At 42.3% G+C, this 72,089-nt stretch overlaps 1 pseudogene; it reads right to left on the reverse strand.

Annotated features, from left to right (window-relative positions):
- Nucleotides 1-17,776: 17,776 nt before the first annotated feature.
- On the reverse strand, nt 17,777-30,948 carry LOC101029435 (cryptochrome-1-like; annotated as a pseudogene).
- Nucleotides 30,949-72,089: the final 41,141 nt, after the last annotated feature.

Consider the following 72,089-nt stretch of genomic DNA (forward strand, 5'->3'; position numbering starts at 1 on the left):
TTGGCAGTTGATTGAGAGTTAAGTAATTACCCAAAGACCTGAAATCAATAGATGGGAATGTTTGGGTTATGATATAAGGGGTTGTGGATACCAAAGTTTTATTATGTAAATGAGGCCTCCAAGTAGCAGACTTCAGAGAGAGTATATGTAAATGTCTTGTATCAGACTTACAGTCTGTGTTAATATTAATGCTGGTCTGCTTTTCCTAAATTCCAAAAGGGAAGGCGGTAAAATGAGTCAGATCTGCTTTCCTGCTCAGTCATGGCCTGAGCTAATTTTTCAGGTTAATTTTGGAATGCCCTTGGCCAAGAGGAGGGATCCATTTAAATGGTTTGTGGAGGGCGGGGGAGTGTGGGAGGTAGGGCTTGGATTTTTATTTTTGGTTTACAAGAAAAACAGAGAAAACTGTGAGATATTATCAAGCACACCAACATAGACATAATGAGGGTCCTCAATGGAAAGAAGAAATGGAGATGGGCAAAATATTATATAAAGTAACAATGACCAAAAACTTCCCAGATTTAATGAAAAAAAAAAAAGAATCCACACATCCAAGAAGCTCAATGAACTCCAAGTAGAATAAACTAAAAAAGATCTATAACCAGAGTCATCATAGTCAAATTGACAGAAGTCAAAGACAATAAGAAAATCTTGATAGCAGCAAAAGTAAAATGACTTATCACATAGGGCTCAACAGATAACTTCTCATAAGAGTCAGAAGACAGAATGATGACATCTCAAGTGTTGAAGTGCCTGCAACTAAGAATTATATATTCAGCAAAACTTTCCTATGAGAAGAAATAAAGGTATTTTTCAGATAAAACAAGATCTGACAGAACTCACTGCTAGCAGACCAGCCCTGCAACAAATGCTAAAAAGGATTCTTCAGGCTGAAATAAAAGGGCGTTAAATGGAACTTGAATCCAAATGAAGAAATAAAGGGTACTACTAAAGGAAACTACATAGGTAAATAGAAAAAGTAATATAAACTTTTCTTTGTAACTCTTGTATTCCTTCATATGATTTAAAATACAATTTATAAAGCAATAATTATAAAACTGTGTTTATACATTTATAATGTATAAACATAATAGCACAAAGGATGGAGGAGGAAATCAAGATATATTGGAGAAAGGTTTTTATATAGTATCAACATTAAGTTATTGATTCAAATACTTTATTTTCTATTAAGATGATAATTGTGATCCTCAGGCATCCACTAAAAAAGCTAAGATAGGCAGTGACGTATTTGAAGTCAGCCATGTTTTGATTGCTAAGAGACACTATGCTTTATCTAGATCAGCAGGTTCCAACATTTTTGGCACTAGGGACCAGTTTCAAGGAAGAAAATTTTTCCACAGATTTGGGTGGAGGGGCATGGTTTCAGGGTGAAACTGTTCCACCTCAGATCCTCTTAAGAAGTACACAACCTCACATGCACAGTTCACAATAGGGTTTGAACTCCGATGAGAATCTAATGCTTCAGCTGACCTGACGGAAGTGTAGCTAGGGCAGTAATACTCTCTTGGCTGCAGCGCACTTCCTGCTGTGCAGCCACTTCTTTTTTTTTTTTTTTTTTTTGAGACGGAGTTTCGCTCTCATTGCCCAGGCTGGAGTGCAATGGCGCGATCTCGGCTCACTGCAACCTCCGCCTCCTGGGTTCAGGCAATTCTCCTGCCTCAGCCTCCTGAGTAGCTGGGATTACAGGCACGCACCACCATGCCCAGCTAATTTTTGTATTTTTAGTAGAGACGGGGTTTCACCATGTTGACCAGGATGGTCTCGATCTCTCGACCTCGTGATCCACCCGCCTCCGCCTCCCAAAGTGCTGGGATCACAGGCTTGAGCCACCGCGCCCGGCACAACTTCTTAACAATCTATGGACCAGTACTGGTCCACGGCCAAGCAGTTGGAGATCCCTGCTGTAGATCACAGAAAAAAAGACTAGACACATGAAGTAAGAGATATGGCGGCCATAGGCTCTTGACCTTCTAAAGGTTGATTAAAAGTCACTGAAATGAGGCATATTGATTAATAAGAGAAAAGGCATACTAATTTATTTAACATGTATGCATGTGAGCTTTCAGAATGATGAACCTACTTCCTGATACGTATAGAAACTTACATACCATCTTGAGGCCACAGTGAAGAATGCAGACTCAGAGCATGACCAAAACAAGTTAAGTCAGATTAAAGGCAAGGAAGGAAGAAGCTTGATCAGCAATGATGGCCTTATGATGTAGACAACGTCTCCCTCAGAGAGAATAGATAGAAAATGTTACTTTTCAGACTTCAAAAGGTGTCAGACTCAATCTCTTCTGGATCCAGGTGAAAGGTATAGAAAGGGGAGGAAGGCATGGTAACATTAATGTGGATTCTCTACAGATGGCAGCTTTTCCCCAGTTAAGACAGCTTTGCAAGACCACTTCCGTCAGTGTGGCCAAGTGACAGCCATTTCAAAATATGTCAAATAAACACATTTTGGGATAAAATATTTTAATTTTCTTCACAGGAAAGCAGTTTTAACTCCATTACAAAAAGAGATTTTTAATTATTAGAATTGTTTGCCAATGAAATGTGCTGATGAGAAAAAGATTGATAGGGTGAATAATTTAGTACTGTTTAGATTTGAAAATGGAACTTCTAATGCCATTTTTGGTTCTTAAGTTTCAAGAAAAATTAAAAAATAATAAATGTCAGTAGAACCTCATTAAGACAGTTCTGACATTTTAAATAAAATAGAAGAAAAATCCATGAATACTAAATCCCTGTTTGCTTAACTTTCTGCAATATTTGCGATATAAATTTCTTCCAGGCATCTTGTCTTTTACATATCATTTAACAGTTGAATTACCTTACTTCCTCTAACCATGTTAACCTCAACAGTTGATCTAAGTCACATGTACTATTTTAGGATTCCCTCTAGTACTGTGCTAGGGTATGTCTAGCTTTATCTTATCCTGATTGCTTTGTTTCCTGGATTTAAGGCATTTTTCTTTCTTGTTTTACTCCATTTTAATGGAACGTTTTCTCCTAGAGCTTCCTGAAAAAGGCTGCATGCAAGGCATTTTTTTGCTGAGATTTTTCATGTCTGACATGCTTTTATTCTAGTTTTACCTTAAATTGATAATGTGAATTAGTGCAGAATTCTAATCTGAAAAAAAATTTCTTAGGGTTTGAGTGCACTACACTATTATCTCCTCGCTTTTATTGCTGTTCTTAACAAATTTAAACCTATTATTAATTTTAGTCTTGTTTTGAAAATGAAATTTTCCTGTGGAGATTTTCAAGATCTTCTTTCACCCTAATAGTCTAAACATTTGCAAAAAGCACTTATTAGTTTGGTTTTATATTTGTCTGTTTGCAGGGTCATAAGTGGGCCCTGAAAATGTTTCTTGCATTATTTTATCATGAATTTTCTTCCTTTGTTGCTGTTATCTTATTTTAGAAGTTCTGTGTTGGTTCTCTCTGGAATGTTCTTCAATTTTTACAAGAAATTGCCTTAATATTTTTTTGTCTCTGTCTATTTTATTATAGTTCTGGGAGATGTCCTCAGCTTCATTTTTCTGAACATTTAAAAAAAAATTATTTTCCTTTTTGGCTATTACATTTTTGATACCTCACACTATTCTCTTGTACTTTCAATGCTCATTTTTTTTTGTTTTGAATTATATCATTTTCCTATTTAGTAGCCACAATAACTTTTTTTAATTTCCTGAAAGATATTAACTACATATGGTTTTCTAAATTTTTTCTCTTCCTTTTTAGTTTATGCTTCTCCAATTATTTCTTTCATTTTTAATGTACTTTCTATATTTTATGTGTTTTTTTTATTTTTTAAAAATATCTGGTAATTTTTTATTTTTTGCTTATATTTAAGAGCAGAACATTAAAATACTTGTTTGGAAGAACTGCCTGCATGTTGACTGGGTTTCCTTGAAACGTAATCACGCTGGATGGTTCTTTGCTATCCGTCATCATTTCCCTATCTTTAGATTTCTCTATCTTTGTTGTAGGAAAATCCCAGTTCCTGTCACATGGCCGGGAAAGATTAGGCATGCGGACACTTTGAAAGGTAAAAAGATATGGAATTTAGTGGATGAAAAGGAAAAAGGAAAAAGGAAAACGCAGCAAAGTGACAGGGGTTCCTGTTAGCAGGCCCCCATCCACAGATTGAATCCTAGGTTACCACCCCAGAACAGGAAAGGCCACACCCTCCCCCGCTGCAAATGGGGCAAACTTCCTGTGGCTCCACCCTGTACTCCCAGGGCAGGCCACTTGGGGATTCTCCAGGGAGCCCTTTTTTCACTGGCTGTCTCACCTTGATGTGGTCAAATGTTCATTTCTAACTCACTGTGGAGGGTGGTACGAGCTTGGTGGTCAGAGTTCTTCGTGTCTAGTGTGATAATATGGGGATCAGCTCAGAATCCCAGACTTGGCTGGAAAATTACTTTTTTCTTGAAGGTATTTGAGATTTGATAGATGCATAATAAAGTCTGCTTGGAACTTCCCTTATATGGCGAAAAACAGCAACTTCTGAGAAATGAAGCTGTTATAAATGCCCTCTCCAGGAGAATGTTATGACCATCATGAAGATAGAGAAACCACTGCAGCCATGTGAACAAATAGAATAAAAAACTTCTTGTCTTCCTTTGCTCTCCTAGAAACCTATTTATCTTTTCTAAAGAAATCTATTTGTTCTTTTTGGAAAAGCCTCTAAGTTTCTAACTTTAACCATTTCCTGAGCTTTTTTGTAGGCATCCTTATGCATATGAATGGACCTTTCCCCCTCTTATTAATTTGTCTTTTGTGAGTTTAATTCACTTGCCACCACATGCAGAATTTAACAAAAAAGATAAATTTTTTTTTCCCTCCTCAACAATAATAAAGTTGGAGCTGTCTACATTTCCTTGGAAATCTTTCATTTAATCCTTTTCTCTTCAGTACTGTTTTCCTGCTCAGCTATGTCTAATAATTGCCAGTGTTGACATCTTCTGTTAAAATCGTTTTAGAAAATAACTTTTCATGCTTCTTCCTCCATATGGAATGGAGGAATTTCTTCAGATACATAAAGTCAGAAGACTACCTAGGGGTCTAAAAGCTTCTGAAGTCTCTATCAGTTCTCTTATTTTTAGTTATTCTATTTCAGACGTGCTAATCTTCTTAGAGTTCCATGGTACCAATGGGTTGCTTTTCAGTTTTCCACACTGCTGTCTTACAAGTTAGTCACTGTCCCTATCTGTTTTCCAACCATCAAAGTTGCATAAAAATCTGTCTTATTTTCTATTCAATCTGTTATTATACATTTTAATTTCTTTTAAAAATCCACTGTTAGTAGTTTTTGTAGATGTTGAGAGGGAGTGAAATGTACTAAGCATTCAGTCCACCACTTTTTATATATTAAAAAACCCCAGGGATTGTTTGGTTTTGTTTTTGTTTAGAAACATTATTCACGTGAACAAGCTAAACCTCATGTAATTACATTAAAGAAAGAGACCATAAAATGAATAAGTGGCTTGATTAAATTGATGCTTTTTAAAAAGCTAGTTATCATTATAAGTAATCTTTTAATCATGTGACTAAACTTATTTTTTGCTTTCTATAGGGCAGGTATTTTTCCATGAGATTTATAATATTGACTTATAAATATTTTTTATAAGTCAATTTTTTATAAGTCATTTTAAAAATAGTTTTTAAAAAATGTATTTTAGTTTAAGGAGTATATGTGTTTTTTATGTAGGTATTAGATGTGTAATGGCGGGGCTTGTAGTGTACCTGTCACTGAACTATTGAACATAATACGCAACTAATAATTTTCCAACCCTTACCTCCCTCCACCTTCCCCCAGAAATGGGAGTGGAGTCCCCAGAGTCTATTATCTCCATCTTTATGTCCATATTTACCCATTATTTAGCTTCTACTTATAAGCAAGAACATGTGGTATTGGATTTTCTGCTTCAAGTTAGTTCACTTAGGATAATGTCCTCAGCTACATCCATATTGCTGCAAAGAACAAGACTTCATTCTTTTTTTTTATGGTGGCATAGTATTCCATGGTTTACATATATGTTACATTTTCTTTATCCAGTCAACCATTGGTAGACTAGTCTGGCAATAAACACATAAGTGCAGGTATTTTTTTAATGTAATGAATCATTTTTTCATGGGGTAGAGATCCAGTAGTGGGTTTACTGGGTGGAATGACAGGTTTTTTTGTTGTTGTTCTTTGAGATATATTCACACTTCTTTTCCAAAGAGGCTAAACTAAGTAACATTCCCACCAACAGTATGTAACTGTTCCCTTTTCTCCACATCCATGCCAACATCTGTTTTTTTTTTTTTTTTTTGACTTTTTAATAGTAGCCATAAGCTTATATCCAGTGTAGTTTTAATTTTTATCTCTCTGATATTAAGTCATATTGAGCATATTTTTATGTGTTTGTTGGCCATTTTTATTTCTTCTTTTGAGAAATGTCTGTTCATCCCCAATGCCCAGTTTTTAATAGTTGCTTGTGTTTTTTTGTTCAGTTGTTTGAGTTCCTTATAGATTCTTGATATTAGTCCTTGGTTGGAGGCCTGATTTCCAAATACCTTCTCTCATTCTGTAGGTTATCCGTTTATTCCCTTGATCATTTCTTTTGCTTTCCAGAAGCTTTTGAGTTTAATTAAGTGCCATTTGTCTATTTTTGTTTGGTTGCATCTTTTGGGGTCTTTGTAGTGTACCTATCACTAAACTATTGAACATAATAAATTATTTGCCTAAGAAAATCAGAATATTTCCAGGTTTTCTTCTAGTATTTTTATAGTTTCAGGTCTTAAGTGTAGGTATTTAATTATCTTGAGTTCATTTTTGTATATGGTGAGCGACAGAGGTCTAGTTTCATTCCTCTGCATATAGCTAGACAGTTTTCCCTGCACTATTTATTGAATTGGATATTCTTACCCCATTGTTTATTTTTGTTGACTTTATTGAAGATCAGTTGTTTGTGGGGATTTGGCTTCATTTCTAGGTTTTTAGTTTTGTTCCATTGATACATGTGTCTATTTTTGTATCAGTAACGTACTGTTTCAGTTAGTATAGCCTTATACTTTACTTGAAGTCAGGTAATGAGATGCCTCTGGATTTATTCTTTTTGCTAAGCAGCGTTTTGGCTATTTGGGCTTTTTATTTTTGGTTCCATATGAACTTAAGAATTGTCTTTCTAATTCTGTGAAAAATGACATTGGTAATTTGATAGGAAATGCATTGAATCTATAGATCGCTTTTGATAATATAGCCATTTTAACTATATTGATTCTTCCAATTCATAAGCATGGAATGTTTTTTATTTTTTTGGGGTTGTCTACTATTTCTTCCGTCAATGCTTCATCGTTTTTCTTGAAGATATCTTTCACTTCCTTGGTTAAATATATTCCTAAGTATTTGTGTGTGTGTGTGTGTATTGTAAATGAGATGGAGTTATTAATTTGGTTCTCAGCTTGAATGTTATTGGTGTATAGAAATGCTACTGATTTCTGTAGGCTAATTTTGTATCCTGAGATTGTAGTGAAGTCACTTACCAAGTCTAGGTTTCTTCTGGAGAAATCTTGAAGGTTTTCTAGGTATACAATCATGTCATCAGCAAACACATAATTTAACACCCTTTTTTCCAATTTGGATGTCTTTTGTTCCTTTCTCCCGCCTGATTGCTTTGGCTAAAATTTCCAGCAATGTGTTTAATTGAAGTGATGAGAATAGACTTTCTTTTTTTTTTCCTTGTTTCAGTTCTTGGGGTAAATGCTTTCAACTTTCTCCCATTCAATCTGAGGTTGACCGTGGGTTAATCATATACAGATATTGATCGACTTATGACCTATGCAACTTATGACCATTCGAGTTTACGACCACAATCACTAGCCATGACTGCTTGGTGTCTGGCAGTGCAAACGTTGCCCAGCTGGGCGTACAACAGTGCGGACCAGCTTCTGGCAGCACTACCATCTCCTCATTCACCATTTCAACTGTATATATAGCCTACTCAACTTACGACCAAATCGTGTTATGACTGTTCCACAGTCCCGACCATGGTAGTAAGTCAAGCACTAGCTGTATGGTTCTTTCTATTTTGAGACATGTTCCATCTGTATTAGATTATTGAGGTGTTTTATTTTTAATTAATTTTTTTTTTATCAAAATGCTGGGTTTCATTGAATGCTTTTTCTGCATCAGGTTTGATGTTGATATGTGAGGTTTTGTACCTGTTGTGGTATTGCTAGCCAGTCATTTTGGAGTTTTGATTTTGCTATTGCTTTATAGGATCTGTGAGTTTTATACTCATCCTTCATTTATACTGATGAGTTTCACTCTTTCATTTCCATGTTTAGAATTCCTTTGAGCATTTCTTACAGGTTCAGTCTAGTGATGACAAATTTTCTTAGCATTTGGTTGTCTTGGACAGGCTTTATTTCTCCCGATTTATGAAGCTTAGTTTGGCAGGACATAAAATTTTTGACTAGAATTCTTTTTTTTCTTTAAACATGGTAAATATATGCTCCCAATTGATTCTGGCTTATAGTGTTTCTGTTGAGAAGTGTGCTGATCGTCTGAACAATTTTTAAATGGATAATATAACACTTTTCTCTAGCTGCCTTTAATATATTTTTTTTAGTGTTGACTTGGATGATCTAATGACTATATGCATTGGTGATGCTTATTTAATAAATTAAATACTATTTTCTTAAACTTTCTAAACTTTACCCTTGTATGTAGTCACATTTTTTAAAATATATGTTGGTTTATGTATAAGGATTCAGTGCCACTGAGAGGCAAAACTGAGTGCTCTGGAGTTATACCCTGTGGGTTTGAATCTTGGCTTCATTACTTACAATCTGTGTGGGAAGGGCAAAGGTCTAGCCTCTAGTGCATCTGCGAAATAGGAATCACAGTGCCTACCTCCCAGTGTTGTGAGTAAAAATGAGAACATAGTCAAATGTACACTGCCTGGGATAGAAAAAGCTCTCAATAAATGTTATGGCTACTACCCGCTTTTAATAATTATTAATAGTTCACTTGGTATTTTAATATCAAGGTGTTTTTTTCTTTGCCATAAGCAAAAGAATATAGACTTGCTTGTAATTCATTTTTCCTATCCAAACTGGTATTTTAATATCAAGAGTTTTGCCCTAAACAAAAGAACAATTTATACACTTGCTTGTAATTCATTCTTTGTATCTGAAGGCAGGATTGCATGGTTCATCAGGATCACACTCGTCACCTTCCAGTGATTGTTGTCCTTATTTTGAAAGAAAAGGAAAAATAAGGAAATAATTTTTTTTTTTTGAGTTGGGGTCTTTCTCTGTTCCCCCAGGCTGGAGTGAATGGTGAAATTTCTGCTTGCTGCAACCTCTGTCTCCTGGGTTCAAGTGATTCTCCTGCCTCAGCCTCCTGGGTAGCTGGGACCACAGGTACACCCACCATGCCCGACTAATTTTTGTATTTTTAGTAGAGATAAGGTTTTACCATGTTGGCTAGACTGGTCTCATAGTCCTGACCTCAATTGATCTACCTGCCTTGATCTCCTAAATTGCTGGGATTACAGGAGTGAGCCACTGTACTCGGCTGAAGGAAATGAAATATTAAATAGCAAAGTTCTTGGGTACTAGAACTTTGAAAATTCTATATCTTTTGTAAAATCAGCATGTATTAACATTTTTTACATTCATATTGACAAAACACAAAATTTATTTAAAATTATTATATTTTGTCTATTCAAAGTCCCCAATGGCTATTGAAATGTGACAGTTTTTATTTTGGATTCTACAGATTTTAGATATATTTATGAGCTTTTAGGAAAAGACTATGATGCCAATAATGTGGGCGTGAATGAACGTCTCTTTTTCTCTGTGCACGTGTGTGTGTGTGTGTGTGTGTGTGTGTGTGTGTAGTGTCTATGTGTAAAAATAGGGATGGGGATTGTTAGAGTTCTGTCATGATGTTTTCTTTCTTCTATTATTTTATTTTCTTATGTAAAATACAGTGTTATCTAGCTTAGGAGAAATAAAGAATTGTATAAGAGGGCTTAATGATGCAATATTTGTTACAGATTTCTTATATACAATTATGTACTTCTATTTGCTTTTAATCTCTTATGTTCCAGGAGAAAAACAATTGCTTGCAACTTTCTACTTAACCTTTTATTCCATGAACTCTTTTTTTTTTAATTATTGCATTTTAGGTTTTGGGGTACATATGAAGAACATGCAAGATTGTTGCATAGGTACACACATGGCAATATGATTTGCTGTCTTCCTCCCCTTTCCATGAACTCTTTTGACTGGGATTGGATAGGCTATGAAACTTTAGATAATAAGCTCTGTACCAGGAGAGATTCCTTTTTTTTTTGAGAGATTCTTAGTGAAGGTCCCAAGGTTACATTCTTCCTATGTACAGTTGATCCTTGAACAATGTGGTGGGTTTCAGGCACTGACCTTCTGAGCAGACAAAAATTTGCATGTAAGTTTGATTCCTTTGAAACTTAACTACTACTAGTAGGCTACTGTTGACCAGAAGCCTTACTCATAACATAAGCAACATAAATTTTACATGTTACATGCATTATATACTGTATTTCTACAATAAAGTAAGCTAAAGAAAAGAAAGTTATTAAAAAATCATAAGAAGAGAACATATGTTTGCTATTCATTAAGTGGAAGTGGATATCATAAAGGTTTTTCATCCTCATCTTTATGGGTTGAGTAGGCTGAGGAGGAGGAAAAGAAAGACGCGTAGGGTTTGCTGTTGCTGTCTTAGTGGTGGCAATGGCTCAAGAGGTTGAGGAGTTAGAATGAGAAACACACTTAGGGTAACTTTATGAAATACACTGCAATTTTTTTCTGGCTCTTCTGCTTCTTCATTTCTTCAAAAATGTCTCCATATGGTAGCAATCCTTCCACCATTTGCTTTAGCTTCAGTACCTGTATAATAGAAGGGTCCAAGTCATAAAAGAAGTCAAAAACAATTTTGAATAATAAAACACTTTAGCCAGATTGTCTAATGTCAGTTTTTTTTTCTGGCACTGCTTCTTTTACGTTTTCTTCCTCATTGTCTGGTGCTAGTTCAAACACATCATTTCCCTCAAGTGCTTTTATGTTAATTTCCCTGGTGTAGTGTTCGTTAGCAATTGAATTACTCTAAGATCCATATGTTTAAAACTTCACCTCCAACCTATTGCCGTATTCACTATCTCTTTCATGATTTCCTTGATTGACTCTGTCATAACTCCTGTGAAGTCATGCATAACATCTGGACGCACTTTTATCCAGCAGAAATTTACTCTTTGGGGCTTGATGGCTTTGAGAACCTTTTCCACAAGAAGGATGGTATTGTCAGTGGTGTAATCCTTCTTGACTCATAATGTTTCTTCTGCCGGAGGTCTCTTTCACAGTGTTCGCAATCCTTTCCATAGAGTACCAGTCATAACAAGCCTTAAAAGTCCTTATGACCCACTGATCTACAGGATGGATTAGAGATGTTCTGTTTGGAGTTAAGGAGACCACCAAATTTGGGGGATTGCAATTCGAGATAAGATTTCAGTGTTAAACACATAAAGTTCTGTGGCCAGGAGCGTTGTACAATATCAGAAAAACTTTAAAAGGTAGTCTCTTACTGGAAAGATACTTCCTGATTCCAGGGACAAAACACTGATGGAACCCACCTATAAGAAAGGCGTTCTCACTATCCAGGCCTTCTAATTGTACAGTCAGAAGGCTGGCAAAAGGCGGGTGTTTATCTTTTTCCTTCAAGGCTAGAGGATTAGCATCTTTATGGATTTAAGGTCTTTATCATAAGCTCAACTGCATTTTCATAAAACAGTTCAATTAACCTAGACTTTTCCTGCTCTCAATCCTGGTGTTCTTTTCTCTTCCTTACTAATAAATATCTTATGTGGATTTTTTTTTTTTTTTTTTTTTTTTTTAGAATAGGAAGTAAATTAAGTTACTGGCATTACATTCTTCATTTTTAGAGTCTTCCTTTTCTTTTTTGTTTATTTTGTCTATTTTGTCATATAATGATTGTGTTTTCTTGAATCATATTAGAGACTATAAGTATGCCACTCTTATGGCAATCCTTCACTCACATAAAAGCTACATTGTTAATACAAGATAAAAAGTTATTTCATAAAAACTGCAAGGGTTTTGCACTTGTTGTCATAACTGCAGCAACAGCTTCATGAATTTTCTTTTTTTAAAAAAATGCTTATAAAGGCCCTTATGCTGGATTTATTTACTTTAAATGGAAGGCAACCACAGAGGCAGACCTCAATTTACAGTACATATCAAACAACTTGACTTAGTCTTGTAAAGTCATGACTTTCTTTCCTGCTTTTAGAGAGCACTTCTAACATCTCTAGGGGCACTTTGTATGGGTCCCACGGTGATATTTTTTAATTTAAATTTTATTTTTATTTTTTGAGATGGAGTTTCGCTCTTATTACCCAGGCTGAAGTGCAATGGCGCAATCTCGGTTCACTGCAACCTCCGCCTCCTGGGTTCAAGAAATTCTCCTGCCTCAGCCTCCTGGTAGCTGGGACTACAGGCATGCACCACCATGTCCAGCTAATTTTTTTGTATTTTTAATAGAGACGGGGTTTCACCATGTTGACCAGGATGGTTTTGATCTCTTGACCTCATGATCCACCTGCCTCGGCCTCCCAAAATGCTGGGATTATAGGCTTGAGCCACTGTGCCTGGTCCCCATGGTGTTATTATAGATATTTGGTATTTCACTAAACACAGTGAAAAATACACAAGAACTGCAACAGACCACTTTTTATTTATTTTCTATGTATTTTAATTTTATTGTATTTCAAGACAAATTTGTAGAGATAGGGTCTTGCTGTGTTATCCAGGCAGGTCTTGAACTCCTGGCCTCAAATAATTCTCGCACCTTGGCCTCCCAAAATGTTGGGATTACAGGAGTGAGCCACTATCCTTGGCCAGAGACAATTTTTTTTTTTTTTTTTTTTCTGAGATACTCAATGTACTGGTGAGAATTTCTCAAACATAAATGATTAGCATTACATGGCATTTTAAGTGGACATTTGCAATACTTGAGCTCACCACAATAGCAACAGAAGTGGCTACAAAATTATTACAGTAGTATAATATGTACTACAGCTAATTTTATGCAGTTATAATTTAATACTTTCATTTTATATTTGTTTACATTTCTCTTGACTACAAATGGCACCATATACAGTCCGTGTTTGTGTAAGTTTTGATAAGTTTTTACTTTTTATAATAGATTTTTGTATATTTTATGATAGGGAATGATAATCTAGTATTCACATTTATTTTATACATTCATGACATATCTAGCTTAAGAAACATGGGTTTTTTTTTTTTTTATATTTCTAGGCTATATCATGTTTTTTTTTTTTTTTTCTGCAAGTTTTTCTAAATTGTCAGAATTCTCCAAAAATTTTTTCCAATATATTTATTTAAAAAATATTTGTGTGGGCTGACCCATGCAGTTCGAACCTGTGTAGTTTGAGCATCGGTAGTAGTTTCATTCCCTAAAGTTTAGAGGAGTTGAGAACTTCTGCCTTTATCATAGATTTACTATTCAGGGAACTAATGAAAATATTTAATAAAAGACAACCCATTGTGAGCTGATCTTATAGTTTATATGGATGTCAATAAGAAGAGTATGCTGATTAAGCTGAGCACAGATTCTCTGGAAAAATTTTTACTTGTTCATAGAAAATCAGAGTAAAAATCAGAGTTGTATACTACTTAATGATAACTTCTCATTGTTTATTTAAATCATTAATTCTGTACTTGAAAGGTTTTGAGTTAAGTAGCAAGCTGCCTTCTAATTTTTGATGTACCTTTCCCTTACTCATCCACTCACCACTAATAATTATTTTCTAGATAATTCCTTCAGAAATGTTTTGCATATCTTTCCCCTCCTTTTCATTCTCATTGTCACTACTTTTGGTAGTATGATAAAGTATTAAAGAAACCAAGTCTTCAGTTAGATATGCATTCAAATCCTGGCTCAGACAAATATCAACTGTTTATCTCAAGGGAATTATTCAATATTTCTGAATTTCAGTTCCCTTTTCTATATAGAATTGTTAGGATAACATAGTCTAAAGTGTGCAAAATAATAACCAGTGTCAAACTTTGAGCTTTTCTGTTCCTCTACTAAATTTAAAGCAGAAAGCAAAAGCTGCTCTTCTTACTTGCTCATTTTGTAAATCATTTCTATGTCTAATCAAGGCACTCTCATGAATGAGAGCTTCACAGCTTATGGAATAAGATGAAAACTTATTATCTCTGAATAAAAATTATATTTTATCTTAGTTTCCAAGCTGTACCTTATGTTAGGTAAAATTAAATATTTCTCTTTTGCCTTTGCTTTTGCAGTGCTCTCCTATTGAATACTTGACTCCCACTCCACTTGAAGACGTGCTATACACCATCAGTACCAGCTTGGGCTCCATGTTATTCAAAAATGTGTTTTCTCCTAATTGAACCTATGATCTTCTTTGTATCTTATGAACTTGACTATGGCTTGTGTTTAGCTATTTAAGTGCTTTCCTTTCTTTTCTATGTAATTAATTTTAGCATTTCAATGCAGGGTGTACTAGGCTGTTCTTGCATTGGTATAAAGAAATACCTGAGACAGTAATTTATAAGAAGAGAGGTTTAATTGTCTTACAGTTTTGCAAGCTTTACAGGGAACTTGCTACTGGCATCTTCTCAGCTTCTGGTGAAGCCTTAGAGAGCTTTTTATCATGGTGAAAGGCAAAGAGTGAATAGGCATGTCACATGGTGAAAGCAGGAGCAAATGAGAGAGGTAAGAGATGTCACACATTTTAAAATGGCCAGATCTCATAAAACTCACTTAGTATCATGAGGACAGCATTAAGCCATTCAAGAGGGATCTGCACCCATGACCTAATCACCTCCCACCAGGAATCACCTTCAACATTGGAGATTATATTTCAACATGAGATTTGGGCAGGAGAAATACCCAACTATAACATTTCATCTCTGCCCATCCCTTCAAATCTCATGTCCTTCTCACATTGCAAAATACAATCATGCCTTCTCTGTAGTCCCCGAAAGTCTTAACTTATTCCAGAATTAAATCAAAAGTCCCAAGTCTAACTCCCAAGTCTTATTTGAGAGTCATCTTCTTCTATCTATAAGCCTGTAAAATCAAAATGAATTATTCATTTTCAAGATACAATGGGAGTACAGGCATTGGGTAAACATTCCTGTTCCAGAAGAAAGAAATCAGCCAAAAGAAAGGAGTTGTGGGTTCCACACAAGTCTAAAACCCAACAGGGCAATAATTAAATCTTAAAGCTTGAAAACAATCTTCTTTGGCTATGTGTCTCACATCCAGGGCACACTGGTGCAAGGGGTGGACTCCCAAGGCCTTGGGCAGCTCCACACCTGTGGCCTTATAGGGTTCACCTGCATGGCTCTTCTCAGAAGTTGTTGAGTGCCTGCCCCTTTTCCAGGTGCAGGGAGCAAGCAGCTGGTGGATCTACCATTCTAGGGTCTGAAAGACTTGGAGAATGTAAGCCATCAGCTCTGATGGCTTTCATGTGATATTAAGCCTGCAGGTGCACAGAATGTAGGTGTGGTAGATATTGGCAACCTCCACTTAGATTTCAGAGGACATAGGGAAAGGGCTAGGTGTCCAGACAGAAGCCTGCTACAGGGATGGAGCCCTCACAGGGAACCTCTGTTAAGGTAGCTTAGAGGGGAAATGTGGGATTGGAGGCCCCATGCAGAGTCCCTATTGGAACTGGCTCCCTTTTAATTATGGAAATATCTCTAGCAAGTGGTTGCTTTACAGCCTGCTTAGATTTTTCCCCTGAAAATAAGCCTGAACCTGCAGGCTTAATAAATGTTATTTCTTAATCCGGGCAGTAAATATATGAGTGCTTATTCTTCTTTTGTTTTCAAACTGTCTAATATTAATATAGAAATCTTTATAGATATATACGCATACTGCTACTGATGTTGTAATGGATACATCTTTCTCTGAAAAAGAATTTGGCAAATACAGAGATTTTAGTTAAATATTCATAACCTTCAAAAATAAGTTATCACCAGAGATGTAAGTGAGATCACTTAAAGACAATGCATGGAAGAGGGAGAGGAGAGACTCTGAGACATTGCCTGGGTTCAGCAAAGGGAAGGATGACCAGGAAGGAAGAACACCACAGCACTGTAAAAGAGGAAGGAGAATAGAAGAGAGAGTCGTGGTACAGAAGTGAGACAAAAGGGCTTTTCAAGAAGAGGAAATGGTAAGTAGAACTGCATGCCTATTAAAAAACAAAACAAAAACTAAAAATAAACTGAAAAATCTGCTTTAGCTTCAGGGACATGGAATTCATTAGTGACCATAGCCAGAATGATGGGGATGGAAGCAAAATTGTTAATTGGTGCAGTGATAAGCATGTGGGGTGGACTCCAGGATGCAGCTCCCAGATCCCTGTTCAAGGATAAAGAACTTAACAAGGCTGCTAGCACACAGTCCACATCTACCAGCCCTCCTTTGGGATCTGCCTCAGCTGTGGAAAGCCATTTCACTCAAGTTCGCTTCCCCAGTCCTGTGACCATCTACATTCCATGACTGACTGATATGGGTATAAAGTCCCAGTTCTCCTATCTCCACCACAGACAGCTCTGAAGTTTCATGCCATCTTCAAAACTTTCACTGGGGTCAGCTGAGGCTTCCATTGAGAAGGCACTGAAGCTCAGCTGGTCCTCTGCTCCATGCTGTTTCTATCATCTCTCTTCTGACGTTGTTCATTCCAAGAGCACTTTGGAATAAACGAACATGCAGATTTCTATCTGAGCATCTACTACTTGACGCTACTTCAGCTCACTCTGAATAAAAATAAACGATGTCCTTACTACAGGCAAGATCTCTTAGTAGACGGCAAGAAAACTGAAATAATGATTAAAGACAACATTTTCAAGATGTTTGAAAATTTAGAGAAAGTAAAAGAACTTCAAAGTGTGGTGAGAAAATTTCCTGCTTTTACATTTTTATTTAAGAGAGACATTTCATGAAGCAGACACACTTAACAACATTTAAAAAAAATATGCTAAGGTGCTTAGAAACAAACTTTTTTTTCATAGTTGCACGAACTTTAATAACAAGGTCATTTTAGTAATAAATCAACAAAGAAACAGACTTAACACATGATACTTCCACAAGTTTGGGTCAAAAAAGATTTACGTGAAAGTTTTAAACATATCTGTGTTAATAGAGGCTACAATACCAATTTTGATTATGCACATTATCTAAAACATTATTATCAAAGAGTACAAAGTTAGACCAAACAGCAATGTTAAGAAAATTCTATACTAAAATTTTGACAGTCTTTTAAGAAAGTCTAAAAACCTCCTTTTTTCCCACTGACTGTCAGAATTTTGAGTTTTATATCAGAATATCAATTTCTCATTTTAATTTTTATCATACATGAAAAATTATCAAAAATATACTGATGGGTCTATAGTAATTGTGACTGTTTATATTTACATAAGCAGATTATCTTGCCAAGTACTTTATATACAAATTACTACTTGTTCTCTATGAAATTCATTAAAAAGTTTAAAACCACAGAAGTATCATTTGAAACAACATATTTCAGTATGTAACTGCTTTCCATCAATGAAGAATATTTTTAAATAACTTAATTGAAAAGTACTGAACTCCTCACCAATTTCAGCTGCAACAGTATACCTCCTGAATGTTTTCTAATTAGTGCTGTCTCTGTGTGTCCTCTTCCTGACTAGGATGCTTCCCACCACTAAGACCAGTGCTCATGGAGCTTCTTCCTTGCTTCAATAGGTGAGTTTGCTGAATGTCGCCATGGGCACAGTGTAAAATACCACTCCCTTGAGAGAAACTTCCATTGCTGCTACAGCCTGGGATATTTTCTGCAGAATATCCCATGAAGCTTCCATTCCTATTAGGATTAGAAGGTACTGAAGCTAGAAGACCTGGTCCTCTATATTGTGAAAGCTGCTGATAGATCTGTTTCATTCTTTTAATATTCAAATGACTTGCCTCAGCATGCTTCACCACTAGTTTAGGATAATTAACTCCTATCAAACATTTGGCTACCTTTTGGATACCTTCTGGTGCATTCCAGGGATCATAGATATATTTTGCAGGGAAGCCTCTTAGGACAGGCAAATAACACCTGATATAGTCTCCACTGGGATCTGTTCTCCTACCAAAACCAACAGGGCAATAGCAGTGAAAAAACTGTTGAAAAAAGGAACTGCGAGATAGCCACATCCAAATTCCAGCATTTATGCTCCAATTTGCATCAAGAAATAATTCTTCAAATACCTTCATTCCTTCTTCCCAACTAATCCACAAGTCCCCAGTGTCAGGAAGCAAGCAACTGCATGCCTGGCTAGATGATGAATCCAGCCCTCCTGAGGAAGCTGAGTCATGATGGCATCAATCCACGGAAAGCCTGTTCCGCCTTCTGTCCATTTGGCTAAAGCCTGAGAACTTTTATCCCAAGGACTCTGAACACAGAGAGGGTTTCCTTTCATTTTATCAAAGCGTGGATTATTTGTTGCTGCTGTATAGAAAAACTCACGCCATAGCAGTTGCTCATAAAGGGAAAGGGGAAGGGAACTGCTCTTCTTTACCTTTTGGTAGAGATCTGTTAGTTGGAAGTAAAACGGTCGACATGAGAAACAGCCGAATCAGAGATAAGGACCAAGTCCAGTAGGGCTTGCAAGCAGAAAGTTTGCATTTATTCAAGGTCTTTCAAAGTTTGCCACCCAGGCTTTTCTTTCCAAATGCCTTTCCAAATGAGTAAGTGCTTCAGTTTCTCCGCCTGGCCACACTGCAGAGGATAAGCCATCTGTATCAAAACCTAGCTCCTCCAGTGAAGAGACTCCATATTTGTGATTATGATCATCAGACAGAGGAGTTGTGCACTTCTCTATCCCTTCTGAAGTAATTGTTTTTGTAACCAAGCCAGCCTGAAATTACCACTGAGGCAAAGTCTAGGCCAAATTACAGGGTTTTTATTGCCGGAGGCCACGGAGGACTCCCGTCTCTTTAACCCGCGGCCCTGAAAGGTGTTAAGACCTTTAATGTCTGTAAACCACCTCCTGGGCGGAAGTGAGGTCGATGGGCTTCGGACACTCCAATTGTTACTTAAGAGGTTCACAGAAGTTAAGATAAGTGTTAGTTTACACATTGTTTGGGTAGGTGGAAATTACAGACCTTAGTTACTTATTATAAATTGCAGGGGCCAAGATGGCGTGGGTTTGGACTGCCTGCGTGTCACATCAGGCTTACAGAGAGCAGTTTCAACGGAAAGCCGAGGTATGGTCGAGGTACGCAGTTTATGGGGTTTTTACCATGTCACATTGTCTCTACCGGTATCTCTAGTGGTTCCACTTTGCTGATGAGAGTCTGGATTCTTTTATAAGTTAGAGGCGGTTGTCCACCATTGAGTTCCATGATCTTGTCTAGGTCATATAACGTACGTGACATTCTTGCAATGACTTCTGCTCCAGCTGCAGTTGCCAGTTTCTTAATAGCGGCATCTCCTTCCTTGCCAAAGGGCTCAGAATGGCACTCAACTGGAAGTTTAGTCATGTTCCATTCCTTGAAAAGCCTGGGAAACACATCTGCTGGTTGTCCACGAATCACGAACAGACAAGAGTTTAATGTCCTAGATTGGCATCAAGATCCTCAAGACATGGAAGCAAAAATCGCCACCTGTTGATGCCCACATGGAGGAGCCGGGGAACCAGGGGTCCAGGACGTCGCCGCGGCGCATCATGTCGGCGCCCAACGCACTCCTTCAGGGAGGGGCTGTGTGGGAGCCAGGGTACCGCGTTCACTCCCAGGCGGGAGGCCGGGCGGGGGCGCGCGGCGGGTCCTTCACAGAGAAATCCCGGGAAGGAGGCTCCAGCTCATAACCTTCGCCGCGAGAACTGCCTCACCCTGGGAGGGAGGAAAGGGCGGCAGAGGGGATCAGGAAAAAATGGCTCCGAGCAGGGGACCGGAGAACGCGGAGTGGGGGCTGGAGGCGCCGTCGGAAGATGAACCGAGGTTGCCCTGTCCGCAGAGTCTGGGTGTGACGCCTTTAAGAGCCTGCGCCCACGGCCGCTGTCTGGAGGCGACGCGTAACTTCCAGGGCCTCGACTTCCGGAGCCTGAGCGAGTTCCACCAGCTCGAGCCGCCCGGAAGTTCGTCACGGAAACCTCGCCCCACCAAGGCGGCCCCTGAGGACAAAACGGCCGGCCTGAGGTGAGTCACCGAGGAGACCGGGAGGGGAGTGACCCCTGTCGGCAGCGCTGCCGTCTCTCGGCCTCACAGAGAGGACCGGGGATGGAGGACGGAGCGGGTGGTCGGGGCCGCTGGACCGCTGCCGGCTGGTGACCGGTCCCCAGGCTGCCCGGGTGACTGTGCCGCCGTCGCGCCAGCGGCCCCAAACGTTTTTTAAAATATGCAACATACAAACAAAAAAGGGTACAGAACTCTCAGAGGACAGAAACAATGAAAAATCTAGACTTGAGAGAAGTGGCGAAGTCTTAAAGCCAACAGCTGTCCTGGGGTATCTGTCAACCCTGACGGCTCCCAGGCCTTTGTTTTAATGTGCTTGATCTAGGGAAAGAAAGCAAAGCACAGGACCTACTCCAGGTGGGAGATCCGGCCAAGAGCCCCACGCAGAGCTGCGGAGATCCAGCCAAGACCCCCACGCAGAGCTGCGGAGATCCAGCCAAGACCCCCACGCAGAGCTAGGGACCCTGAAGAGCTCTCACCATCAAATGGAGACCGAAAAAGGAGCATCGAAGCCAACTCGCCCCACAGAGAGAAAGAAAGGCAACCACCTCAGCCTTGGGTTTCAGGTCTGGAGGGAATAGATGTGATGCTTGCTCTTCAATTTTCTAACCAAAATCCGTTATTATATGGGTTTGAGGCCAGAATATATATACCATCTAGGCCAGGTGTGGTGGCTCACGCCTATAATCCAAGCACTTTGGAGGCCAAGGCGGGCGGATCACCTGAGGTCGGGAGTTCAAGAATATATATACCATCTCCGTAGCCTTCACAAAACTAAAAAAAATGAACGTAAAACATGTCTTTTGTATAGCATTTGGCTGGTGCATACCCCAAATCTCTTAAAACATTTAAACTTGGGCATTAAAGAGTTCTTCCAAATAAACTTTAGATGATTGAAATAAATTTTTAAAAGAGATAAAATCATGAAAAAAAAAGCTATGAAAAAGATGAGCAGAAACAACAAAAAAACTATTTAAGAAATGCTTGAGATCCTTTAATGATACTGAACATAGAATAAGTAGCTTAATGCATTTTAAGAATTAAGTAATTTTAAAATGTGGTCAAGTATTGAAAGTTTTATCAAAAAGGGTAAGATCGGTCTGAAAGTCTGGAAATAAAATATGAATTTTAGAAATGATAAATATAGCTGGAAAGTAGCAATGCAATGGATTGTTTAAAGAACAAAAGTATGAGTGCTTATTCTATCATTGTTTTGCTTTCCTTTGTTTGCTGAAGTATTTCATAATAAAATAAAATAAAATTATAGTGGACATTTTTTCCTGTTCTTCCATGGCATGTGATAAAACAGAACAGCAAACAAACAATTTTATGGTATACAAGTGCTTAGTTGTCATGTTTACTAAAAGATGATGTACCTGGAGTGTTTCTAAGTGTCATGTTCACAGAATTTGATCAGCCTAAGGCTTGGCTTAAAGTAGTGTGTTCAAGTTGCTCTTTCTGTGGAGTGTTTGACTGAAGAGTACCAGAATATGCCACCCCAGAGCATGCCGACTTGGCATTTGGATTATTTTAAACTAAAGTTCATTAAGAATGAGCAGATGCAGGCAAAGCTCTAAAAACAGGGTATAGTTTTTCTTTTGTAAAGAAAAATTACATTTATAAAGGGAATTTTCATTTGTGAAAGAAATCTTTCTCACTTTTACCAGGAAGAGGACTCTTTATTTTTCAATGGCAATGGCACTGACTTAAATCTGCATAACAAAGCCTACTCAACAACTTTGTTTACCACATTTTTTCCTCACCTACCCATAACTTGCCTCTACCACCTAAAAGCTAAAAAACTCCTTTTCCTTGGTTAACTTAAGATGGTATTTAAGCCTGAGTTTTAATCATCCTTTGGGTTTAGTCTTTGCTGGGCGCTTCCATTTGTACATGCTCAATGCAAATGATAATAGACTTCTGTTTGCTTTTCTCTTCTTAGTTTGTGTGAACCTTAGATTTTAAAAGTATCATTAGGTATAGAGTTTATTTGACTACAAACCTGAAAAACGCTGATTGAACCAATGGGGTCAATATTTCCAAAGTGGAGGAGTTAAGGTTTCATTTACATAGGCGCAGACAGAAATATTTCGGTAAGATTACAACATTTTGTTGCAGTAGGTAGTCAGACAAACATGATGATCACGAGCTGATGATCACCAGCTTCCCAGTAAGATCTCAGAGTTGGTGAGTGGTCTCAAGCATGTGCATTAAGAAGCAAAATGACAGAGTTTAACTGGTATACAACCTTCTGGGGGTATTTCACTGGCAAAGGGAAGAATGCTTTGGGTGAGCATGTGTGCAGCTCTAGTAAACACACTGTTGCATGCTCACCTTCCAAGTGCCAGCAGACCACCAGATATGCAGGCAGCCCACCCCCAAGGGAAGAATCAAGGGAAAGGGGTTGCAACATGCTGGAAGTGTGCCAGCATATAAAACCCTAAGTCCAAGGACTAATGGGACACTTGTCCTCCAAGTTGCTTGTTGGTCCCTCTTCCAAGTATCCTTTACTTTCTTTTCATTCCCGCTCTGAAGCTTTTTAATACACTTTTACTCTTGCTCTAAAACCTGCCTGAGTCTCTTCTTCTGCCTTAGGTCCCTTAGTCAAATTCTTTGAGGTTGCTGAAGATCCATATGGATTCACCACCCGTAACTTGGATATCCACCACTGCTAGCAATTTCCCATACAAATCCAGGCATATACACTACAGTGACTTGGTTGGTTATAGATTTCACATTCCAAGGAAGATTATTTATACTTTATACATCCATGAAAAGGGATAGTGATCTAGAGGGGAGTCTTTTCTCTAGTTCCTTTTGGTCTTAATTATGTACAGGAAAAAAAGGCAGAAGTTGTGTGACTCACATTGCAAAGCTTCAAGGCTCAGGATAATTTCAAGTTTCAGAAGTTTTAAGTTGTAATTATTTTTAGTTGAAATTATTTAATTTTACATTTCCATCAAGATGTTTGGGAGAAATTGTTATAGATACACTCAAATGATTTAGCTCTTTTTATGTTATGGAGCTTAGTCCTACATCACTAGCAAGGTTCATTCAGAGAGTGCCATGTTCTACAGCAGGAGGAACTTTTCAGGCTACAAAGCTGGTGGAATATAAGCCAAATTTAAAGCAACATGAGAGAAGTGAATTTGTGACCTGAGTCAGGCTATATGGTTACATCTTTAATTAATGTAATTTTTTGAATGGCTATTAGTTTTTTCAGCTGTATGTTGACTTCATGGAAAACAAATCCAATAGCAGCAGTGAGGACAAAAACATAACAAAACACAACAAATGATTATAATTCCTGGAATAAGTCATAAGCCACCAGGCTTCCCAAGATCCAAACCAGCTGTTTAGCCAATCATTCAGAAAAGGTGTTGGATCTGAAAGGTTAGTTAGTTAGCTTTTCCTATCAGCAATTAATTTAGTAATTTTATCTAATTTATTTGGGATATAGACACGACACTCAGTTTTTATGGTAGTGCAGGTTCTTCCTTGGGCTGCAGTGAGTATGTCTAAAGCCATGCAGTTTTGTAACACAGCCTTTCTCATAAAATAAACTTCGTCGTATAATAATGAAATACTTACGTAGCTGTCATTTCGGGTCTTTTTTTGTACAGTTGATTAGGGCATCTCTGTGATATTATACACTCAATACCCAGTTGTGGAAAAAAGATGGAAGCTAAATTATTATCTTAAATACCTAAGTTATTGATACCTAAATGATTAATGCCAGTGGAATATAGAATGAACCCAATGAGCTGGTAAGACAGAAAGATATGTGGGCTTTCAAAGGGCATTTGACCTTGTGCTGAAGCATAACCTAAAGAACATCAGCCTAAGTGTTGTAGTGGTAACTGTGGTCATGCACTGCACGCCAAGGCATTTTACTTGGAGCTGGCGAGTAATTGCCTGGTCACTGTGCCCGTTCAGTGGCAGTCAATTAGTAATTTGTAACTGAATGATGTGGACACACTGTTTTTTAAGACTTTATTTCACATTTTTAGTGTTATTGGGCCATGTATTTTTGGTGTGATTCTTTTGTAAGAATGTAAAAGGGCAAGCTGACCAAGCTGACCAAAAGAGTGGGTAAAGCAGATCAAACTGTTCCAAATGTGTGTTGCACTACTTTGAAATCCAGTTGTATTATCTTTCAGTTGGGGCAGCATGAGAGTGAAAGCTAACAAACTGGTCTCTTATACAGGAAAGCTCTTCCCATGTCCTTTGTTTTGTAAAGTGTTTAAGAGGCCAGTGATGTACCTAATTCTTAGTCCTACTGGTGTTAAGCACTGATGATTGTTTTGAGAAACATGGATCTATTTCTGATGTTCTATACAACCTTGTTCTTGGAAAGGGGATACCCGCTATGGTAGGCTAGAATAACCAGAGAGGTCCATGAGATTACAAACCCAACAAATATTCCTGTAATATATTGGCATAGTCCTCAGAAGTTTGTATCGTGGGCAGCAGTTGGTGATAATAGCAAGAAAACATAAGAACTAGCAACAAAAAGAAAGAAATTTGGTAGGAACTTTCCTATCTACTAACAATGATCAATATTGTGTTTATTTAGATACAGGCCTGGGCTGAGGTGTTGGCAAAGCTGACTACCTCAAATGTTATCTTTTCCTCCTTCTTGGTTCTAAAGAATTTTAATTTTATATCACTTGTTTGAGATAAAGTCCAAACTGGCAAAATTGCTTTCCTTAAATGGGTGGCATATATCCAGGATCCAATTTCTTCAGCTTAGTGGCACAAGGGTTGGCTAGGAGCACCTAAGAAGATTCCTTTCTGTATTTTTTAGTAGAGACGGGGTTTCACCATGTTGGCCTTAGAGAGTCCATTGAAAGATACTGCTTCTAACAGACAAAATTTCATGGTTGAAATCTGTGGTCTTTGAGTGTTTTGTCTCCTAGGAGTCTACTACAGAAAGAGTCTTTTCCTAAATTACAGTTTTTAGTTAGCTGCCTTGTAAGAACACTGCAATAATACGGAATATCCCCTTTTAATATCATGCATTTACAATTTCCTTGAGACAATTTCATAGGTCTGCTTGTTATGCCTTCAAATGGAGACCTCTGGTGTTTGCCAAAAGGGGCTGGTACTAGGTTAAGCAAAACCAATGGAAGAGCTTTTGGCCAAGGAACTTTAAAAAAAACTCAGTTAATTTTGTAAATTGAGTTTTAATTATTCCATTTGTGTGTTTCACTAACCTAAATGACAAAGGTGAGAGGGAAAATGAAAATGTTGGAGACTGGGACAGACTTTTCATATTGACTGGATTATATATCAGTAAAATGAATAACTTTGTCATAGTTATAAAGTTCTAGAGGAACTTGTAAGTTGAAATCATTTTCTTTAAGAGAATTCTACTTACTGCTAAGGCTGCTGCTCTTGTGTATGGAAATGTTTCTATCCAAAGAGAAAACACGAATGTACTTATATTCTTGTGATGGTGGTAGCTGAATAAAATCTAGTTGTCATGCCTCAAAAGGGCCTTTTGGTAAAGGAATACGAACTTGATGAGAACTATGTAAAGGTTTCCCCGGATTGTATTTTGGGCAGCTATTACAGTCATTGTATACTTTATAAGCAACAGTTGAAGAACATTTTCAATATACTGTTTTCCCCAAGGAGTCTTTTTATTGAGGCTCTCAGGAGTTAAGTCCCACACAAAAGAAAGATGACTGTATTTTGGTTGGAAGTAAGCGTAGACGATTTGAACCATATCATAGCTTAGTCTTGGAGAAGTACATTTTCTCTTTTGTTTCCCAAATCTCTTGTTCTGTTTTTGGAGCTTTGTACTGAGATAATTCTATATCAAAATTAGGTGCTTCCTTAAAAATAAAATGGGTCAATTTTCTTATTCAGATATCTTTACGGTAGCCCTTTTTGCTGTATTATCTGCTAACTGATTTTATATGCTTGCTGGAGTGTCTGACTTTAACAGCCTAGAATCTTGATAACAGTTAACGATTTTGGCAATAGTATAGCTTCCAATAATTTCAAAACAAAGCATCTGCTTTTTGTGGACTGACTGGAAGAGGTTAACAATGTTCTTTCTTTCCATAGCATTTTTAAAGTCTTGAGCTACTCTGAAAGCATATCTACTATCTGCATAAATATTAGCATTCATTCCTTTTACCAGTTCCTAGGCTCTAATTAACGTTATTCACTCTTCTTGTTGGGCTGAAATTGCTCCTGGAAGGCCTGCACTTTTGAATTTCTAAGCCAAAGATGCTATAGAATTACTTGCATGATAAATTACAGATTAATCCTTTAAGGGAGATACATTTGTAAACCAAGTAACATTAGTGTTAGTAAGGGGTTTATTTGCAGGTCCGTTCCAGGAGAGAGAAGCTGGTCAGTTAATATGCAATCATGCAGCGTGCCATCTGAAGGCAAGGCAGAAGAGTGACAACATTTAGATTATTACGTCTGGAAACTGTAATATGGGGAGCAGAGAGAGAAAGAACTTTATACAAAGTTATTCTACTGACCAAACACTGTTGAGTGTGATGAGGTTAGCAGCACTCCCACAGAATGTGACAAAGACAGTGAGGAGAGATCTCATCATTATTTCTCAGTCGCTCTTATTAACAGTAATAGAGAGAGAACTGTAGCAGGTACTCTTCTCATGCAGATGGGAATCTTTCAGCCATAGAATCCAACTTTTGACTATAGTATCCTACAGTTATATTTTGATCTCATGGATTTGCATCAGAACACCTAAGGTGTTTCCCAGATTTTCATAAACAAACAATGAAAAGGGAATATTGTAATTTGATGTACTAATCCTGGGGCATCTATAACACTCTTTTACATTTCTTCCGTTGGTAACTAATTTTCCTCTGTCTATTCCAGGGGCTGTGGCTTATCTTGTTTTAAAAAAAGATATAAAGGTTGAGTTTTAAAGGAAAAGTTGGAATCCAATTTCTGCCAGTATCCTGCAAAACCTCTCCATTGTTTCTTAGTTTTGGGGGTAGGGAAAACTAATATTCCTTTCATTTTATCCAGATTGATAAAAAGGCCTTCCTTTGATATTAGGTGACCTGAATATCTTATTGTTTCTGACAGAACTGAAGTTTTTCTTTTGAGACCTTGCATTCCTTTGAAGTTAGTTGTTATGAAAAAGACATTCCATCCTCTATGGAGGCTTGCTTACACTCTGAGCAGAGAAGTAAATTATCTACATATGATATCAAGGTAGTTTTCTTAGGGAAATTAACATCTGAAAGGTCCACTTTGATTATTTTTAAAAAAGAAGTTGGTTTTACAGTATATCCCTAAGAAATAATTGTCCATGTACATTGTCTGTCTTACCAGGTGAAGATGAAGAGAAATTAACTATCTTTATTCACAGGAATGCTAAAGAATGCACGATGTAGGTCTGTTACAGTAAAGAACTAACCTTCAGTTGGGAATGTAAGTCGGGGATAGAGAGGGGATGTCCCGAAGATGCTCCCAGTTCCCGGCTTGGATGTGCCCCGGTCCTTGGACTCTCTTACCCCAGGAATGGGGAAAAGGGCACTGGAGGCACGTTAAGCTTACCTTTGGAATAAATATTGTGGACCCAAAGAGTTCAACAGAGAGTGATTTATTAGGGGGAGAGAGAGAGAGAGAGAGAGAGAGAGAGAGAGAGAGAGAGAGAGAGAGATATCGATCCCACTCTGCTGTGGGAGGGGAACCAAGGGAGGAATCCCTATAGGTAAAGAGCAGCAGAATTTTAATCTCGAAGTTATTCCCGATTCATGTTTTTGTCCAATTAGAGGAGTTTTTCAAACTTCCACTGGAGAGATTGACTTTTGACTTTGATACCGCATTGCCTACTTGGATAGCCGCCACCACAGTCCCCGCAGCTCTACCATTTCTTAAAGGGCTCGCAGCCTGAGTTCCCAGAGCCAGGCGCGAGTTGGCCTCACCAGTGCGCATGCGCGAGGCACTTGTGACGTTCACCGTTGCCAGGCAGCGGGCTCCTGAGACCTGACAAAGGATGAACACCCTGCGGCAGTGAGTCAGAAGCAAGACTCAGGCCACTCCTCGCCAGGATGTCCACAGGATACTCTCTGGAGGCCAGGATTCACGAAGGGTCGACCAAGAGAAAGAAACTTCAGGTGGAGGGATCGCAGGGGAAGCAGCCCGGAATCTCAGCCTCAGGTCTGTGCCAAGGGAGTACAGGTGGGTCTCCCCAGTTTGTCTTGGCCTGGTCATCTCGAAGTACACGTCTTTCTGTGTGCCCATGGGCTGCTCTCTCACCCAATGGTCGTAGTCATGAAGAGCAGAACCCTGCAGCTGCCTGGGGCTGGGTGTTACTGTGCCACTGCTGTATGCCTGTGTGTGCGGTGTGTGTGTGTGTGTGTTGTGTGTGTGCTCGTGTATGTCTCTCTGTCTCAGATTATTCTCTCTCTCCCACTCTCTTTCTCTGTCTGTACATCTGTGTGTGCATGTGCGCGTGTGTGTGTTGGGACGCATGGCCCTGTCCGACAGAGAGCAGTTTCTTGCACGACGGCCTTTCTTTTGGTGACCTCTTGCTGTGTTGCTGCCTGGGTCGTATGGCCGGTTGACAGTCGTTTACCCGGCAATTCCAGCTGACATTTCTGAAGGAAGGTCTAGGCAAACTGCGGAGGGCGCTGTGGCGGCCCAGCATATATTTCAATCACCTGCCCATCCTGAACTACCTCTTTCATAGGACCAAGACAATCACACCCCAGCCAAGCACAAAAGCCTCAGCACAGCTCACAACTCACCTGCAGGAGAGGTAAACATAAACCTCAAAGAAGATAGTTCTCACTTCTCTAGCTTATGCCCTTATTGAGGAATCTAGCCACAGCTCCATACAAGAACCACAGGATGCCAAGAATGGGATGTGGCCAGCATTTCTGTCCCTCCAATGCTGGCCTTCTTGGCCAAGCCAACCACTTGGCACTCCTCCCCGGATGACCGTGGCAGTGGCGTTGTGCTGTATTTGGCGGGGATTCTGGCCTATGCTCTGTCCTCACCCTTTCCCTGTCTGCCCTCTTTCTGAGAAGCCTAAAGGCTTCCTGGTCTGGCTCAGTGTCTTCAACATAGAACACTTCCCAGTCGAGCAAGGAGGAAGTTCGTGGGGATTCGTTTCCCATCTGTTTCTTCTCCAAATCTGTTTCTCAATGATTGGGCAGGTGCGATGAAGGTGGATCTGTGGGCTTCCATACCTGCCCGGGACAGGGAAGCTTTCTTAGTCTCTATGAGAAAGCTTGGAAGGCTGCGTGGAAGTCTCCATGGAAGGCTGAGTGGCTGCCCGTTGGCTTCTCCAAAAGATGCTGTTGCAATTCACCTGCACTTCTCTTGTTCTTGGGGGCCATCCGTCACTATGCCCCTGGGGAAAGTGCCTTCAAGCACTGAATCTTTTGGCTGCCAGGGATGCCAGGGAGCAAGCCAAAGAAACTGGGTTTTGCTGGGTGCAAGGGTTTTTGCATCAGGGGTACCTACTGGGAGGCAGGGTGGGAACATCATGCCTTGAGGTCCCTGAGATCTTTCTGTGTACAGTGAGGCCCTTCCCACCATTCTGCATTGTAACCTCATCCCTTGCTTACCTGGTGGGATCCAAAATCCTAAGGAAAAGGGAATAGAGAGAGTCCATCACACCCTGAAGCTTAGCCTCCACCAGGAGCCGAAGCAAAAGAGCGCTGGAGGCGGTCCTGAGGACAAGAGTCTTATGGATTTGACCCCAGCTTTGTCACATGTACGCACATTTCCCAAGACTCCCCAAGCTGGCTGCTTTGCCACACCCGTGGCAGGGTGGGGACACCATGCCTTGAAGTCCCTGAGATCTTTCTGTGTCCCAGTGAGGCCCTTCCCACTCCTCTCCATTGTAACCCCATCACTACTTACTCGGTGGGATCCAAAATAGGATGTAAATGGGGAGAGCCCATTGGACACAATGAAGCTTCTCCTCCACCAGGAGCTGAGGCAAAAAAGCACTGGACGCAGTCCTGAGGGCAAGAGTCTAGTGAATTTGACCCTATCTTTGTCACATGTACGCCTGCTTCCCACGGCTCTCCAAACCTGCTGCTGTCGCCACCCCGGGGGCAGGATGGCAACACCATGCCTTGAGGTCCCTGAGATCTTTCAGTGCCCAGTGAGGACTTTTCCGCCCCTCTCCATTGTCACCCCATCCCTGCTTACCCAGTGGGATCCAAAATCGGATCCGAAGAGGAGTGGGAAGAGCCCACTGGGCACCCTGAAGCTTCTCCTCCTCAGGGGCTGAAGCAGAAGAGACCTGGAGGCACTCCTACAGCAAAGAGGCTTATGGATTTGACACCATCTTTGTCACATGTACGCACGTTTCCCAGGGCTCTGCAAACCTGCTGCTTTTGCCTTCGGGGTGGCAGGGTGGGGACACCATGCCTTGAGGTCCCTGAGGTCTTTCTGTGCCCCAGTGAGGCCCTTCCCGACCCTCTCCATTGTAACCCCATCCCTGCTTACCGGTTGAGATCCAAAATCTGATTCGAAGGGGAATGCGGAGAACCCATCCGGCACACTGAAGCTTTGTCTCCTCCAGGAGCTGAAGCAGAAGAGTGCTTAAGGCGATCGTGAGGCCAAGAGTCTAATGGATTTGACCTCATCTTTCTCACATGTACGCAGGTTTCCCACGGCTCTCCAAACCTGCTGCTTTTGCCACCCAGGTGGCTGGGGGGCGGGGGACATCATGCCTTCAGATCCCCGTGATCTTTCTGTGTCCAGTGAGTACCTTCCCGCCCCTCTTCAGTGTAACCCCATCCCTGCTTACCCGGTGGGATCAAAAATCAGATCCAAAGAGCTGGGGAGACAGCCCATCGGGCACACTGAAACTTCTCCTCCGACAGGAGCTGAAGCAGAAGAGTGCTGGCGGTGGACCTGAGGCCAAAAGTCTTATGGATTTGACCCCATCTTTGTACCACATGTGCCCGTTTCCCACAACTCCACAAACATGCTGCTTTTGCCACCCCGGAGGCGGAGCGGAGCCACCATGCCTTGAGGTCCCTGAGATTTTTCATTTCCCAGTGAGGACTTTCCCACCCCTCTCCAGTGTAAACCCATCCCTGCTTACCTGGTGGGATCCAAAATCGGATCCGAAGAGGAGTGGGGAGAGCCCATGGGCATCGTGAAGCTTCTCCTCCACCAGGAGCTGAAGCAGAAAAGCACTGGAAGCGGTCCTGAGTACAAGAGTCATATGGATTTGACCCCATCTTTTTACCACATATGCCCGTTTCTCACTGCTCCCCAAACCTGCTGCTTTGTCACCCGGGTGGCGGGGTAGGGACACCATGCCTTGAGGTCCCTGAGATCTTTCTGTGCCCAGTGAGGACTTTCCCACCCCTCTTCAGTGTAACCTTATCCCTGCTTACCCGGTGGTATCCAAAAGAGGATCCGAAGAGGAGTGGGGAGAGCACACCGGGCACCCTGAAGCTTCTACTCTGCCAGAAGCTGAAGCAGAAGAGCGCTGGAGGCAGTTCTGAGGACAACAGTCTTATGGATTTCACCTCAGCTTTATCACATTTACGACTGTTTCCTACGTATCCCCAAGCCTGCTGCTTTCGCAACCTGGCTGGAAGGGTCGGGACACCATGTTTTGATGTTCCTGAGATCTTTCTGTGCCCCAGTGAGGCCCTTTCCACCCCTCTGCATTGTAACCCCATCACTGCTTACCCGATGGGATCCAAAATAGGATCCGAAGAGGAGTGGCCTGAGCCCATGGGGCACCCTGAAGCTTCTTCTCCACCAGGAGCTGAAGCAGAAGAGCACTGGAGGCGGTCCTAGCCAAGAGTCTTATGGATTTTATCCCATCTTTGTACCACATATGCCCGTTTTCCACTGCTCCCCAAACCGGCTGCTTTTGCCATCTGGGTGGCGGGGTGGCAACACCATGCCTTGAGGTCTCTAAGATCTTTCTGTGCCCCAGTGATGCCCTTTCCGCCCATCTACATTGTAAGCCCATCCCTGCTTACCCAGTGGGATCCAAAATCGGATGCGAAGGGGTATGCGGAGAGCCCATTGGGCACACTGAAGCTTTGTCTCCACCAGGAGCCGAAGCAGAAGAGCGCTGGAGGCAGTCCTAAGGCCAAGAGTCTAATGAATTTGACCCCATCTTTGTCACATGTAGGCACATTTGCCATGACTCTCCAAGCCTGCTGCTTTTGCCACCCGGGTGGTAGGGTGCAGACACCATGTCTTGAGGCCCCTGAGATGTTTCTGTGCCCAGTGAGGACTTTTTCGCCCCTCTCCAGTGTAACCCCATTCCTGCTAGCTTCTCCTCTCCCAGGAGCTGAAACAGAAGAGCACTGGAGGCGGTCCTGAGGACAAGAGTCTTATGGATTGTATCTCATCTTTGTATCACATATGCCCATTTCCCACTGCTCCCCAAACCTGCTGCTTTTGCCACCAGGGTGGCAGGATGGTGACAGCATGCCTTGAGGTGCCTGGGATCTTTCTGTGCCCCAGTGAGGCCCTTCCCGCCCCTCTCCATTTTAACCCTATCCCTGTTTACCCGGAGGGATCCAAATCTGATGCGAAGGGGAATATGGAGAGCCCATCGGGCACACTGAAGCTTTGTCTCCACTAGGAGCCGAAGCAGATTAGCACTGGAGGCAGTCTTAAGGCCAAGAGTCTTATGGATTTGACCTGACAATTGACACATATAGCCACGTTTCCCAAGGCTCCCCAAACCTGCTACTTTTGTGACCCGTTTGGCTGGGTGGGGACACAATGCCTTGAGGTCCCTGAGATCTTTCTGTGCCCAGTGAGGTCCTTCCTGACCCTCTCGATTGTAACCCCATCCCTGCTTGCCCGGTGAGAACCAAAATCGCATGCGAAGGGGAATGGGGAGACCCCATCAGGCACTTGGAGGGTTTGCCTCTGCCAGGAGCCTAAGCAGATGAGCACTCAAGGCGGTCCTCAGGACAAGAGTCTTACGGGTTTGACCTCAGCTTTGTCACATGTACGGCAGTTTTCCACGGCTCCCCAAACCTGCTGCTTCTGCCACCTGGGTGGTGGGGTCGGGATACGATGCCTTGAGGTCCCTGAGATATTTTTGTGCCCCAGTGAGGCCCTTCCCTCATCTTTCCATTGTAACCCCGTTCCTGCTTATCTGGTGGGATCCAAAATCGGATCCTAAGAGGAGGTTGGAAAGCCCATTGGGCACCCTGAAGCTTCTCCACCATAAACCGAAGCAGAAGATTGCTGGAGGCCGTCCTGAGGACAAGAGTCTTATGGATTTGACTCCAACTGGTACCACATACGCCGGTTTCCCACTGCTCTCCAAATCTGCTGCTTTAGCCACCTGGGTGTCGGGTTGGGGACATCATGCCTTGAGATCCTTGAGATCCTTGATGTCGGGTTGGGGACATCATGCCTTGAGAGCTTTCTGTGCCCAGTGAGCACCTTCCCACTCCTCTCCTTTATAACCCTATTCCTGCTTACTTGGTGGTATCCAAAATCAGATGTGAAGGGGAATGGGGAGAGCCCATCGGGCACCCGGAAGCTCTGCCTCCGCGAGAAGCTGAAGCTGAAGCAAAAGAGTGCTGGAGGCAGTCCTGAGGACAAGCATCTTATGGATTTGACCTCAACTTTGTCACATGTACGGCTGTTTTCCACTGCTCCCCAAGCATGCTGCTTTTGCCACCTGGGTGGCAGGGTCAGGACACCATGCCTTGAGTTCCCTGAGAATTTTCTGTGCCCCAGTCAGGCCCTTCCCACCCATCTCCATTGTAACCCCATTCCTGCTTACCAGCTGACATCCAAAGTCAGATAGGAAAGAGAATATGGAGAGCCCATCGGGCACCCGGAAGCTTCCAATCCGCCAGGAGCTGAAGCAGAGGAGCACTGGAGGCAATCCTAAGGCCAAGAGTCTTACGGATTTGACCCCAATTTTGTCACATGTATGCACATTTTGCAGGGCTCTCTAAACCTGTTGCTTTTGCCACCCGGGTAACAGGTGGACCTCATGCCTTGAGGTCCCTGTGATCTTTCTGCGCCCCAGTGAGGCCCTTCCCCACACTCTCCATTGTAATCCCACGCCTGCTTACCTGGTGGGATCCAAAATCTGATGTGAAGGGTAATGGGGAGAGCCCATCGGGCACCCAGGAGCTTTGCCTTCTCCAGGAGCCGAAGCAGAAGAGCGCTGAAGGCGGTCCTGAGGACAAGAGTCTTATGGATTTGACCCTATCTTTGTCACACGTATGGCTATTTCCCACTGCTCCCCAAGCCTGCTGCTTTTGCCACCCGGGTGGCGGGGTCAGGACATCATGCCTTGAGGTCCCTGAGATCTTTCTGTGCCCCAGTTAGGCCCAATCCACACCTATCCATTGTAACCCCATTCCTGCTTACCAGATGTTATCAAAAATCGGATGTGAAGGGGAATGGGGAGAGCCCATCTGGCACATTGAAGCTTTGCCTCCACCAGGAGCTGAAGCAGACAAGCACTGGAGGCGATCCTGAGGACAAGAGTCTCATGCATTTGACCCAGGAATTGACATATGTAGCCACGTTTCTGACAGTTCCCCAAACCTGCTGCTTTTGCCACCCATTTGGCTGGGTGGGGACACCATGCCTTGAGGTCCCTGAGAGCTTTCTGTGCCCAGTAAGGGCCTTCCTGCCCCTCTCCGTTGTAACTCCATCCCTGCTTACCCGTTGGGATCCAAAATTGGATGCAAAGGGGATTAGGGAGAGCCCTTCGGTCACCTTGAAGCTTCTCCCCAGGAGCTGAAGCAGAAGAGGGCTGGAGGCGGTCCTGAGGACAAGAGTCTAATGGATTTTACCCCATCATTGTCACATGTGTGCATGTTTTCCATGGCTCTCCAAACCTGCTGCTTTTGCCACCCAGGTGGCTGTGTGGGGACACAATGGCTTCAGGTCCCTGAGATCTTTCTGTGCCCAGTGAGGCCCTTCTCATGTGTCTCCATTGTAACCCCATCCCTGAGTACCTGGTGGGATCCAAAATCAGATGTCAAGGGGAATGGGGAGAGCCCATCAGGCACCCAGAAACTGCCTCCGCCAGGAGGCGAAGAAGAAGAGCACTGGAGGTGGTCCTGAGGACAAGAGTCTTATGGATATGACCCTAGAATTGACACATGTACACACTTTTCCAGGGCTCCCCAAACCAGTTGCTTTTGCCACCCATTTGGTGGGGTGGGGACACCATGCCTTGGAGTCCCTGAGATCTTTCTGTGCCCAGTGAGGTCCTTCCTGACCCTCTTGATTTTAACCCCATCCCTGCTTGCCTGGTGGGATTCAAAATCGCACGCGAAGAGGAATTGGGAGACCCCATAGGACACCCAGAAGGTTTGCCTCAGCCAGGAGCCAAAGCAGAAGAGCGCTCAAGGCTGTCCTCAGGACAAGAGTCCACGGCTCCCCAAGCCTGCTGCTTTTGCCACCTGGGTGGCAGGGTCGGGACATGATGCCTTGAGGTCCCTGAGATCTTTTTGTGCCCCAGTGAGGCCCTTCCTGCCCCTTTCCATTTGTAACCCCGTTCCTGCTTACCTGATGGGATCCAATATCGGATCCGAAGAAGAGGTTGGAAAGCCCATGGGGCACCCTGAAGCTTCTCTTCCACCATGAGCCGAAGCAGAAGATTGCTGGAGGTGGCCCTGAGGACAAGAGTCTCATGGATTTCACTCCATTTTGTACCACATATGCCCGTTTCCCACTGCTTTCCAAACCTGCTGCTTTTACCACCTGAGTGTTGGGTTGGGGGCATCATGCCTTGAGGTCCCTGAGATCTGTCTGTGTCCAGTAAGGACCTTCCCACCCCTCTTCATTATAACCCTATTCCTGCTTACCTGGTGGTATCCAAAATCAGAAGCGAAAGGGAATGGGGAGAGCCCATAGGGCACCCGGAAGCTCTGCCTCCGCGAGAAGCTGAAGCTGAAGCAGAAGAGTGCTGGAGGCAGTCCTGAGGACAAACATCTTATGGATTTGACCTCAGCTTTGTCACATGTATAGCTTTTTTCCACCGTTTCCCAAGCCTGCTGCTCTTGCCATCGGGGTCAGGACATCATGCCTTGCGGTCCATGAGATCTTTCTGTGCCCCAGTTAGGCCCATCCCACCTCTCTCTATTGTAACCACATTCCTGCTTACCAGGTGGGATGAAAAATCAGATGCGAAGGGGAATGTGGAGAGCCCCTCCGGCACACTGAAGCTATGCCTCCGCCAGGAGCAGAAGCAGAAAAGCACTGGAGGCAATCCTAAGGCCAAGAGTCTTATGGATTTGACCCCAATTTTGTCACATGTATGCACATTTCCCAGGGATCTCCAAACCTGTTGCTTTTGCCACCTGGGTGACAGGGTAGGGACACCACACCTTGAGGTCCCTGAGATCTTTCTGTGCCCCAGTGAGGCCATTCCAGACCCTCTCCATTGTAACCCCATCCCTGCTTACCCAGTGGGATCCAAAATCGGATGTGAAGGGGAATGGGGAAAGCCCATCGGGCACCCAGAAGGTTTGCCTTCGCCAGGAGCCGAAGCAGAGGAGTGCTGAAGGCAGTCCTGAGGACAAGAGTCTTACGGATTTGACCCCATCTTTGTCACATGTACGGCTGTTTCCCACTGCTCCCCAAGCCTGCTGCTTTTGCTACCCGGGTGGCGGGGTTGCGACATCATGCCTTGAGGTCCATGAGATCTTTCTTGCCCCAGTTAGGCCCATCCCACCCCTCTCCATTGAAACCCCATTCCTGCTTACCAGGTGGGATCAAAAATCGGATGCAAATGGCAATGGGGAGAGCCCATCCGGCACACTGAAGCTTTGCCTCCGCCAGGAGCTGAAGCAGAAGAGCACTGGAGGTGGTCCTGAGGATAAGAGTCTTATGGATATGACCCCAGAATTGACACATGTATCCACTTTTCCAGGGCTCCCCAAACCAGTTGCTTTTGCCACCCATTTGGCTGGGTGGGAACACCATGCCTTGAGGTCCCTGAGATCTTTCTGTGCCCCAGTGAGGTCCTTCCCGCACCTTTCCATTGTAACCCCATCCCTGCTTACCTGGTGGGATCCAAAATCGGATCCGAAGAGGAGGTCAGAAAGCCCATCGGGCACCCTGAAGCTTCTCCTCCGCCATGAGCCAAAGCAGAAGATTGCTGGAGGTGGTCCTGAGGACAAGAGTCTTACGGATTTGACTTTATTTTGTACCACATACGCCCATTTCCCACTACTCTCCAAACCTGCTGCTTTTGCCACCTGGGTGTTGGGTTGGGGACATCATGCCTTTAGGTCCCTGAGAGCTTTCTGTGCCCAGTGAGGCCCTTCCCACACCTCTCCATTGTAACCCCATCCCTAAATACATGGTGGAATTCAAAATCGGATGCGAAGGGGAATGGGGAAAGCCCATCGGGTACCCAGAAGCTTTGCCTCCGCCAAGAGCTGAAGCAGAAGAGTGCTGAAGGTGGTCCTGAGGACAAGAGTCTTATGGATTTGACCCCATCTTTGTCACATGCACCGCTGTTTCCCACTGCTCCCCAAGCCTGCTGCTTTTGCCACCCGGGTCGTGGGATGGCGACACCATTCCTTGAGGTCCCTGAGATCTTTCAGTGCCCAGTGAGGACTTTCCCACCCCTCTCCATTGTAACCCCATTCCTGCTTACCCAGTGGGATCCAAAATCGGATCCAAAGAGGAGGGAGGTGAGCCCATCTAGCACCCTGAATCTCCTCCTCCACCAGGAGCTGAAGAGTGCTGGGGGCGCCCTAAGGCCAAGAGTCTTATGGATTTGACCCCATCTTTATCACATATATGCACGTTACCCTGAAGCCAAAAGTCTTACGGATTTGACCCCATCTTTGTACCACATGTGCCCGTTTCCCACAGCTCCTCAAACCTGCTGCTTTTGCCACTCTGGAGGCGGGGTGGAGATACCTTGCCTTGAGGTCCCTGAGATCTTTCTGTGCCCAGTAATGACTTTCCCGCCCCTCTCCAGTGTAAACTCATCCCTGCTTACCCAGTGGAATTCAAAATCGGATCTGAAGAGGAGTGGAAAGAGCCCACGGGCATCGTGAAGCTTCTCCTCCACTAGGAGCTAAAGCAGAAGAGCGCTGGAGGGAGTCCTGACGACAAGAGTCTCATGGATTTGACCCCATCTTTGTCCCACATGCGCCCGCTTCCCACGGCTCTCTAAACCTGCTGCTTTTGCCACCCAAGTAGGTGGGTAAGGACACCATGCCTTGAGGTCCCTGAGATCTTTCATTGCCCAGTAAGGACTTTCCTGCCTCTCTCCATTGTAACCCCATCCCTTCCCTAGCCAGTGTGATCCAAAATAGGATCCGAAGAGGAGTGAGGAGAGCCCATCGGGCACCCTGAAGCTTCTTCGCTAGGAGCTGAAGCAGAAGAGCATTCAAGGTGGTCCTAAGGCCAAGAGTCTTATGGATTTGATCCCATCTTTGTACCACATATGCCCATTTTCCACTGCTCCCCAACCCTGCTGCTTTTGCCACCTGGGTGGCAGGATGGGGACACCATGCCTTGAGGTCCCTGAGATCTTTCTGTGCCCTAGTGAGGCCCTTTCCACCCCTCTCCATTGTAATCCCATTTCTGCTTACATGGTGGGATCCAAAATCTGATGCGAAGGGGAATATGGAGAGCCCATCGGTCACACTGAAGCTTTGTCCCTGCCAGGAGCCAAAGCAGATGAGCGCTAGAGGCCATCCTAAGGCCAAAGTTCTAATAGATTTGACCCCATCTTTGTCACACGTACGCTTATTTCCCACGGCTTTCCAAATCTGCTGCTTTTTCCACCCAGGTGGTGGGGTGGGGACATCATGCCTTGAGGTCCCTGAGATCTTTCTGGGCCACAGTGAGGCCCTTCCCACACCTCTCCATTGTAACCCCATCCCTGAGTACCCTGTGGGATCCAAAATCGGATGTGAAGGGGAATGGGGAGAGCCCATCAGACACCTGGAAGCTTTGCCTCTGCCAGGAGCCGAAGCAGAAGAGCACTGAAGGTGGTCTTGAGGACAAGAGTCTTAAGGATTTGACCCCATCTTTGTCACATGTACGGTTGTTTCCCACTGCTCCCCAAGACTGCTGTTTTTGCCACCCAGGTGGCGGGGTCAGGACACCATGCCTTGAAGTCCCTGAAATGTTTCTGTGCTCAGTGAGGACTTTCCCACCCCTCTACAGTGTAACCCCCTCCCTGCTTACCTGGTGGGATCCAAAACCGGGTGTGAAAGGGAATGTGGAGAGCCCATCAGGCACACTGAAGCTTCGCCTCCGCCTGGAGCTACAGCAGAAAAGCGCTGGATGTGGTCCTGAGGACAAAAGTCTAATGGATTTCACCCCAGCTTTGTCATATGTACACCTGCTTTCCACTGCTCCCCAAACCTACTGCTTTTGCCACCCATTTGGCCAGGTGGAAACACCATGCCTGGAGGTCCCTGAGATCTTTCTATGCCCAGTTAGTCCTTCCTGCCCCTCTCCATTGTAACCCCATCCCTGATTACTCAGTAGGATCCAAAATCTGATCCGAAGAGGAGTGTGGAGAGCCCATGTGGCACACTGAAGCTTCTCTGCCAGGAGCTGAAGCAGAAGAGAGCTAGAGGCGGTCCTGAGGATGAGTCTTATGAATTTGACCCCATCTTTGTACCACATATACCCATTTCCTACTGCTCCCCAAACCTGCAGCTTTTGCCACCTGGGTGGCGGGGTCAGGAACCCATGCCTTGAGGTCCTTGAGATCTTTCTGTGCCCAGTGAGGCCCTTCTTGCCCCTCTCCACTGTAACCCCATTTCTGCTTACCTGGTGGAATCCAAAATGGGAATCAAAGAAGAGGTGGGAGAGCCTATAGGGCACCCTGAAGCTTCTCCTCTGCTAGATGCCGAAGCAGAAGACTGCTGGAGGCGGTCCTGAGGATAAGAGTCTTACCGATTTGATTCCATTTTGTACCACATATGCCCGTTTCCCACTGCTCTCCAAACCTGCCCCTTTTGCCACCCAGGTGTTGGGGTTGGGACATCATGCCTTGAGGTCCCTGAGATATATCTGTGCCCAGTGAGGACCTTCTTGCCCCTCTCCATTGTAACCCCAACCCTGCTTACCCGATGGGATCCAAAATCCAATGTGAAGGGGAATGTGGAGAGCCCATCTGGCACCCGGAAGCTTTGCCTCTGCCAGGAGCTGAAGCAGAAAAGCCCTGAAGGTGGTCCAGAGGACAAGAGTTTTAATGGATTTAACCTCAGCTTTGTCCCATGTACAGCTGTTTCTCATGGCTCCCCACACCTGCTGCTTTTGCTACCCGGGTGGCAGGGTTGAGACACCAGCACTTTAGGTCCCTGAGACCTTTCTGTGCCCCAGTGAGGCCCTTCCCACCCTCTGCATTGTAACCCCATCCCTGCTTACCCGGTGGGATCCAAAATTAGATGCAAAGGGGAATCCGGAGAGCCTGTTGGGCACACTGAAGGTTTGCCTCAGCCAGGAGCCGAAGCAGAAGAGGACTGGAGGCAGTCCTGAGGAGAAGAGTCTTATGGATTTGGCCCCAGCATTAACACATGTACGCACGTTTCACACGGCTCCCCAAATCTGCTGCCTTTGCCACCCATTTGGTGGGGTGGGGACACCATATCTTGTGATCCCTGAGATCTTTCAGTGCCCAGTGAGGACTTTCCCACCCCTCTCCATTGTAACCCCATTTCTGCTTACCCGGTGGTATCCAAAATCTGATGCTAAGGGGAATGTGGAATGCCAATCGGTCACCCTGAAGCTTTGTCTCTGCCAGGAGCCAAAGCAGATGAGTGCTGGAGGCATTCCTAATGTCAAGGGTCTAATAGATTTGACTCCAGCTTTGTCACATGTATGCTTGTTTCCCATGGCTCTCCAGACCTGATACTTTTCCCACCCAGGTGGTGGGGTGGGGACACCATGCCTTGAGGTCCCTGAGATCTTTCTGTGCTGCAGTGAGGCCCTTCCCACGCTTCTCCATTGTAACCCCATCCCTTAGTACCTGGTGGGATCCAAAATCGGATGCGAAGGGGAATGGGGAGAGCCCATCAGGCACCAAGGAAGCTTTGCCTCTGACAGGAGCTGAAGCAGAAGAGCGCTGAAGGCGGTCTTGAGGACAAGAGTCTTATGGATTTGACCCCAGCTTTATCATATGTACTGCTGTTTTCCACTTTCCCCAAGCCTGCTGCTTTTGCCACCTGGGTAGTGGGGTTGGGACCGTATGCCTTGAGGTCCCTGAGATCTTTCTGTGCCCCAGTGAGGCCCTTTCTGCCCCTCTCTATTGTAACCCCATCCCTGCTTAGCCGGTGGGATCCAAAATTGGATGCAAAGTGGAGTGGGGAGAGCCTGTAGGGCACCCTGAATCTTCTCCTCTGCCAGAAGCTGAAGCAGAAGAGCACTGGAGGTGGTCCTCAGGACAAGAGTCTTATGGATTTGACCCCAGCTTTGTACCACATATGCCCATTTCCCCTGCTCCTCAAACCTGCTGCTTTTGCCACCCAGGTGGCGGGGTGGCGACACCATACCTTGAGGTCCCTGAGATATTTCTGTGACTCGGTGAGGCCCTTCTCACCACTCTCCATTGTAACCCCACCCCTGCTTACCCGGTGGGATCCAAAATCTGATCCGAAGAGGAGTGGGGAGAGCTCTTCAGGCTCCCTGAAGCTGCTTCTCTTCCAGGAGCTGAAGCAGAAGAGCCCTGGAGGCAGTCCTAAGGCCAAGAGTCTTATGAATTTGACCCCATCTTTGTCACATGTTTGCACATTTCTCAGGGATCACCAAATGTGCTGCTTTTGCCACCTGCATGGCTGGGTGGGGACACCATGCCTTGAGGTCCCTGAGATTTTTCTGTGCCCAGTGAGGCCCTTCTGGCCCCTTTCCATTGTATCCCCAACACTTCTTACCTGGTAGGATTCAAAATCTGATGCGAACTGGAATGCGGAGAGTTCATCCGGCACACTGAAGCTTTGTCTCCTCCAGGAGCCGATGCAGAAGAGCATTGGAGGCAGCCCTAAGGCCAAGAGTCTTATGGATTTGACCCCATCTTTGTCTTATGTTGGCATGTTTCCCATGGCTCTCCAAACCTGCTGCTTTTGCCACCCGGTTGGCGGGGTGGGGACATCATAGCTTGAGGTCTCTGAGATCTTCCTGTGCCCAGTGACAACCTTCCCGCCCTTCTCTATTGTAACCCCATCCCTGCATACCTGGTAGGATCAAAAATCGGATCCGAAGAGGACATGGGAGAGCTCATCTGGCACCCTGAAGCTTCTCCTCAGCCAGGAGCTGAAGCGGAAGAGCACTGGAGGTGGTCCTGAGGACAAGAGTCTTATGGATTTGACTCCATTTTGTACCACATATGCCCGTTTCCCACTGCTCTTCAAACTTACTGTTTTTGCCACCCTGGTGACTAGGTCGGGACATCATGCCTTGAGGTCCCTGAGATCTTCCTGTGCCCAGTGACGACCTTCTCGCCCCTCTGCATTGTAACTCCGTTCCTGCTTATTCAATGGGATCCAAAATCGGATATGAAGGACAATGGGGAGAGCCCACTGGGCACCCAGAAGCTCTGCCTCAGCCAGGAGCTGAAGCAGAAGAGCCCTGAAGGTGGTCCTGAGGAGAAGGGTCTTATGGATTTGACCCCAGCAATAACACATATATGCATGTTTCCCTCGGCTCCGCAAACCTGATGCTTTTGCCACCCATTTGTCAGTGTGGGAACACCATGCCTTGAGGTCCCTGAGATCTTTCTGTGCCCAGTGAGGCCCTTCCCGCCCCTCTCCATTGTAATTCCATTCCTGCTTAACCAGTGGGATTCAAAATCAGATGGGAAACGGAATGCGGAGAGCCCATCAGGCACACTGAAGCTTTGCCTACGCCAGGAGCTGAAGCAGAAGAGTGCTGGAGGTGGTTCTGAGAACAAGAGTTTCATGGATTTGATCCCATCTTTGTCACATGTATGCATATTTCCCACAGCTCCCGAAACCTGCTGTTTTTGCCATCAGTTTGGTGGTATGGGCACACGATGCCTTTAGGTCCCTGAGATCTTTCTGTTCCCAGTGTGGCCCTTCCCACACCTCTCCATTGTAACCCATCCCTGCTTACCTGGTGGTATCCAAAATGGGATGCAAACAGGAATGGGGCTAGTCCATCAAGCACCCTGAAGCTTCACCTCCACCAGGAGCTGGGGCAGAAGAGCCCTGGAGGCAGTCTTGAGGACAAGAATCTTATGGATTTGACCCCATCTTTGTCCCACATATGCCCATTTCCCACTGCTCTTCAAACCTGCTGCTTTTGCCACCCCAGTGACCTGGTGGGGACACCATGCTTTGAGGTTCCTGAGATCTTTCTGTGCCCAGTGAGAACCTTCCTGCCCCTCTCTATTGTAACCCCATCACTGCTTATCCGGTGGGATCTAAAATCGGATCCCAAGAGGAGTGGGGAGAGCCCATCGGGCACCCTGAAGCTTCTCCTCCGCCAGGAGCTGAAGCAGAAGTGTGCTGGAGGCGGTCCCAAGGCCAAGAGTCTTATAGATTTGACCCCAACTTTGTACCACATATGCCCATTTCCCCTGCTCCTGAACCTTGCGGCTTTTGCCACCCCGGTGGCCTGGTGGGGACACCATGCTTTGAGGTCCCTGAGATCTTTCTGTGCCCAGTGAGAACCTTCCTGCCCCTCTCCATTGTAACCCAATCCTTGCTTACCCAGTCGGATGAAAATAGGATTCGAAGAGGAGTGGGGAGAGCCCATTGAGCACCCTGAAGCTTCTCCTTTGCCAGGAGCTGAAGCAGAAGAACGTTGGAGGTGGTCCTGAGGACAAGAGTCTTATGAATTTGATCCCAGGGTTGTCACATATACACCCGTTTCCCACGGTTCCCCAAACCTGCTGCTTTTGCCACCTGTTTGGCTGGGTAGGGACACCATGCTTTGAGGTCCCTGAGATCTTTCTGTGCCCAGTGAGGCCCTTCCTGCCCCTCCCCATTGTAATCCGATCCCTGCTTACCCAGTGGGATGCAAAATAGGACGCGAAGGGGAATAGGGGGAGCCCATCGGGCACCCTGAAGCTTCTACTCTGCCATAAGCCAAAGCAGAAGATTGCTGGAGGTGGTCCTGAGGACAGCAGTCTTATGGATTTGACTCCACTTGTACCATATATGCCCATTTCCCACTGCTCCCCAAATCTGCTGCTTTTGTCACCTGGGTGACGGGGTGGAGATATGCCTTGAAGTCCCTGAGATCTTTCTCTGCCCAATGAGGTCCTTCCCCCACCTCTCCATTGTAACCCCATCCCTGCTTACCCGGTGGGATCCAAAATCTGATGCGAAGGAGAATGCGGAGAGCCCATCTGGCACACTGAAGCATTGCCTCCACCAGGAGTGGAAGCAGAAGAGTGCTAGAGGCGGTCTTGAGGACAAATGTCTTATGGATTTGACCCCATCTTGGTCCCACATAAGCCTTTAAACCTGCTGCTTTTGCCACCCGGGTGGCAGGGTGGGGACACCATGCCTCGAGGTACCTGTGCTCGGTGAGGACCTTCCTGCCTCTCTCTATTGTAACCCCATTTCTGCTTCTCTGGTGGGATCCAAAATCGGATCTGAAGTGGAGTGGGGAGAGCGCATTGGGTACCCTGAAGCTTCTCCTCTGTGAGGAGCTGAAGCAGAAGAGGGCTGGAGGTGGTCCTGAGGACAAGAGTCTTATGGATTTGATTCCATCTTTGTACCACATACGCCCATTTCCCACGGCTCTCCAAACCTGCTGCTTTTGTCACCTGGGTGGTGGAGTGGGGACATCATGCCTTGAGGTCCCTGAGATCTTTCTGTGCCCCAGTGAGGACCTTCCCACCCCTCTCCATTGTAACTCCATCCCTGCTTACCCAGTGGGATCCAAAATCGGATGCGTAGGGGTATGCGGAGAGCCCATCGGGCACACTGAAGCTTTGTCTCCGCCAGGAGCCTAAGCCGAAGAGTGCTGAAGGTGGTCCTGAGGACAAGAGTCTTATGGATTTGACCCCATCTTTGTACCACATATACCCGTTTCCCACTGCTCCCCAAACCTGCGGCGTGGGGACACCACGACTTGAGGTCCCTGAGATCTTTCTGTGCCCCAGTGGGGCCCCTTCTGTCCCTCTCCATTGTAACCCCATCCCTGCTTACCCGGTGGGATCCAAAATCTGATGCGAAGGGGAATGGGGAGAGCCCATCAGGCACACTGAAGCTTTGTCTCTGCAAGGAGCCGAAGCAGAAGAGCGCTGGAGGTGGTTCTCAGGACAAGAGTCTTATGGATTTGACCCCAGCTTTGACACTTGTACGCTGGTTTCCCACGGCTCCCCAAACCTGCTGCTTTTGCCACCTGGGTGGTGGGGTGGCGACACCATGCCTTGAGGTCCCTGAGATCTTTCTGTGGCCAGTGAGGTCCTTCCCGCCCCTCTCCATTGTAACCTCTTCCCTGCTCACCAGGTGGGATCCAAAATCTGAGGTCAAGGAGAATGAGGAGAGCCCATCGGGCACCCTGAAGCATTGCCTCTGCCAGGAGCCGAAGCAGAAAAGCTCTGGAGGCGGTCCTGAGAACGAGAGTCTTATGGATTTGACCCCCGCTTTGTCACATGTATGACCATTTCCCACAGCTTTCCAAGTCTGCTGCTTTTGCCACCCGGGGGGCGAGGTGGGGACACCATGCCTTGAGGTCCCTGAAATCTTTCCATGCCCCAGTCAGGCCCTTCCTGCCCCTCTCCATTGTAACCTCATCTCTGCTTACCCTGTGGGATCCAAGATTGGAATGAAAGAGGAAAAGGGAGAGCACATCAGGCACCCTGAAGCCAGGAGCCGAAACAGAAGAGCACTGAAGGAGGTTCTGAGGACAGGAGTCTTATGGGTTTGACCCTGGCTATGTTGCACATACACCCGTTTCCCATGGCTCCCCAAACCTGCTGCTTTCGCCACCACCACCACAGTACTAGCAGCCTTGGTTATTTTTTCAAGGGGCTGCATCCTGTGTTCCCGGAGCCCGGTGTGAGTTGGCCTCATCGGTGGGCATGCACGAGGCATAAGCCACTCCTTAGGGGATTGTGAGGTTCACTGTTGAATTGCAATGGGTTCCTGAGACTTGGTAAAGGAGTCCCCTTCCTGTGACTGTGCATCAGAAACAAGGCTTAGGGTGCTCCTCACCAGGATCTCCACAGGATAGTCCTTGTAGCCAAGATTCGCAGAAGGTGGACCAGGAGGAATAAACCTCAGGTGAAGGGATCGCTGGGGATGCAGCGTGGAATTCCAGCCTCAGGCCTGTGCCGAGGGAGTACAGGTGAGTCTCCCCAAATGTCTTGCTTGCGATATCTCGAGTACATGTCTTCCTGTGTGCCTACGGTCTGCTCTCTCACTCTCACCGGAGGGTTTTAGGCCTCAACAGCAGAACCCTGCAGCCTCAGGGACTGCCTGGGTCTGGGTGTTACTGTGCCACTTCTGTATGTCTGTGTGTGGTGGTGGTGTGTGTGTGTGTGTTGCCTGTGTGTGTGGGTGTGACAGTGGAGTGCTGGGCTTCCATGCCTGTCTGGGACAGGGAAGGTTTCTTGGTCTCCATGTCCCACTTGCTGTCCCTTCTTACCTCTCTCCATTGTAATCACCTTTCTGCTTATCCAGTGGGATCCAAAATTGGATTGAAAGAGGAGTGCAGAGAGCCCATAGGTCACCAATAATTTCTCCTCCACTGGGATCTCTTGGAGGCCCCTCATTGCAGAGCCTTTGGCAGGCTCTTTTGGAGGCCAGGATTCACAGTGGGTCGACCATTAGGAAGAAAACTCAGGTGGAGGGATCACCGGGGAAACAGGGTGGAATCCCAGCCTCAGACCTGCCCCCATGGAGTACAGGTGAGTCTCTGCAAATGTTTGAACAAAGAAGCTCGCCTGGATTTTCCATCTAGCCCACGTGGGGGAAAGTCAGACAAAGTACTTTGCATTCTGGAATGTGGGCGTGGATGGAGGCATGGTGCTGGAAAACTCTTGTCTTTGTAACCATACCCCTTGTGGACTCAGGAAGATTGGTTTTTTCCTTAACACAGTCCCCCTCTGAACAGGAAAGTCCAACTGCTGTTGGCACATGGGTGTCGATTGCTTTTTAGCTACTTCCTGCTGAATTGGGGTTTAGAAGGGGCCCTGCAGTTGAGGTTTCCTGCAGAGCGGAGTCTTCCAGGGTTGCAGGTTGATCCGGAGGTAGAAAATAGAACTCATGAGCCAAGGACATCTGCGTTTCATTTGCAGGGCCATTTGTGGCCTTATGGCCTTAATTCTAGAAAAAGTCAATTTGTCAAGAAGGTTAAAGATGAAAGGCCCAAAAACCAGCAATAATAGAATAATTATAAATGGGCCTAGAGGAGGGGAGAGCCAGGACAGCCAGTTGTTAAACAAACTCCACGATTCTGTTTCTTGAAAGCCTTTAGCCCTGTGTTTGATTGATCCCTGAGTTATTTAACAATAACTGATTGATTTACAAGATAACAGCATTCTTTTCCTAGAAAGGGACAGGTTTCTTCTCTCTCTGCTATTAGCAGATACAGGGACCTTTTATTTTGAAGAGCTAACAGCAGATAAAGAGTTAAGCTGCTTCTGCAGAGAGAACTAGCAACCTTTTCCATGTTATTATTTAGCTCCTGAGATAGCTCATAGTAAAATTAAGTAGAGGTAGTAACTCTTCCAATACCAGTATCATGGCCTATTATTCTGCCCCATCCCCATGAAAGGAATAATTGGGGTTTGTGTATGGGCATGGCCTTAGCAAGATAAGACTCTGCACCTGAGAGTTAGTGTAAATTGTCATGGGGGGGCACTAGGGAGGAGGGGAGGAGAACTATTAGGCCAATGAGTAGGGGCAACCACTTAGAGTCTGGTTGCAAATAATAAAGTTGAGTGATAGTCTTGTTAATGCCAAGATGTAAGTTAGACTCATGAGTAGTTACTTTCCTGGGGATCTTGTTGAAAGAGCAGATGTACATCCTCTAACAGCTCACAGGTGTATGAAGGGTCATCTCCTGGAACTTCAGGCTGTGGACTGGAGGGCCAAGGATTTTCTTCAGTAGGTGTTCAGGTTTCAGCTGAGTGTGATGACTCCATGAGTCAATTCCCACCGCCTTAACTGCCATTGGGGTAGACAGAATAATGGAAAACTGTCCTTCCCAAGATGGGCCTAGAGAGAGAGAGAGTCTGAGGGAAGAGACTTAAGAAGCACCAAGCCTCCAGGGCAGAACAACTCCCTTTTTTCCTAGGATGTCCTTCAGGTAAGGTCCTAATAGCCTGTTGGTACTCAGCCAAGGAGGATATATCTTTTATTAGTTCTGCTGTTTCCTTGTCTAATACAAGATCATTAGTAAGAAAGGGCCATCCATAAAGCATCTCATAGGGGCTGAGTCCTATTTTCTGTGGAGTTTTTCAAGCCCTTAAGAGTGCCATAGGTAATAGAGAAGGCCACAAGAGGTGAGTTTCCTGTGCCAGTTTCTTTAAGTGTCTCTTAAGAATTTCATTCATCTTTTCCACTTTCCCTGAGGACTGAGGCCTCCAAGAACGGTGGAGATGATATTGTATTTCTAATGCCTTGGAAATTTCTTGGGTCACTGTGGCATTGAAGGAAGGGCTGTTATTGCTTTGAAAACAGCCAGGGAGTTATTTCATTAATCAGGACTTTTATTACTTCTTGGGCTTTTTCTATTCTACAGGGGAAAGCCTCAACCCAATTTGTGTAGGTATCTAGTATGTACTAGACTTAGGATATGGATAGAGTCCATTTGCCAATCCTCACCAGTTCACTGTTCCCCAAGAGGAGTTTGTGATGTGCCAAAGTATTATTTTTCTGGCATAATTCACATCCTTTGACTATTTGTTGAACAGCCTCTAAGAGGCCTTTTTCCGTAAATGCAGATCTGGCTATTTGATGTGAATTCTCTATACTCATATGAAAGATTTGATGTAGGCTTTTAAGTACTTCCCACCGGCTGGCAGCAGGTTGAGTACTTTTCCCTCCTCAGTAGCTAGCCATCCTGAAGGAAGAAGATTGGGAAATTGCCGACTCTACCTCTTCTGATGAGTATTGAGGTCTAGTTCCCTGGAGGGGGTTTTTCTGTATTAAAGGTCCTTCTATAAATTCTTATCTAGCTGCCCTTTTTGCCTCTAGGTCAGCTCAGCGATTGCCCTCTGCTTCCTTCTCATCTCATTTTGGAGACCTTGGACAGCTTGTAATGTCTAAAATTTCCTTGTAATATTTAACGGGAGTTTCTGCTGAGGTTAGGAACTCTCTTTCCTTCCATATTGCAGCATGAGCATGCAGAATCAGGTAAGCGTATTTGGAATCTGTGTGTATGTTTATTATCTTTTCTTTCCTAATTTTAGAGCCTAAGTGAGGGCTACTAGTACTGCCAGCTGGGCGCTAGTTCCAGGAGGAAGGGAATTACTTCCAAGCACTGTACTTTTTTGATCACTGACTACTGCACATCCTGCCTTTCAAACTCCATTTTACATAAATGAACTTCTGTCAGTGTATAGGTCAAGGTCAGCATTGACTAGAGGAGTTTCTAAGAGATCTTCTCAAGCCGCATAGTTCTGGGCTATAACCTGCTGACAGTCATGTAATTTTTCTGCCCCTTCCTCAGGAAGAAAAGTAGCTGGATTGAGGGCTGCACATGTGCACAGCTGAAGTACAGGCCCTTCGAGCATTAAGGCCTGATATTTGAGTAAGCAGTTGTCAGACAGCCACAAGCCTTTTTTAGAGGGCGCAATTCCAGCTACATCATGTGAAGTCCACACAGATCTTTCCCTTGCACATTTTATCAGCTTCTGAGGCTAGTATAGCCACCACAGCTATGACCCACAAGCAGTTTGGCCGGCCTTTTGCCATTGCATCAATTTATTTACTTAGGTATGCCACTGGCTGTGGTGTGGTCCCCCTAGTCTGAGTGAGAACCCCCAGCGTCACTCCTGCCTTTTCGGTAACATATAGGGACAAGTTATTGCCTGTAGGAAGGCTTGGAGCTGGAACCTGCAGTAGTGCCTGCTTCAGGTCTGAAAGTCTGCCTCAGCAATAGGGTCCCATTGTATTAGATGGGTGTTAGCCTTTTGGGTTTCCTTAATCAGAGTGTGTAGGAATTTGGTTATTTCACCATATCTGGGAATCCACAATCAACAGAAACCAGTTATTCCTAAGATCCCCCACAACTGTTTTAACTTCATTGGATGGGGTTAGGCCAATACAGTTTTGAGATGGTCTTCATCAAGGGCCTGAGTGCCCCTAGACAAGGCAAGTCCTAGGTATTTTACCTCTTGCCTACAAAGTTGGGTTTTTCATTTGGAAACCTTATATCCACAGGTGACTAGAAAGTTTAGGAGTTCCTGGATGACCTGCTGATACTGGGTTTCTGAGTTAGCAGTTAAAAGTAAGTCATCTATTTACTGAAGAAGCAGGGATGTACCTGAATGTGAAAAATGACTAAGGTCCTGAGATAGAGCCTGGCTAAACAGGTGGGGACTATCTCAAATGCCCTGGGGTAACACTGTCCAGATGAGCTGAGAATTTTGGTCTGCAGGGTCTTCAAAGGTGAATAGAAACTGGGAGTCTGTATGTAATGGAACACAGAAAAAGGCATCCTTAAGGTCCAGGTCTGTAAACCATTGATCCTCTCCTGGTAGTTGAGACAGCAAGATGTACGGGTTGGGAGATATACTCTTCTCCCATGACTTCCTCATCATGCCAGAAAGTCCCACTCCCTTACCAGGGTGGGACCTGTTAGCCAGAAACTATGAACATCATCAGAGAGGAAATCCCTCTCTGCTGCCCATTTTTTAAAAGGGAATTAATCCTGAGGTTTGGGTAATGGAGGAACAATTTGGGCAAGCAAAGAATACATGCCCAATTCAAATAAGGCTAAAGGATCCCACCTCTTTTCTTTATCAAAGAAAGTACCCCCGAAGACTGGAAGCCAAAAAGGGGCTACAGGATAAAAGCTCAGGCTCTATTAAAGTCCTGTAACAGCCCTTGTAATACTCCAATTTTAGGAGTACAAAAACCTGATGGGCAATGGAGACTGGTGCAGGATCTCAGGCTTATTAATGAAGATATGATCCCTTTATACCCATCTGTACCCAACCTTTGTCTCCTGGGACACTGTGCCTTCCAGTGATCCCCTTTGCAAAGCTGGCAAGGATGAGGAAGTGGTCTGTTCCTCTGGGGTCAATTTCTTGTAAAGTGTCCCAGTAGGCTGTGGTGGTAGCAAGCTCTGCCAGACTGGCAGCTAACACAAATCTTTCTCTCTTCTGAGCCCCTCGGGTCTACTTGCCTGAAGGCCATGACTAGGGCTGTGACTTTTCTCTGGTCTCTCCTGTTCCTTTCAGCCTGTTCTTCCTGGACTCTATTACAGAACACTGAGGTTTCTAGATTTAGTAATAATTCTAGACTCTGTTCTAGCCCCAAAGCCAGCTTCTAGAGCTGTCTCCTAATGTCTGCTGCTGATTGCATAAAATATTTGTCTTTTAGTATTACCTGCTCCTTGATGGAGTCTGGTGAGTGGGGAGTATACTTTCTTAAAGCCTCCCATAACTGCTGAAGGAAGGATGTTGGGTTTTCTTCCTTTCCCTGAGATATGGTGGATAACACTGCATAGTTTATGGACTTTTTCCTAGATCACCTTAATCCCTCAAGTATGTAGGTCAATAGCTGCCTATGATTCCAATACTCCTGTTCTGAGTCACCATCTCAGCGAGGGTCTGTGCTAGGAACTGCTTGTCTAGCTGTAGGGAATCTATCCTTTTCCTCTGGTGTAATTTGGTCATGTACTTGACTAAGGTATCAGGTGTCCCCAAACTCTTGAGCTGCTTCTAGAGTGAGTAGCCTCTCTCTCATTGCTGGTTAGGGTTTGACTAAGCAATAACATTATCATCTAATTCCAATCTAATTTGAAGGACTGACTCAGGCCCTGCAGAACATCTATATACTTGTCCAGGTAATCTGAAAATTTTCCTAAGTCTGCTGTGATTTGCTTTAAGTCAGAAAGTGAAAAGGGAGAATGTACCTTGGTTGGACCAAATTCTCCTCCTATTGCCTGAAGGGGGCAGAGTTGGGGCATACTAGTAGCCTGAGATGCCTGGGCTGCTTTGGCCTTCCCTGATTTCTCTTGGGTTATAGAAGCTGAGGAGACCTGGTCAGTGTTGGTGGAGGGAAGAGCCACAGGGAGTTCTAAATATAGGGGCAGTCCTGAAGAGGAGCCAGTAGGGTATAGGTCTTACAAAGCTGGGGATTATCCCTTAGAGAAAAGAAAACTTGCACATAGGGGACCTCAATCCATTTACCTTCCCTCTTACAGAACAGGTCTAACTGTAGAAGGATGTTATAATTTATTCTTCCCTTAGGAGGCCAGGTTTCTCTACTTGGCAGAGGGTATCATGGCCATGCTGTTTGGTAGAGAAAAATGAGTTCCTTCTTCAAAGATTGTGGGTCAAATTGGTTCCAGTTATCCAGGATACACTTTAAGGGTGACTTTGCCTTGGGAAGAGTAGCAATCATCTGAAATTGAACACAGGGATGCCTGCATCCCCAGTTATTTCTTGCAAATGCTAGCTCTGAGGCATCCCCCAGTTATAGCACCCTGTAGCTTCCTTGCGCCCTAGATGTGTGATCATCTTCTGGGTCCCCCCACCATACCAGGTTTAATCACACTTACTGGCATCATGCACATACCCTCACTGTTTAAATGTTCTTATGGCCACCTTAAGGACATGGTGACTGTCAGGATTAGTGGTTCTGTACTGGTGCATCCTTGAATAACTAGGCCAGTGAGGCTTGGGCGATGGGTGCCAATATTCCCTAGCAAGAGTTCAATTAACCTAGGCCTGACCATAAAACTGCCATAGGAGTATAAACTTCTTGAGAGGGACATTTAAGCACAACAATCTTAAAGAAGGTAATGGATGGCCACATGGCCAAGGCCAGAACAATGCTCTCAGAACCCAGGCCTCCTCCCCCACCTCATTTTCAATCATAGGAATATGCCTTAGGTTTGTGGGCCCTGTAATTAACTATTTATGCCTCAACCAGGTCTGACTACGGTATTCCAGATGGAGAAGTTCTGCCGTATGGAGAGCCAATCCTAGGCAAGACAAATTGTACATCGTTAAATCCTGGCACCATTCAGTTGGATTGGGAAATTGTGGGTGACAAAAAACACAATATCCTATGGCCTCCAGTACCCATTAATAGACTCTGGCTCTGTTAGTACATAACCTAACACTGCGGACTAAGGGAAGTAGCCCTGTGCATTTATACAGCAGGAGGTTCTCATAGGCATAAGCCTGAGGGCACCATGGGCATGGGTCCCTGGACTGACACCCCAAGAGCCTCATGTGTGAGAAATGTCTTAGAGGAAAGAGCTGGGAAAAAGTTTCCCTCATGAATATCTGGATCCAGGAGGTTGTGGTCTGAAAGGCTGTGCATGGCTTGCACAGGTGGCTTTTGTTCCCACGGCCAAGCCCAGCCACTATAGTGGCCCTGGTGCAGCCACTGCTGCCAGTGTGTGTCTAAAAGGCTGGGTGTGTCTTGCACAGGCAGCAGCTGTTCCAGCTGCCCTGGCCAGCTGCTGCTATGCTACCGCTGTGCGTCTGAAAGGTTGGTCATGGCCCACATAGGCCACTTTTTCTTTGGAGTTTTTAAGTCCAGCCCAACCTTGATCAGACAAAACTGGGAGTTTGGGAACTCCCTTCCTCCTGCTGACCCTTGGTTTGGCCCAGAAAAAGAATAAAACAGCATGAAAGAAAAGCCTGATGCCTGTGTCTTTAAGTCCTGGCAGCTGTGCTATTGAAAGGCTAGGCATGACTTGCAGAGGTGGCTGTGCCCACCCGGCTTTGCCTCCACCAGCTGCGTGCAGCCCCATGCAGGCCCAGCTGCCCGGTGTTCCTCCTTAACAAAATTGAAAGAAGCAAAAGGACAGAGTAGCAAGCCAAAGGGGTCTGATACCACTCACCACTCTGAAGTCTGAGGACATACTGCTGGCTGGCTCACCAAAGATGTAAACAGGGATGGACTGGGGGTGTCCTGAAGATGCTTCCAGTTCCCCACTTTAATGTACCCAGGTCCTTGACCTCTCTTACCCCAGGAATGGGGAAAAGGACCCTGGAGGAATGGTGAGCTTACCATTCAAATAAATATCGTGGACCCGAAGAGTTTAGCAGAGGGTGATTTATTAGACAAAGAGTGAGAAAAAAAGAGATGAAAAATGAGAGAGCGCTCCCATCCTGCTGTGGGAGGGGATCCAAGGGAGGAATACATATAGGTAAGGAGCAGTGGGATTTTAACCTTGAACTTATTACTGCCTCATTCATGTTTTTGTCCAATGAGAGGAATTCTTTGGAATTCTTTCAAACTTCCACTGGAGTGATTCATCTTTGACTTTGATATTGGATTGGCTGCTTGACCCCCAACAGAGGCCCCTCCTCCCAGAGCTTTCGGTGAGCTTTTTGTTGAAACAATGCCCCTTGTGGACTTGAGAAGAGAAGTTTTTCTCCTTAACACAGTCCTTCAGGAAGGCAGTCAACAACATATGAGGATTTGGTACAGCTGGTATTTCTAATGATGGATCTCTCCTTAAGGAGGAAGACTTGAGTTTTAGAGATGATTGTCTATAATTTACATTTTTCTTTTTGAATGATTGAAAACCTAGTGGAAAGTGTTTGGGTTCAGGTGTATTGCTTATGGGAATAGCTTCTCAAGGTGTCACCTTGAGTCATTTCTTTCCTCTGTGTGTCTCAGTGATGCCAAGAAACTTGGGTCCTTAAGGCATCAGGTGATAAAGCTTTATGTGTGCCAACCTGATTAAGGAAGATTCCTTGTATGTTCATAAGGAATTCCTGTTTCACATCATGAGCAATAAGCTCCAACACTCCTAAGAGAACTTAGTTGCCTAACATACCTTTGGCTGGGCGGAAGAAATACCTCCTTTTTCAGAACTTTCATTCATAGAGCACTTTACAATTCTGGTTATTCATGGAGAAAGTTTAGATTTATTAATTGACCTCTGTTTCAGAACCTGGCTAGTTTTAAAGGTATCTTTTTTGTTTTTATTTTTACATAAGCCATAAGAATTTACTTTTTTTTTCCAGAAACTGTTTTCCCCCTGACCAAAATTTTGAACAAGAGAAAAGGTTCTGATAACTATAATTAGTAATCTCAAACAAAACCTTGACCTCAGAGAAAAGTGAAAATCACAAAGCTGCAATTAGCACAATCTCTAGAGAATAGCAAATAAAACTACCTTACTGCAGAGCTTAAATTCCAACTTTGTTGAATTAGAAATGTGTACAGCTCAAACAAACCTATGAGGATTCAGACCAAGAGGGACCTTACCAAGGATCCCACTGACTGTGGTGAAGTCAGATGAATGAAAGCTGTTCATGTTGGCACTGTGGCTCTGGCTGTCAGCAAAGTGACAGAGATTATTAGAAGTCTGTTTTTATCCCTTTGTGGATGCCACAATGACAGCCTTAAATAATGAGATTCAGAAAACATGATTATATATAGAGTTTATTCGAGTGCAAAGCTTGAGGATGGCCATCTGCGAAAGTGCTGGCTACAAACAAATGGAGTCAGTGTTTCCAAAGTGGAAGAGTTAGGGTTTTACTTGCATAAGCAGAGATAGAAAAGTTCTAGTAGAATTATAACCTTTTCCACACAAGACCAGGAACATATGACACAGTGATTTGTTTGGTTACTGGTTGCTACATTCCAAGCAAGGTTATTTTCTTACTCCTTGAGGAGGGGTAGTGATCCAAGGGTGGGGGAGGGGATCTTATCTCTGGCACCATTTGGTCTTAATTATTTGGAGTAAAAAAGGCAGAGGTTCCAGCTGTATGCCATGTAACTCAGGTTGTGTAGCCACATTCCTTGAAGGCCCAGGAAAACTTAAAATTCCAACGGCTTTAAGTATGAATTACTTAATTTCACATCTATTTTTGAGGAGTCTAATTTACAGTGCCCTATTTGGAAAACCAAAAATATGTAGAGAAAAAGATTTTTGTCTTCCCAACAGTATCTATACCCAAATCAATTTGTTTCTTATGTTAACCCATCATATCTTCAATATTATGGTATTTGAGAGTCTTATTTTAACATCTTATCCTGAAGTTAACTTTAAAAACTAGCTGTTAAAAGACTAAAACCTAGTCTATCTGTTAAAGTATTATACCTTTATGATTTTCAATTTAGGGCTTATATCTAAAGCCATTTTTTCCTCCCCATTCATCATATTTTGATACTTATGCATATTACCCCAGATTGGAGTATGATATTGCTCTTGTCCTAATTCAGTTTTAAACTATTTTATTTGAGGAATCCTCCAAAATGACCTTCTTTTATAATTTTGAGTGTGGTATATAGACCATCTCAACTGTACCCTTCAAATTTGGTAAAAATGTGCTGGCCATTTTCCCATAGTGCAAAAATAAACACAGATAATTTGGTTTAATTATATAGTCATTGCTCTCATGTTCAAAAATCTTTAGTGTAAACAAAACTCTCTTTTGTTTACAGAGAAAAATTCTGACTCTGGCATGAGACACCAGGACATCTATTATTTGAATAGAATCAATCTTCTTAGCTTACCCGGCTGTCATTTCTTCCAAGTTAGCCTTTAAACTAGCCATTCTGGATTACTTGGTTTTTCATACAGTCCTCAAACGTTCATTCTGCTGTAGTTTTGAACATTTAATTTCCTCCTTTTTTGCCTTCATGATGATGGGGTTTAGGACACACCTAAACCTTGGCATTTGAGTGAACAGCAGATGCAAGAAGGCCATTCTCACCTTCCCTTGACTCTTATCCCCCAAAAGCTGGACCTACGAAGATCACTCTCTGACCATTCCCAACTTTCTCCTGTGAAGCAGGTGGGAGAATGCCCCTCTGTATACCCAGAGGAAAGGAACATCTTTATATTAGAAGCACAGGGGCACAGTGAAGAATCTGAGCAAATAGGCCTTGCCAAGTCCTGAACCTCTGTTTATTACCATTAGGTTATATCCTCTTTGTCCAATCATACTCCTCCATGACTGACCACTTTCTATTAAACCTAATTATAAAAATACCCAAGTTTATCTCTTTATTTGAGTCTTCAATACTGAAGGCTTTTGAGTGATACAAATAGGTATGCTTTTCTCTTGTTAACCTATTTTTTTGTTATAAGAGTCTCCATTGCGAATCTAGTGATGGGTGATGTATTAGGCTGTTCTCACACTGCTATAAAGACATACCTGAGACTGTGTAATTTATAAAGAAAAGAGATTTTATCAGCTGATGATTCTGCAGGCTGTACATGGAGCATGGCAGAATATGGTCAGCTTCTGGGGAGGCCTCAGGAAACTTACAATTATGGCAGAAGGCAAAGGGGAAGCCAGCACTTCACATGGCAGGAGCAGGAGGAAGACAGAGGGAGGAGGTGCCTCACACTTTTAAACAACCAGATCTCATAAGAGCTCTCTGTAGCAAAGATAGTAGCAAGGGAGAAATCCAACCCCATGATCCAGTCATCTCCTACTAGGCTCCACCTTCAACACTGGGGACTGCAATTCTACATGAGACTTGGGTGAGGACCCATATGCAAACCATATCAATGAGAGAAGAAGTCTTCTTCCCTTAAAAAAATAATTCTTTTGTAGAACTCTTCAGCAGCACAAAGATCAGAATTCAGTTAATTCAATACGTATTTAGTGAGTATTGTTATGTACTAGTTACTGTACTAGGCACTAACCAAAGTGTTCAAATATACAGATCTCCCTTTTAAAAGTGAGTATAATATGTATGGAGAGACAGGCATGTAAAAATATTCTAGTGCCATAAAAGGGAACTACGTGGGCAATAAGAGAGAACCATGTGGGCAATAATGAGAAAATAATAAATTATACTGCACAACACTTTAATTACTAGTATGTGTCTGATATTCCCTTTAGGCAATGATTTCTGTGTCATAATTATTTTTGGGTTCTTGATGTCAGAATTATTCTAGGGGCTCAGAAAATATTATTGAATAAATAATAAATTACTGTTATTCATGTCTTCCTGAAAAAATGAGTCAAAAGGGTCCACATATTTGAGTGACAAGAAACAGGACCCAAAACAAAAACCAAACAAAGAAAATATTAATTAGCAATGAAAATATGAGCAAAAAACAATGTTTATCTGTCTGGCATTTTTGATATTTTGTTAAGATACTAATTTACATTAAACCTTTTATTTCAGTTTTATTTTTTTTGTTGTTTGCTCATGCAGTAGAAATATCTTTTTATGTTGAGTAGAGTTAATTATAACCTGTTTTTCCTGAAAAAGTTTTATGTAATCTATCTGATCTTACCCTTAAGAAAGCACCACTGACTTTTTCATGCAATAATTAATTTTGCCAGACTTCCCCTCAACTTTAGTTTAATAAACATAAAGCTTTACACATAGCATATTATACTTCCTAGGTGTGTCCATCAATGGAAAGGCTGAGCTCTAATTTATGTAGAAAATTAAGCCCTGTATTACAAATCTAGATGCTGTAAATCTGAGAGAAAATGAATTGACTAGTACCCAGCAGCAAATAGTTATTTAGCATCAGTAGCAGAAATTAACAAAAGCATTCTGTTTAGAAGGGCATGTGATATTTTCATAACATCTCCAGTTAACAATGATGACCTGGCTAACGATTTTTGTTTTTACAAATGTTTTAGTAAAGATATGAGAGTTTTTATGTATATGTGTGTGTTGGGCAACGTAAGGGCACAGCAAAATATATTACTGAACATTCCTGGGTCCTGTTTCTACATTCAGATTCCTTCACTGGGCTCTAAACACCTGAATGATGGCATTTCTTTGGCTTGAGATATTCCAGGAAACTTTGTACATCTTAAGTACAAAGCATGAATATATTTATTTTAACAGACTCACATCTTTTAGATAACAAACTTAGCTGATGAACTTAGAGACAAGGACAAAGTTATAGAAGGTAATTTTCTCTCCTACCTGATGATAAGGAGTAGGAGGAGAAGACCTGGAGATCTTTGCTTATAATAACAATCAATCTTGTTTATGAATTATAGGTGGGACTGACTCTTGCCCTCATAGTAATTACCCTATTGTAAATTTTTTCTCCTGAGAAAAGTTCAAAGTTGACATTGGTATTTGATATGATTTGATTTCCCATGTGTGAAAACTGAGTGGAATACCCTATAATGACTTATGATCATGTTGAAGTAAGTTCTGATACCAACCTTGAATCATATCTATGCATTGAAAGTACTTCTGCTGGAAGACTAGGCTCTCTCCTGTATGGACTCTTCATGTTACTTTTCCTTTTTTTCTCCTCTACCCTATTAGGAAAATATCTTGCCATCAATATCAGAGAATGAGTTGTACTGAAGGCCAATGTCTACATGTATCCTCAGATTTCATTTTCTCCTGCTTTCATTGAGATATTGCTCTATCCATCACAAGTATTTTCTCAGAAACATTCATGATTACTTATGTGATTTTATCCTATGCAGTTTATATATGCCCAAGTCTCTCCATTTTTTATACAAAAAGTAATTATTAACTCCCTTGTAGTTATTGTTTAAATTTTCTCATTTTCTGGAGAGATGTTGCTATAATCACTGGCTTTAAATTCTCACCTCTTATACATTCTCAAATCAACTACAAAGTACCTTCTACACTTACATATCTACAAGAAATTCCTTAACTAAGGTATAGAGTGATTGTATAACTGCTAAATTCAAGAGATAACACCCAGCCTTTAGTAGAGCCATATGGTATATTTGACATTGTTGATATTTAATATCTGTTTTTCCTTGGCTTCCAAAAATGAAATGATCTGGTTCTCTATATACTTTTTAAAAATAACATTTTAAAGTAATTCCTTACTTTGATTTGTTCTTAAACCTTGGTATTTCGTTAAGTCCCATACAAGAGTCTTTGCTAGTATCAATTGTTGGTAGGATCAGAGACAGTAGAATGTTGCTGATAAATAGATGAATAGATAGATAATAGAGAGATAGAGAGATTTATTTTGAGGAATTGGCTTATGCCATTGTGGTAGGCTGGTTAAACAGTTTCTACAACAAGACTATTTCAGCTTGTGATTGATGTTGGAGCCTGAAGTTCATGGATCAGGCAGTCAGAAAGGGACGATCAGGAGCTGGCTAGCACCTCATAAGAACACACTTCAACCCACAGGATAGGCAGAAACTCATGTGCTTTATCTTTTCGAGATATTGTAGAGTCTTTCTCTGTCTCCCAGCCTGGAGTGCAGTGGCATGATCTCAGCTCACTTCAATCTCCACCTCCCAGGTTCAAGCATTTCTCCTGCAGCAGTCTCCCAAGTAGCTGGGATTACAGGCGTGTGCCACCATGCCCAGCTGATTTTTTATATTTTTGGTAGAGACAGGGTTATACCATGTTGGTCAGGCTGGTCTGAAACTCCTGACCTCAAGTGACCTGCCCGCCTTGGCCTCCCAAAGTGGTGGGATTATAGGTATGAGCCACCGTGCCCAGCCTCATATGCATTTTTGTTGTCTCTGGCCTGGATGCCAAGATTATGCTGCAGAAGCTGAAGCCCTTTGTCACAAATCTACACAAACATGTTTGGTTTAGCTGCTCCTTTATGTTAGTCAAGGAGGTAAGCCTGCTGGCTTACTAGTGTATTCTAGTAACTACACTGGTGTATGCTACAAAATGGCTGCTGCCAAGCTTCCACCCTCTAAAATCCCAAGAGAGTTTCCCGTAGCCCACACTAACCAGAATCGTAGTGTTGAGAAATGCCTTCTGGCTACATGGCCAAGAAGTGAGTTGCAGGATGAACTACCTTGAGGACCAAAATAACTACTGCTGCCCAGAACATCTTTTTCCTTGGGAATGTTGATCAGATTGGAGGAAACCCAAAGAATTCCTTTAAAAAGAAAGTAAATAGATTTAGAAAGCAACCAGGTGGTTTAACACACAACTAGTGACTTTTTCTTTTTTTTTCACTTTCTTTTTTCTTTACATGGCATAAGAGACAGGTCAGACATGCATTACAGGCCCGAAGATCTACTTTGTCTTGCTGCCCTTGAAACTGACTTCAAGTGCCTGGTGTGTCAATTTCTCCTGAGTAAGTCTTTGACTACCTACTGATCTGTTTCTTTGGTGTGAGCTTGCCCTCTGCTTATGCAGGGCAGTTCTTAAATGGAGGTTTATGAAAGATGTTGGTCTATAGTTTCCTTTTCTTGTGTGGGAGACCAGAATGCTGTCTCAAGATGTGGATTGTTCTGCAGAGAACAAGCAGATGGAGGACAGCTCTCTGCCCTCCCTCTATTTGTCTAATAGCAGGACATAGATTTACCAATGACAAAATCTCTCCTGCTCCCTTCTACCAAGAAGAACAAAGTTTAATGATTGGACACAACTTTAGACCCCTTTAACCTGGAGATAGTACCAGAGGAATCTGCACTAACAAGAGATACATTATGGTTTGATATGGTTTGTTCGTCTCCTCCAAATCTCATGCTGAAATTTAATCTTCAATGTGGTGGTGCTTGCAAGTGGGGCCTAGTGGGAGGTGTTTGAGTCATGATGATGTGTCCTTCATGAAGGGCTTGGTGGTGTTCTCATGGTAGTAAGTTTTTGCTCTGTTTTGAGACTGAATTGGTTCTTCAGGGAAGGACTTAGTTCCCATGAGAATGGATTATTACAAATCCAGGACACTCTTCAGGTCTGGCTCCTCTTTGCACATACTTCTCCACCACGGTGTTTTTATTTTTTGTTGTTGTTGTTGTTGCTGTTGTTGTTGTTGTTGTTGTTTTTGACAGTGTCTTGCTCTGTTGCCTGGGCTAGAGTGCAGTGGCACAATCTTGGCTACTAACCTCCACCTGCTATGTTCAAGGATTCTCCTGCCTCAACCTCCCAAGTAGCTGTGACTACAGACACCAGCCACCACAGTTGGCTAATTTTTGTATTTTTATTAGAAACAGGGTTTTGCCATGTTGGCCAGGCTGATCTCGACCTCCTGATGTCAAGTGATCTGCCTGCCTTAGTCTCTCAAAGTACTGGGATAACAGGTGTGAGCCACTGTGCCTGGCCTCTACCATGTTTTGACGCAGCACAAAAGTCCTCACAGAAACAATCAAATGATGATTAACTGCTTCTTGTGCAGCCTGCAGATCTATGAGCCAAATAAACCTCTTTTCTTCATAAATTACTTGGTCTAGATTTTTTTCAGCACAAAATGGACTGAAATAACTAGACTTTACATGCCATTTATTTGCCTTCCCATAAGATTTTGCCCCAAGAAACTCAAAGCCTTTTTTCTTTGTATCATCCCTTCTTTAAACAATTACTGTTTTATATTGAAGATGGTTTATAAGCTAGAATTCAAAGCCACCTCTTGGAGAACTACTCACTGCCTGGGTGTCTTCCATGTGTATGTGAAATATACATGTTAATAAAATTATGTTCTTTTTTGCCTCTTGTTAATCTATCTTTTGTTACAGGGTTCTGTTCCAAATAAGAACCTATGAATATTGAAAAAAATATATTTTCTTTCTCCTATACTTAGAATTTATTTATCTGATTTTGACATTAGTTTAATGCAGTCCACACACCAAGTTAAAAAGTCTTCCTTGTTTCTATTTTCTAAAAGGAAATTGTGGAGAAAGTGTACCATTTCTTTCTGAACTGTTTGGTAGAATTTATCAGTAAAAATATCTGAGATAATTACATTTTTTGGAAGATTTAAAAATTATTGGTCAAATTTCTTTAATAGGTAAGGAGCTATTACTTCTATGTAAGTTTGTGAACTTTGTGTCTTTAAAGGAATTTGCCTTTTTCATCTAAGTTATCAAACTTATGGACATACAGGTTTTCATTGTATTTTGTTATTTTTAATGTCCGTGGGATCAGTGAGAATGCTCTTCCTTTCACTTCTGACACTGGTAATTTGTACCTTCTCTCTTTTCTTTCATGTTAGCTTTGGTAGAGGTTTGCCAATTTTATTGATCCTTTAAGAGAATCAGCTTTTGATTTTGTTATTTAATCTATTTCTTTCCTGTTTTCAACTTAATTCTACTCAACTTTTTTTCCCCTTCTTCCAGTTGAGGCTCAAATTACTCTTCTTTCTCTAATATCCTGGGTGGGAACTCAGGTTTTTTTATTTTAGATCTTTCTTATATTTTAATATGTGCATTTATATACTGTAAATTTTCAAGTACAGCTTTCACTGCATCTCACAAATTTTGCCAAGTTGTATTTCCATTTAGTTAAAAATATTTTTAAAATTTCTTTTGGAAACTGATTTATTTTTATTTTGTCAAGCTTTTTCTTTTTTTGCATAAGGAAGTGAGTACAGACCACTAAGCTGTTCATATATCAGAACTGAAAACAGAACTTTCTTTTACTAGAAGTACTATTCTCCTCCTTAATTCCTGTATTAGCCAATCCCATTTAATGCTTGGCTAATATCTTTAGGTGGAATATTGTAATCTATAGTTCCGTTTAAAGAATACCTTAGCAAATTTCTGTTGACAAAAAAGAATTCAAAGGTATTAACATGTCCTAAGAAGCCCTTGTGATTTTATTCATGGCTGGCTTTGGTAGACTCATTGCTTATTCTTCTGTGCCTTACAATTTTGATTTAGTAAAACTAAACTATTTGTAGTTTAATCCACAAATTATACCTTTTTTCCCCTCAATACTTTGCTTCATGTTTCCCTTTCTCTTGAATGTCTTCCTCTTTGTCTGCATTTCATTTTTTTTTTTTTCTAATTTCTTTTTTTCACTCTGTATATGGCTGCTCAGATGTCTTTTTCTCCATGAAATCTATGTGTCAGGTCTCCAAGCTTGGTTCAGTGGCTCTTACCCATGTCCCCCTGTTATGATGCTCATGATAAACACATAAATTATGCGTGTTTGTAGAGTTTTGTCCTCCCTACTCACTAAGTTGAAACTGCCTGTCTTTTTGCTTTCCCTAAGAATAATTCTTTCTGTTCTAACTTGGTTTTGGGGCTTTTTTGACACAGAATAGAGGAAACACAGTAAAGAGAGGCAGTACTAAAGAAGTTTCTTTTAAAAAATTATATTTCCATCTGGAAATGTTGGTATTTTTAAGAAGGCAGATAAACAGAATAGTGACAGAAAAAATGGGATTTAGAAAAAGAAAGATAAAGTTGCTGTCTGTTAAGAGAGTTGTAATTGGAAATTCAGAATATGGAGGTGGGTGATGTGGTATAAGAGATTGAGTAATGGGAACAGGCTTCAATAAGTGTTGTTTGTGGGCCCTTGTGTTGGATCGTCTTTGATGCCATTAGAGAGATTCAATTAAAGTGCTGAATTGTTTTTATATATTTTGTGAAACCAGACTGTTTTTTTTGGAAGATACATTTAAAGGGTATAATTACCATGACTAAGCCTCATGGAACTAATTTTTTTTTTGAGTTACAAATGTACTGTTCTACCATGAATTTTTGATAATAGTATTATAATTATTGACATACATGAATTCTTATCTGCTTTTATACCCACTACATTTAGCACCATGTGTGGTACATGGTAAATTCTCAATAAGTATTTATTAAATGACTGAATGACACATAACTATTTTTCACTCTCCATTTACTACCACTTTTCCTTTTTTATTTTCTTTAACTTTTGTTTAAATGATATGGCACACAAGTAAAAAGAAGATCACTGAACTATGCAGTGAACTAACCTCAAATATCAAGCTATTTCTAAAAAAATTGGGCTTATATTTTTCTTTTCTTTCTTTCTTTCTTTTTTTTTTTGAGATGGATTCTTGCTCTGTTTTCCAAGCAGGAGTATAGTGGCGTGATCTCAGCTCACTGTAACCTATGCCTCCCAGGTTCAAGTGATTCTCCTGCATCAGCCTCCCAAGAAGCTGGGATTACAGGAGTACGTGACCTCGCCCAGCTAATTTTTGTATTTTTAGTAGAGACAGGGTCCTACCATGTTGGCCAGGCTAGTCTTGAACTCCTGACCTTAGGTGATCCACCTGCCTAAGCCTCCCAAAGTGCTGGGATTATAGGCATGAGCCACTGTGCCCTGCCAGGCTTATGTTTTTCTAAAATTAATGTACCACAAACAGCAAGTCCACAGGGTCATACTAAACTTGATTAAAATAAAGATAAGTGCTTAATTTCTGATATATGTTTTCATACAACATTTTGAAAGCCTTAATTTAACTACATTACAGATGAAAACTATTAAGTAATTAAATTATAATTTTTGAAAGCAATAATATTTGCTTAACATTGAAAACAGTATTCAAACATTTAGGAGTATTAGTAAACAATTTAGGACTATTCTCTAATGGGGGTTATGAAATATTAATAAATAACATCATTGTGATCATGAAATGCAACATGGTATAGCAGAAAAAAAATGCTATAGCAAATTTCTTAGAGATATAGGATCTTCTTCCAGGTGCTTTATTATAAGAGTGAAGATGAACACTTTCTCTTCACCCTTTTAAGGTTTGCTAAAAATGAAATGACAATAGGCAGATTACCAGGAAAAAATGACAACTGATATTATTAGGTTGGTGCAAATTTATTTAAAGTGCATAAGCCCAAGTGAATCACAGGAGAGTGATTAGTCAATAACCCAATGAGGTCCAGATATTTGTATACCCTTCTTCATAGGGGAAGAGGAGATGGCGAAAATATGGTCATTTTGAAAGATAGTAAACGATTTTTGGGGAAATGAATGAGACCAATGCTTAGACAATTGTAAGTAAATGATTCTCTTTGGAAATTGAATGGGATCGGAAAATAGACAATAATTGGAGAAAAGTTAGTCTGAGCTCTCGGTGTGGTGTTTAATTTTCAGTTTTTCCTTTGGATATTCAATTTAATTTCTAGTAAATAAAATTGTAGGAAGAGGATCAAAAGCAATTGTATTCCTCTTTGGCTCTCTGGTTTTTAGATAGATAAGGGAACTTCAGAGAACAACCTTATCCTGTGTTTTAGGAGAGACAGAGATTGAGAGACAGGACTGGAGAGGTCAGAGACATTTTGAGTTCGCTTCTTTAGTTCAGCATGACAAAGTACTATATTTAAGATACTGTTTTCTGAGCCCCAATACTATCATCTAGCTTTGTAAGTTTAGTAGGTTTACTTCATTCTTTTCAATTTCAGTTTTTTTAGATTCTAAATCTTTTTATATATAATGGCTTATTTGTCAAAAACTGTAGTAAGTAATTTAGCATATTTCTTATTACTATGTGAAATAAATTTGGAAAATGTAATGCATATGGTCTTTGAAAGATCTAAAATCTCATGGCCATATTTAGTAGTAGTACTCAATTTATAAAGCAATTTTGATGATTTGAATTTTATATTACAGATACTTTTCTACTGACTAAAATCAGTGGGGTGTTGTCATTATTTTTATCACCATATGACTTGTAAAGGTAATAAGACTAGTTCAAGTCATATTACTAGTTTGGTGCAAAAGAAAAATGCTGTACCATAGTTACTTTTGCACCAACCCAATATTTGATTAGAACAGTAATGGAGATCATCCCAAACAAATAATATCATCTTCCAACTTTATCATGGTGTCTAAAGCTTTTGTTTGGAGTAAGTCATCAAATTCTTTAAAACAAATTGAAAATGGGGATATTAACCCATTAGGTTATAAAGGCCAATTAATCCTATATTAAATCTAGATTTTTGGTTGGTTAGTAAAGGTAAATGCCTTGGAAAGAGGACTGCCAACATGTAAATTTTGGTAGGCTGGAATGTAAAAGTGGGAATGTTAAATCTCACAACAGCTTGTAGAGAATAGGTTTGTGTAAGATTTCACATTGCAAGATCCTGGAAAACTGGAGAGTAAATCTGTCCCCCCCCCCCCCCCCCGCCCCGCACTGTTTTCTTTTCCTTTGAAATTTAAGTACAGTCTATGTTGCTACCTATTCTGAGGATAAAACCAATTGCCCGAGGTAAACGGAACTTGTCTCTGTTTCCAGAATCATGAAACAAATAAACCCAGACATATTAAATGAAAAGGTAGATTTAGAAAATGTCAATATGGCACATAACTTTTTAGAAACAGTTTATGTCTTATACCTCTTTACTTTTTGTTTTGAAATTCTAAAAGTAGGCCATTTGCTCAATCCTTTGGAAGTGAATGGGCAGAAGGGTGGCTTTCATAACTGAGACTAAATTCCCTTCCAGTATGGGGGAGATAGGCCCAGAGCCTTATTCTATTTGATTAAAAGATGACTATGAAATTACATGGACACAGAGTTTGAGATGATAAGATTAACACTTGTACACTAATTTCTTGGTTGAGTGACATACATACCCATTTAAAACAGGGTGGTTAAAAAATGGAACACTGCTTAAAAAATTAAATATATGATAAAATATTGAATAAATTTGAGAGTAATATTAATGGCCATATTTAAGCATATAAACATGAGGAAAATGTTATGTAAAAAAATCTAAGAGTGGCAAACTATTAAAGTAGGTTTTAGATAATGATCTTAAGAAAGAGAGATTGTCTTTAAAAACGTTGAAAGGTGTTTACTAGTAATTACAGGAGTAGGATCAAGATTTGAATATATTCTGCCTCTGAAATCTATATATCTTTTTCTTCTGGATCATGCATAGCCATAAAAATCTATTAGAAATAACTAAGTTGTTATGATTTAACCTGCCTGTATTTGCATACTAGAAATACATTCATTTTTATTATGAAGTACATGTGTAAACTGAATGAATAAGTCCATTATTAGCAGAAAGATTCTAATAAAAAAGACTAACATTTTGTAGCATGTTCTTTGGAAAATATCTATATATCATTTGGTTTTATTCTTCTGAGATATTTTGAGAGGCATTAATGTTGAAGGGTTTTTTTTTGGTTTGTTTTTATGAAATCTTTCTTCTGCATTTTGTGCCTTTTAAAACTCTGGTAAACTAGAGAAGATATTCAGGAAAGGATGAAGAGTTTGATTGCAGACTTACCTCTTTAGCAGCAATGAACTTGTGCTAAAGTATCTCTGAAAATCCACTTTTGACTTCCTGAAGTGATTCAAAGCTTTGCAGAATGGCCCTAATGTTTCCGAAATAAGGATTTGAGACAGACATTTCCCTAAATTCCGCCATAAACAAATGACCTAATTCCATGAGACTCTTCAATAGAAGTTTTAGTAGACTTTAATGTCCTAGTAAATAATGTAGACAACATCTAATAAAGGGCTCACAGTAGGAAATCTTATTCTTTCTAGGATAAGTTGCTTAGCCTCAAAGCAGCTCACATTTTTTTCGTCTGTAAGAAAATAATACCAGCTTCTTCTGTTTCATGGTATTTTTTATAAGAATATAATCAGAGAAAACTTGTAGAAAGCCTTTCGTTACAAATCTGTACTTGAATGTAAATTTGTAAATATTACACCCTGGTTTTGTTCTAGTCTCTGGCTCTGCTTTAGACTGATTATGTATTGTCACAGATGATCGCTGAATGTCACTGATTATGTATTGTCACAGATGATCGCTGAATGTTGTTCTTAACATTAGTATTATATTTGCCATGGGATTTCTTTGAAGCCTACTATAACTCTTTGAATAAAATATTTTTCTGCCATGTGCTTAACATTTTCTTATGTTTAATCCATTTCCAGAAAATGCTCATGTACTCCACATTTTCCCTTGAACAATCCTTCAAAGAAACCTTTAACCTACTACAACAGGAATAGTCCTTCTTATCCATGAGAGGATAATTAGTTCTCAAGGAAAGGAGTTAAGAGACGTATCCTTTAAAAAAGTATCTTCAGTAAATAACAAGTAGGTAAGCTTCCTTCTTGATTCTTCAATAGCAATATAGAAAAGCCTTTGTTATTTTCCCATGGTAATTGTTTTCCAAAGTTTAGCTGATGTTTCTATAGGCATAAGAAATGGAAAAAGGTTTTTAAAAGTCTCTTTTCTCCTTCTGGGGGTGGTGGCTCATGCATGTAATCCCAGCACTTTGTAAGGTCAAGGTGGGAGGATCATGAGGTCAGGAAATTGAGACCATCCTGGCTAACATGGTGAAACCTTGTCTTTACTAAAAATACAAAAAATTAGCTGGATGTGGTGGCCCATACCTGTAGTCTCAGATACTCAGGGGCTGAGGCAGGAGAATCACTTGAACCCGGGAGGCAGAGGTTGCAGTGAGCTGAGATTGCACCTCTGCATTCCAGCCTAGGCAGCAGAGCGAGAATCCATCCAAAAAAAAAAAAAAAAAAAAGTCTTTTCTCACCCAGGTCAAATCTGAAAATGTGATGAGGACATCCCAGATTCTTGGAAATGTGATAAAGAACAGTGGTGATTTCCCCTTTCTCTCTTCTTAATTGCATTTCTTTTTGTTTTTGAAATGGAGTCTCACTCTGTTTCCCAGGCTGGAGTACAGTGGCACGATCTTAACTCACTGCAACCTCCACCTCCCAGTTCAAGCGATTCCCCTGCCTCAGCTTTCTGAGTAGCTGGGATTACAGATGTGTGCCACTACAGTCAGGGGATTTTTGTATTTTAAGTAGAGATGGGGTTTTGCCATGTTGGCCAGGCTGGCTTCGAACTCCTGACCTTGGGTGATTCACCTGCCATGGCCTGCCATAGTGCTAGGATTACAGGTGTGAGCCACTGCACCCATTTCCCTCTTCTTAATGTCAAACTTGATTCTATCCTCTGCCATTCATAAGCCACGTTAAAATTGGACGGTATGTAGAACATGCCCTATTTTCTACATTTCTTTATGTCTTGCATTTGATTGGATTATCTCTCCAAAAACTATTTTGACTAAGGGGATCCAATTTACTGAAAGCGGAATTGATGCTGTCAACAAAATTTCAAGCATTTCGATGGGAAAAGTTAGAAAATTATATTCATTCATGAGCTCAACTAAATTAGTGAACAAAATAAACTTACATTTTACATTATTATTTGTTTAATTCATGTCTCCCTCCATGAGAGCAGCTACCAGTCACCGACCATAGATGTGTTAGTCTTAAGTTGGGTTAGGTAAGGGGAATGAAGATCTTAAGAAGGCAATCTCTTTAAGGCCTGCATTAGTTATTTGTTATTGCATAGCTAATTACTCCCAAACTTAGTAGATGCAAACATTTTATTATCTCAGCAGTGAGCAATATTGGAAGAAAAAAGATAAGAAAGTCTTGGAACAGGCTTATGAATGGGTGTTTGGGAGAAAGCATGAAGTGTGCAGGTTTCACATTAATGCCCACCAGAAAGCACCCACTGCAAATGAGAAAAAAATCAGCAATCAAAATGTCACCAGCCTGCCTTTTGGACTCTCTGGTGCTTACACAATGGAATTATGAATGTAGTGATCACAGTGATCACTGAAAGAATATGTTCCTCTCAAAAGGCTGATGTAACTTTTGCCTCAGCTGAATGCCTGATCTACTAATAGCAGAGACCAATCCACAGAACTTTAATGTGGTACCTTTTCTCAAGGACACCAACTAACCTTCGATAGCAAGTTCATGATCTCAGACCACTTCACACCTGGAGGGGACAGAATTTTACCCTTGTCAGAATTGATATATAAGGCTTCCTTCACAGGTCTGCCATTTGTGAAGCTGCACAGACCCCAGACGTAGATGGGTCACATGCTTAGTTTAATGCTTTGATGTGAAATTCTTAATCGTTTTGGAACAAAGGACCCTGCATTCTCAATTTGTACTGGATCCCACAAATTATAAAGCCAGTTCTGTTGAGACGTATTCTAGCTATGGACTTACCTTCCCTTTTCCTTGTTCCAGAGGCACAGACAACATCAGTGTCCAAGAACTTAAGAACACCTGACTTACTGATACAGATCTCACCAATGTCACCCCTGATCAAATGACCCACTGGCAACAGGAGATGAAATAATGTATGCATCCAATAAAATTAGGACCACAAGACCTAATAATTCCACCATATCCCACACCACTTGGAAGCAGTTGACCTGAAGAATTGTAGGAGGTGATTTAATATGTGAAGCTATCTACCAGAGCAGGGTGATAAAACTGATACATGTATTTGTATAATTTGCATTGGAGACCAATGCCTTCTGGAACTTTACTTTCTTATGTTTCTCAATTGTATTTAATATTTATAATTTGTAATCCTCTAAAACCATATTTTCTGTAAGATTTTTTTCTTGCCATTGGAAATTTTTCTTACCATTTACAGATGTTTTAAAAAATACAATCTCTTAAAGATTTCTTTGTAAAATGTTTGTCTTTTCTCTATCATTTTTCTAGCCAGTTAGTAGTAGTAAATTAAAATGCAGTCTCTGAGGGTAGCAAGAATAGAAAAGACTTGAGGCAGCTTGAATAATAAATCAATGTATCTTACTAAAATATGTAAATTAAAGATGACTTTCAGTTTGCAACCTATGCAATAAAACTGACCAAACCCCAAATAGGTGTAAAAGCACATTTAAGTTTTAGAAACTGAAAGAGTACGTTATGAATTATTTCAAGTTGACTTTGAGGATTTCATTTTGGATTATTACTCTAACTGAAGAATTAGATGCAAACAAATTCCTGATTTAAAAATTGTTTTCACTAGTATTTGTGAGAATATTATTCAATAATGCTATACGAAATAATTATTATGCACATTCCAACCAAATAAGATAGTTTGGCAATCTCTGAAGTCCTTTCCCATCCTCCTTGGCAAGGAAGATGGGGTCCTGGGTAACTACTATCAGATTATAATTTGCTTGTCCCACCATGCCAAACACTGGATCCTGATGATCCTGAACCAGGTAGAGGTGCCGGTATTGACAGTTTCACT

This window comes from Saimiri boliviensis, chromosome 3 (genome assembly GCF_048565385.1).
Source record: "Saimiri boliviensis isolate mSaiBol1 chromosome 3, mSaiBol1.pri, whole genome shotgun sequence".
In the NCBI taxonomy this organism is placed as follows: domain Eukaryota; kingdom Metazoa; phylum Chordata; class Mammalia; order Primates; family Cebidae; genus Saimiri; species Saimiri boliviensis.